At 46.4% G+C, this 71734-nt stretch overlaps 1 protein-coding gene across 1 annotated transcript; it reads left to right on the top strand.

Moving 5' to 3' along the window:
* Positions 1 to 34986: 34986 nt before the first annotated feature.
* On the top strand, positions 34987 to 43860 carry LOC134433336 (nicotinate-nucleotide pyrophosphorylase [carboxylating]-like). The gene is made up of 3 exons (XM_063182192.1): positions 34987 to 35691; positions 40328 to 40459; positions 43654 to 43860. The coding sequence occupies exons 1-3, from the start codon at positions 34987 to 34989 to the stop codon at positions 43858 to 43860; spliced, it is 1044 nt and encodes a 347-aa protein (XP_063038262.1).
* The last annotated feature ends 27874 nt before the right edge of the window (positions 43861 to 71734 follow it).

Raw genomic sequence — 71734 nt, 5'->3', positions numbered from 1 at the left:
ATGACAGGAGGCCCCTCTATGTCACCCTGGAGCTTTGGTTCCATGCAGTCCTGCAGTGTCACAAAGACCTCTTGGTTTCACAAGGCCCCACAGTATCACAATGGTCCTCTTGGTTCTGTGGGGACCCTCAGGGTCACAATTATCTCACTGGTTCCATGAGGCCTCACAGTGTCACAATGCTTTCCTTATTCCATGGGGCTTCATAGTGTCAAAGCGTCTCTGTAATTCCATGAGTTCCATTCAGTGTCAGAATGGTCTCCTTGGTTTCATGGTGCCCCTCAGTGCCACAATGGCCCCTTGGTTCCATGAGGCTGTGAAGTCTCTTAATGGTCTCTCCATGGTTCCATGAGGCATTGCAATGTCACAATGGACCTTTGGTTTGATGGAGCCTCACAATGTCACAATGATCCCTACATTCCATGGAGCCACACAGTCGTCTGTACGGTCCCCTTGGTTCCATGAGGCCCAGCAATGCCACAGTGCTCTTCATGACTCCATGAGTCTCAGCAGTGTCACAGTGGTCCCTTGGTCTCACAGGGCCCCACAGTGTCACAATGGTCCCTTGGTTCCATGGACCCTGTGCAGCTGCTGCATTCCCCCCTCCCCTTCCCAGGCCACCCTGCCAGCTGAGAAATGCTCCTTGGGGCTGGGCCTTGGCCAACAGCCCCTGGGCTCAGCTCCTCTGCAGCTCATCGCAAACACTGTCTGCTCCAGGCACTGCTGCTGCCCAACCAGCTCCTGGTTCCTGTAGGAGCAGCCCTGGGAACTGTTTGTGTTCCCTCAGCAGCACAACATCCCTGTTCTCACACTGCCAAAAAAAGCTGCTGATGCCAAGTGCGGCCAGGATGAACCATTGCTGGGACTGAAGCCCCTCTCTTGGGGCCCTGCAAACAGCGCTCCAAAAGGAGCCCTTGGAGCTCTCCTGGGCCAGCGACTCCCCCTGAGTGGGGCCTCTCCCAGCCAGGAACTCTCCCATTTGTTGCACTCGGGGATCTCAAGGAACGACGGAGCCTGAGCCGATCCCCCCACTCCTCCAGGCTCAACCCTTCACCCGCTGGGGAGATGCCAAAGGATCCACAGTGAGCATTTCCTGCCCTCAGGGGAATTTCTCACAGGTGCCTTGCACTGACTCTTGGGGTCTGTGTGCACACAGGAGTGCCTGTGCTGGGGAAATGTGGCAGAAATGCTGCTCTCTCAGGGGCTTGAGTGCCTTGGGTAGCTGAGTCAGTCAGGCCTGCAAGTAAGGGTGAGTCACAAGCTGTAAACTATGTTAAATGCTCCTAAGGGTTGTTCTTTTACTAAGTAATGAAGTTTAGTATAAGATAAGTTGAATATTGTGTCGTGGGTTGACAGCCTTTATCCCAATATCGTGTGTTGTGTCTGGCAGCTGTGCCTTTTCTCTCTCTCCCCCCCGGCCGTCTTGCTGCGGCGGGGCGGGGAAGAGAGGGGAGGAGTGTTTGACCAGGCCTTTTTGCTTTTGGCTTTTTGCTGCTTGGCTTGGCTAGCCGCTTTGCTTGCTTGCTTTCTGCTTTTTGCGCTGTTTTTTTTTTCTTCTTTTCTTTTGTTCCCTCTTTCTTACCCTCCCCTGAAGATACTGGACCGGCTCCGGACCTGACCTGAGACGTCCAGGACACCTGGAGCTTGCAAGAGAAGCTTGACGCCCTCACCACACAGTCTGTTTTTTTCCTTTTCTTGTGTTGGGGAGTGTTCTTTTGTTACTTGTAAATAAATAGGTTTTGTTTTCCACTTTGCTCCTCCGAGAAATTCCTTCCCAAACCCGGTGTTGGGGGAGGGGTGGTTGGAGGTTTGTTTTGTTTGGGGGGCTCCCTTTTGGAGATTTCCCCTAATTTGTCCTAAACCAGGACAATATACTTTTTGGTGCATTGGCCGGGAAACAGAGGCCAAAAAACAGTGGAAAAAAACCTATAACAATAATATTTTGGTTTTGGCTATTTTGTGGGCATATTGGTGATTCATAATGTCATTTGGAGTGGAAGCTTGCTGGTATTTCTGGTCCCTAGGGGTTTTTGAAGTTTTAATACTTTTGTGGTCCCTGGGGTTATTTCCTTACCCAAAAATAGCTCTGATGTTGTCCCTAATAAGTAGCTTTTGTAAGCGGAGGGCACTAACCAGAATAGTCATTGTGCTGGTCTTATGTGTGATGATGTGTCGGATAAAAATGCTGGACTTTATTTCAGGAATGTATGGATTGTTGTTATGGTTGTTTACTCAGTTTGTTTGGGGAGAAGAAGGGGAAGGGGCTTTTCAGCCTTTGTCTTCCTTCTTGTCCTCCAAATTGTTGACATCTCTATTAGAAAATACTGAATTTCCCCTGAGTTTGAAAGAAACCATCTTTCTGGCATTTAATTTATTAAGCCTTTTCTATACTGTCTGGAGTGTGTATAAAATGAAGACTGAGATTTCTAGAGGGGTTAGAGACACTCCTGACTTAGGAGTAAAACAAAGCAGGAAAAATCTTGACTGGAGTGGGAAATGGGAGGACATGGGCCAGACTTTAAAGGAATTTTCCGATCCTATAGACTGGGACTTTCCATCTGATCAAATTCAGAACCCAGTCGAGGTGGCAAAGTATTTGAGGGAGAAGTGCCATGGTAATACTAAGGAGGAAAGGGTTACTGCAGTGAGCTGGGCCTTGGCGTTTGTTTACCGTACTCTGCTAGATACTGTGGAGCAGCAGATAGCAGAAAGGGAACAGGGAGATAAGTTAGTTACTATCCCAGTGACCCAGGCTGCAGCTAACATCCCAGGCTCCAGGCTAGCAGCTGAATCAGACAATAGGCCCAAAACCATGGCTGTTGCAGCTAATACAAGAGGTGGAAAGTGTAAAGGCAAGACCGATCAAAAGGTGGAGGATGATGATGATGATGCAGGAGAAGGACCCTCACCAAAATCAGAGGCCACATCAAGGGGCACAGAATCTGGAGCTAATATTGACTCCTTTTCTCTGAAGGACCTCAGAGGCCTAAGAAAGGATTACAGACGACAACCTGACAATCTATAATTAGTTGGTTAGTCCGCCTTTGGGATGCTGCAGGGGAGGTTACGATTTTGGATGGTACTGAAGCGAGGCATTTGGGATCCCTGTCACATGATCCTGTCATTGATCAAGGTATGATGAGGGGGGCTAACCCTCACAGCCTCTGGGAACGGGTCCTCAGAAGCGTAGCAGTACGATACCTGTGTACAGATGATCTCTATATGCAGCAGACACGGTGGAAGACCATAGAACAGGGGATCCAACGCCTGAGAGAGATGGCAGTGGAAGAGCTCATTTTCTCAGATGATACAACAACTAGGAATCCGGACCTGGTACCATGCACACCTGTAATGTGGAGGAAACTTTTGCGACTTGGGCCACCTGAATACGCTTCTGCCCTAGCAATAATGAAGCGGGATGATACATATGAGACTGTGCTCGATATGGCAAAGAAGCTTCGAGCGTATGCAGATGCTGTGCATGGCCCAACTCATGCCCGAATTGCAGCAGTGGAAACCCGACTGCAGAAACTAGAGGACAAAATAGAGGAGATTCATAAGAAACTCCGGGAAGAGATTAAGGAGGACCTTATTCAAATCTCAGCTGTACAAATTAGAGGCCCTGGTGTCCAACGCTGGTGCTCCTTTGATGGGGAGAGAAGGTACATCCCACAGGCTGAGTTATGGGCTTTTCTGCGTGAGTCTGGAGAAGACATGAGGAGATGGGATGGAAAACCCACCGCTGCTTTAGCACAACGGGTGCATGATTTGAAGAAAAGAGAAAGTATCACCAAAAGGATAGCAGCTCCGGTCGCTCGTAGCCGAGATGTTAAGTATGCTGATGACGATGACATGTCTGATCCCCTTGAAGGAACTTCTAAGGCATATGCCCAAGGAAAGAAGGACAATCTGGCTTAGAGGGGCCCTGCCTCCAGCCAGGAAGAGGCACGGGAGAACCGGGTTTTCTGGAAGGTGTGCATCAGATGGCCTGGCACATCAGAGCCACAAGACTATGAAGCATTGGTTGACACTGGATCACAGTGTACCTTAATGCCATCGGAACACGTGGGGACAGAACCTGTTTCCATTGCTGGAGTGACGGGGGGATCACAACAGTTGACTTTGTTGGAAGCTGAGGTGAGCTTGACTGGGAAGGAGTGGCAGGAACATCCGATTGTGACTGGTCCAGAGGCTCCGTGTATTTTGGGCATAGACTTCCTCCGGAATGGCTATTACAAAGATCCTAAGGGATTCAGGTGGGCTTTTGGAATAGCTGCAGTGGAGATAGAGGGTATTAAACAATTGAATACCTTGTCTGGACTATCAGAGAACCCATCTGCAGTAGGACTCTTGAAGGTAGAGGAACAACGAGTGCCAATTGCCACCTCAACAGTGCACCGCAGGCAGTACCAGACGAATCGAGATGCCGTGATCCCCATCCACAAAATGATCCGAGTACTGGAGACCCAAGGGGTGGTCAGTAAAACCCACTCACCCTTCAACAGCCCTATCTGGCCTGTGCGAAAATCTGATGGAGAATGGAGACTGACTGTGGACTATCGTGCCTTGAATGAAGTGACTCCACCACTGAGTGCGGCTGTACCGGACATACTGGAACTGCAGTACGAGCTGGAGTCCAAGGCAGCAAAGTGGTACGCGACCATCGATATTGCTAACGCGTTTTTCTCCATCCCTCTGGCAGCAGAATGCAGGCCCCAGTTTACTTTTACATGGAGGGGAGTGCAGTTTTGTTTTGCGGAGAAAAGAAGAAACTTCACAACTTCGTAAAAGTTGTAAAGTTCGGTATGCTTTATTACGACACGTGCCGGACGCAAGCTTCTCTAATAGGCAAGCGTACTTTTGAAGACTTCGGGTCTTCTTTTATTTCTCTCTCAAATGCATATGCATACAGTTTCACAATAAGTTCATACATATTCATTCTGCGTGACATTTAGCACTAGTTCTTCTTTATCAGAGGAATTCTTAGGTCTGGGGCAGATCGACTTTGCGGTAATTTCTGTTTTCTTTTCTCTGTCTCTTTGCTGTCTCTGGAATGCGGCCTTTCTTTCAGCTTTTGGCCCCACAGACCTCTCACCTCTTTCCCGCACTTCACTTAATTCAGAATGGATCTTCACTTCGTCTCATTCCCCCCTTTCCTAGGAAATAAGTAAATTCTTTTACTTAAGGAAAACTCCTGCGACGATAGGTGTCTTTTAACGCTTCACTATGCACGTTTGACAAAGATGTTAGTACAGCTATTCGTTGTAGCATCTTACAGTTCTAAATTAACAATGTAATAGAGAGTCTTAAACTTATCTTAACTAATATTAGTAAAACTACAATGGGGTGACAGAACTTATTAAAGATTCTATTCGCAGTTGGTGACTACCTAAAGATCACATCTCACTAGTGATGATCTATATTTTGTTTTATTCTTTGTAGAACTCTGGTTATCTCTTTTGTATTGTGTTGGACAGTAATTAAGGTTTTCTTTCTACTTTCTTGGATTTCTTTTAAGATTTTTAATAAGTTTTGGTGCTCAATTAATTGTTTTACTAATGTAAGGTTCATCTCAATAGGGGTAGGTGGTAGTCTGTGATACATTGTGTAATTAGCTTTAATCAGCTGGTGGGATGTCACTGGGGCTAAGTACGAAAAATCACACTCGATAATCTTAACAAAATTACAAATACAGAAGTTAGAATGATTTCTACTAGACAGAATAACATCATTGCTATCAATATTTACTGCAGCACAGGCAGTCTTTAGACACACACACCTTTTTCTAGTATATACGAGCACAGTTCTCTGGTCAGTGACTGGATGAATTTCAAAGTGACAAATACTCTGTTCAGTGTCTAAACACACATCTTGAGCATTAATAGTATTGCTTTTGCAAATGAATCTTATCTGTTCTCTAGTAATGCAGGATTTTAAGTTTATTGTCTGCCCATACTCTATGTTCTGAGGGATAGAGTATAGTTTTTTCATGGTTTAATCTTAGGGCGATGATGGGATGGATAACATAAACAGTGGCATTACGTATGGTAAGTACAAAGGCAGTTGCTACATTAGAAACAGGATCATAGGTGAAATTCACTATAGTCTACTAGGACTGAAATTTCCTTTCAAAATCAATTGCATTGTCTCACACAACTTTCTGAATTTCAGCTGGAAAATTACTTTCACTCCCTTCTCGTATGATCAGAGCTGCTGTTGCCTGCATCTATAACTGTGCTTGTATACAACTGAAAGTTAAGGACACATTATCTTGAACTGTACTTAGTGCTTCTACTATCAGTTTGTGGTCTTGGTCTTCGGCTGTTTCTCATTTTGACAGAACTTTCGAAATCTGCTACTGGCTAGTTTCTAATGCTAATAGAGATGACTGCAAGGGTTGCTTCAATTTTGTTAGGCTACTTGCTGCAGTGGCCAGTCTATTCATCAATATTTCTGAATCAATTCTATTTAAAACTCTTAATGTTGTCTCTAATATGCCAGTTAGATCTCTTCTTGTTCTGTTTCTGAGGTATGCTTGTTTTTGTAACTATGCTGTCTAGCTCCCAAATGAAGTTTTTAGGACGGAGGAGCAGGCTGGTTGGATTTTTGAGATGTTAATTTGCATTATTAACTCTACACGTTTGAGAGACTATTTTGGATTGAATAATAGTTGCTGCTCACTTACATTCTTAACTACATAGGGGCTTACCCTATACACTTCAGGTTCAAGTTTGGGTTGAGTCTGAACTATTTGAGTCTTGGTGTGGGCTGTATAGGGTTCTGCTGTGGTAAAAGGTGTAGTATCTATTTTGAATTTAAATGAAAGCCCGATATCTTCTTGTGCCTAAAGGCAAGTTATTTCTACAGGCTGTATTAAGGTGAAATTACACTAGCAGTCTGATTCATTTAGGCTATCACAGATTTTCTGGCGTTCATGTACACTAGGAGAGGTTGAGACACTAATCTCATTTGGTCTCTCGTAAGCTGTCCTATTTATCATCTGGCATCTTACTTTAATTTTTTCTCTTCTGATCTCTTGAAGTGTCTACAGCCTCCGTTCTTGCTATTCTTGCTCTCCATATACTTGATCTCTATGAATTACTACAGTGGATAGGTTTAAATCTTTTATCTCAGAAGGTTTTCTTATGGATCTAGTATACTGATTAAACGCCTGGGACCAAGGCTATTCAGCATTGCTCTGAATAAAAGTACTTTCAAGTTCTAAAACCTTAGTTATGATTACATACAAAACAATTCTACAAACTAAAATATGAGCTACTCTCGACCGCAATATACTCATTTTGCCCAAGTAAGTTTTAGTCTCAGTTCATTGTCTCTTGGCGTCACTCTTCAAGGGGTTTCTGGGCCTTCTTCACCTGAGAGTGATGAATCTAGGCGTTCTGCTCTTTGATTTTGATTGCAGTGAAGGTGGTGAGAAGCACTTGGAATGGTATTTCTCACTGTGGTTCTAAGGTCTTTTCTGTAAGAGACTTAACATATACATAATGTCTAGGTTGTATATTATGTACTGGCTCATCTAATTCTTTGCTCTGAGTTCTAGCCACATGTTTCTCAATTTCCTTGAGCTGTTTGTTTAAAGCCACCATGTAGGTGGCTAGTGTTACTTCTCTAATATGGGTGGACACTCTCTTTTGTATTCTATATGGTCTTCTATAAGCCCTTTCAAAAGGGCTTAACTTTTCTTTAGCTCGAGGTTTCGTTCGAATTCGCAACAGTGCTATTGGAAGAGCTTGGGGCTAAGGTAGATTAGCTTCTTGCTCTAGTCTTATGATTTGCTGTTTAATCAAATGATTCATCTTCTCTACTTGGCTGCTTGATTGGGGGCGGTATGGAGTGTGGAGTTCTCAGTCTATGCTCAGGTGGCTACTAATCTGTTGTACTATTTTGGAAATGAAATGTGATCTTCTATCTGAGGATATTGTGGCTGGAACTCTGAAGCGTGGTATTATTTTTTGTAATAATACTCTGGTCACTTCTCGAGCTTTGACAGTTCTGGTGGGGAACGCTTCTGGCTACTCTGAAAATGTATCTGTCAATACCAGCAAATACTGATACTCCTCTTTCTTTGGGAGTTCTGAAAAGTCAATTTGCCACTGCTGTCCAGGCCTATGGCTTCTCCCAATCTGACTGGGTTTCGGTCTGGGGGTGTTTTTGGGGTTAGTCTGGAGGCAAAGATCACACTGTCGGGTCACCTGAGTAATAGTGGCATATAAATTCTTAGCAACAATTCTTTCAATCAGATAGGTGTATAGGGCATCTATTCTCCAGTGCGTTTTCTGGTGTTCTTCCCTTACTAATGACTACAATAGATGGGAAGGGATTACTAGCTTCTTTTCAATGGTAGCTCACTTTTCTTGGTTATACGTCCTTTTTTGACCTTCAATTAATTTCTTATCTCTCTTGTTGTATTCTGGCTTACCTTCAAGGGAGATTTGTCTATCTGGAATAAGGGCTCTTTCAGTAGCTACTTCACCTTTTGCTGCTTCTTTTGCCTCTCTATCTGCCAGCTAATTTCTTTCTTCCAATTCTGAGCTCACTTTTTGGTGTGCCTTCATATGCATAATTGCTACTTTTTCAGGCAGCTGAACTGCTTCTAGCAGCTGGATTGTCTCTTGTGCATGTTTGATGTTCTTTCTTTGTGAAGTAAGCAGTCCTCTCTCCTTCTAGATGGCCCCCTGTGCATGTACAACTCTGAATGCGTACCTCGAGTCTGTGTAGATGTTTATCTTCTTCCCTTTTGCCTTTTCTAAGGCACGGGTCAGGGCAATTATCTCAGCCTTCTGCGCGGAGGTACTTGTTGGTAAGGGTCTAGACTCGATTACTTCTCTGTAGGTGGTCACTGCATACTCAGCATGTCGCTTCTCATTTGTAACATAGCTGCTCTCGTCAGTGAACTAGGTCTCTGCATCTTCTAGAGGGGTGTCTTTTAAGTCTGGGCAGCTGGAGTAGGTCACTTCAATGGTCTCTAGGCAATCATGGTGTACTGCTTCTCTTTGGTTTCTACTGAGAAAGGAAGCTGGGTTGACAATATTAGTCACCACGATCTCTACATCATCTTGCTCTACTATGATGGCCTGGTATTTCAGAAATTTCTGTGGCGAAAGCCAGTGGCTACTCTTTACTTCTAGTACTGCAGATACAGTGTGGGACACTAGCACAGTCAATTTTTGTCTCAGGGTAAACTTGCATGCTTCTTGAATGTTCAGCACAACTGCTGCTACAGCTCTGAGGCAACTTGGCCATCCTTTGGCTGTTGCATCTAGTTGTTTAGAGAGGTAGGCAACTGCCTTTCGGTATGGACTCAAGTCCTGAGCTAGTATTCTCAGGGCAATTCTCTGTTTCTCATGGGAAAATAGGAAGAATGGTTTACTCACATCTGGAAGTCTCAAAGCTGGAGCTGACATGAGAGCATTCTTCAGCTGGTGAAAGGCCCGTGTTGCTTCTTTTGTCTACTGGAGATCTCTGCTTCTATCGGCAATTAGAGCATAGAGGGGTCTGACAAGCAGTCTATAATTATAGACCCACAGCCGGCACTATCTTGCCATGCCTAAGAAGGTTCGGAGCTCTTTTATGGTCTGGGGTTTTGGGGTTTGGCATATGGCTTCTTTGCGAGCCTGCCTTAAAGTCCGTTGCCCAGCACTCACCTTGTACTTCAGGTAGATAACTTTCTGTTTTACTATCTGCGCCTTTTTCTTCGATACTCTGTATCTTTGGAGTCTTAGGAAATTCAAAAGGCTTACCGTCTAGGCCACACATGCTTCTTTCGTCTGAGTGGCCACTAGAAGCTCGTCCGCATACTGCAAAAGCTTTCTTTCTTCTTGTGGAGCTTCTCAGGACTCCAGATCTTTTGCAAGTTGCTCTCTGAACAAAGTAGGGGAATTTTTCTAGCCTTGGGGTAGTCTGGTCTATGTGAGCTGGGTTTTGCGCTCACTCTTAGGGCTTTCCCATTCAAATGCAAAAATTTTTTGGCTGGCTTCATGGATGGGGAGGCAAAAGAAGGCATCTTTTAGATCTAAAACAGTAAACTAGGTTAGCTCAGGTGTTAGGCAAGTTAATAAAGTGTATGGATTGGCTACTACCGGATACAGATCTTCTGTTATTTTATTGAGAGCCCTCAAATCCTGTACTATCCAGTATGACTCATCAGGTTTCTGAACAGGTAAGATGGGGGTATTAAAATCAGATTGGCATTCTTTCAGTAATCTTAACCGCAGAAAATTTTCAATTATTGGGCTGATTCCTTCCCTATCTTCTTTCTTTAGGGGGTACTGCTTGATTCTCACTGGTTGCGCCCCCTCCTTGAGTTTGATTATTATGGGAGAGGCATTTTTCGCCCTCTCTGGCACATCAGAGGCCCACACCTCAGGAAATACCTGACTCAGTATTTCTTCATCAATTTCTTCCTTAATGCCAATAGCTGTCAGAGTTAAACTTAATAACTCTATGTATTTTTGATCATTTACTTCCAGAGTAATTTCTCCCTTTTTGAATGTAATGGTTGCTTGTAACTGTTCCAATAAATCTCTCCTTAAGAGTGCTCTTGGTGAGTTAGGCATGTACAAGAATTTATGAATACCCTATTGTTTTCTCAATTTATACTTCAAAGGTTTACAAAAATATGCTCTTTCAGACTGGCCAGTTGCTTCCTGCACTACAACATAATCATTTTCCACAGGTACTAAAGCCTTATTTAGAACTGAATATGTAGCTCCCGTGTCAACGAAAAATTCTTCCCTTCTCTCTTCTTCTCCCAGCCTCATTGTTATAACCAGTGGATCCGCTGGGGTAGAATCTCTCGGTCCTCTTCAGTTGTCTTGTACGCGTGCAGCCATCTGCTGGTTACTCTTTCTTCGTTCTGGGCATTGGTCTTTCTAGTGACCAATTTTTTTGCAGATTGCACACTGGTTCTTGTCCAGCCGAGGTGGTCCCTGTCTCGGCGGTCTCTGGTTGTATTTCTTCTGCCTTTCCTCTTGTACTACTGCCACTAACTTTTTCATTCCCTGTTTATATCTTTCTTCTCGGTTACTAAATACTCTCCAGGCTTCTTCTTACAAGGCTTCGAGATTCTTCCCATCTGGTCTTCGAATTTTCTGAAGTTTACGTCTGATATCTCTAGCAGACTGCTCTAAAAATGAATTAACTAGTTGATTTATCTCTATCTCAGACTCCGGATCTAATGATGTATGGTGACGCATAGCATCCCTCAAATGCTCTAGGAATTCAGATGGAGTCTCAGAAGGCCCCTGCTTAAGGGAATATAAGGCAGACTAGTTTATGGTTTTTGGAATAGCTCTTTCTACTCCTGTTGCTATCCACTGTTGATACTCTGTTAATTTCTTTACTTCTGCCGACACATTATGATCTCATTCTGGATCTTGGAGGAGGAAATGTTCTTTTACATCCAGCTGTGTGGCCTTACAGTAATCCTCTGCCAAATTCTCTGCTGTCTTTAAGATCAGCTGTTTCTCAGTCTCAGTGAAAGCATCTAGTAGCAGCTGGATGTCAGCCCAGTCTGGATTGTGTTGTTTGATAACATATCGTAAGCGTTTGGCAGTGAGTATCGGGTCAACACGATAATTCTTTGCAATCTTTTCTCATGCTTCTAAATCAAGGGTGGTAAATGGCACTTTGATCATCAATTTGGTCTCTTCTGGTCCCACTGCCTGTCGCAGAGGGGCTTGTAGCACTACTTGCCTCCTAGTTCTAGATGCAATTGGACTCTCACGCGTAGGGTGGGTTCTAGTAGATGTGCTTTCTTTACTTGAGTCCTCCTCCTTTTTGGGGAAGTTCTCTTCTTCTTCATCTTCGGTTTCAGCTTCAACTTCTTCCACCTCCCCCCCCCCGGGGAGGAGCTGGAGGACCTTTCACTCACTCAAATGAGTCTTGTTCTTGCTCTTCAGAACGATAGACTTTATCTGATCTCATACACCGTTGTCCTATACTGCATGCTGAACAACAGCGTTTGATTTGCCCTCTCTTTGCCTTGTTATCTTTTTCGAGGGCCAAGACTAGTGGGTCTGAGGGTGATTTAATCCTACAGTCTTTTTGCCACTCTTGGTGATTCCTTAAAACAAAAAACATATCAGCATATGAAACTTCATCTCATTTACTTTCTCGTCTTAAAAACAACATTAACTGCAGTAAAGTATATAGTCTAGGGTTCCAGTGGGTGGCCACTTTGCTCTGTCCCCTAACCTGTACAAGGGCCACTAGCGTGTGCAATACTGGATTAAATCCTTTTTATTCTCAGAGCTCCTCCGGCTAGTGATTTCCTTCTAGTGGGCTAAGATGCACTTTAAGGGGCTAGCCCGTGGAACTTCTTTGCTCTGGTTGGTTCCTATTATTTCCTTCTTGCCCTCTCTCGCTTCCACCCAAATCTCTTTTCACAGGACTTCACAGTAGCTTCCCAGTCTTCCTCCCACACACTTTAAGTGGCAGGTACCAGATGCGATTTTCCACACAAAAGCTTTAAGATCTTAGACTCTGAATCAGTTCGATGAGAAACTTCTAACTTACACTTGGGGCAAGTGCCCCGTCGCCTGCTGGAATAGCAATACTATCGTTTCTCACAAACTATGCACTCTAATAATACCCACGCAGCGTGCCAGCCCCTTGATGCACTAAAGGCTACTGGAAATTTCCCGCAAAGGCAAGCTATTCCATTTATTACAGGGAGCTCTAAATCCTCTACGGCAAGCTGTTCCCAGTCTAGACTTACGAGAGTGCCAGCTGAAGTCCGGTAGAACCCCTCTAAATGAACTCGTTCGTCTCCTCTATCTATCTAATAATTCACCGGATTCACAAACTCTCAGGGGTCGAGTCTAAACCACTGAGACAGAGGAACCTCTCGGGTTCTTCTAGCCACGGTGAGAGTGTACACAACTTACACCACAATTTACTACTTTTATTCAACAACTGTTCTCACCTACTTTTCTACAGTTTACTCTGTTTTCCTCTGTTTTCTCTGTCGGGCGCTCCCCGCCCCCACAGCCTGCTCTGGCCGATGTTTACTCAGCCTCTCTAGCGGCGGGTAGGGCTTCCTCCCCCCACGCAGCCTGCTTCGGCCGGCACTTACTCTGCCTCTCCGGCGGCGGGTAGGACTCCCCCCCTGCACAGTAGAGCACTATGGATCTGCTCTCTTTTATACAACATACACTTTATACACTTGCACGATTACAAACACAGCGCACTGATCACACAATGCAACATACAGCTACACAGTGTCTAGACACTACTCACACACACAGGCAAAGAAAACATACACGGGTCCAGCTCTGCCCTATCAGAACAATGGACCCCAATACACGCATACACGGGTTCACCCAGCCCACCCCCAGAGCTGCTAGCGGTTCCGCTCTATCAGAATCGATGAACTCTGTCTCTAATACAGTTTTCAGCTGCTCTATCAGCTGAACTCAGCTGCTCTATCAGCTGATCTCAGAGGTCTCTGGGTCTCTGGGTGATTTACTCTCTCGCTCTTCTTCCTCCCCCCCTGGGGGCCCCTCAGTACATACCGTATCTTCCTCCGCAGGCCAGCAGGTCTTTGTCTGTCCTAGCAGGAGGCAAGCCGAGACGAGCGGAGCTTCACTAGGAAAATCCTGGGGCGCGCTTAGGAGTCCGTTGGTCCCCTCCCTGCCCCTGCGGGGACAGAGATGGAGACGAAAAGTATCTCCTTCTCCTGCCTGGCTCGCCAAGAATGTTTTGCGGAGAAAAGAAGAAACTTCACAACTTCGTAAAAGTTGTAAAGTTCGGTATGCTTTATTACGACACGTGCCGGACGCAAGCTTCTCTAATAGGCAAGCGTACTTTTGAAGACTTCGGGTCTTCTTTTATTTCTCTCTCAAATGCATATGCATACAGTTTCACAATAAGTTCATACATATTCATTCTGCGTGACATTTAGCACTAGTTCTTCTTTATCAGAGGAATTCTTAGGTCTGGGGCAGATCGACTTTGCAGTAATTTCTGTTTTCTTTTCTCTGTCTCTTTGCTGTCTCTGGAATGCGGCCTTTCTTTCAGCTTTTGGCCCCACAGACCTCTCACCTCTTTCCGGCACTTCACTTAATTCAGAATGGATCTTCACTTCATCTCAGTATACCTGGAACCGACTGCCCCAGGGGTGGAAACACAGTCCTACCATCTGTCATGGACTGATCCAGGCTGCACTAGAAGAGGGTGAGGCTCCAGAACATTTACAATATATTGATGATATCATTGTTTGGGGGAACACGGCAATAGAAGTGTTGGAGAAAGGAGAGAAGATAATTCATATTCTCTTGGAAGCCGGATTTGCCATTAAGAAGAGCAAAGTCAAGGGACCTGCCCAAGAAATTCAGTTTTTGGGGGTGAAGTGGCAAGATGGACGGCGTCAGATTCCTGCGGATGTTATTAACAAAATCACTGCTATGTCCCCACCAACTGATAAGAAAGAAACACAAGCTTTCTTAGGTGCTGTATGTTTCTGGAGGATGCACATCCCTGAGTATAGTCAGATTGTGAGACCCCTTTATCTGGTTACCCGCAAGAAGAACAACTTCCATTGGGGCCCTGAGCAGCAGCAAGCTTTCAACCAGATCAAGCAGGAGATCGCTCATGCTGTAGCCCTTGGTCCAGTCAGGACGGGACCAGATGTGAAGAACATGCTCTACTCTGCAGCCGGGAGCCATGGTCTGTCCTGGAGCCTTTGGCAGAAGGTGCCTGGCGAGACCCGAGGCCGACCATTGGGATTTTGGAGTCGGAGCTACAGGGGGTCTGAAGATAACTATACCCCAATAGAAAAGGAAATCTTGGCCGCCTATGAAGGAGTCCAAGCCGCCTCGGAGGTGATTGGTACAGAGGCACAACTCCTTCTGGCACCCCGACTACCAGTGCTGGGATAGATGTTCAGAGCAAAGGTTCCCTCTACCCACCATGCCACCAGTGCTACTTGGAGTAAGTGGATTGCCCTCATTACGCAGCGCGCTCGAATTGGGAAGTTAAATCACCCTGGGATCCTGGAAATAATTACAAATTGGCCCGAAGGTGAAAGCTTTAGTGTCGCGGATGAGGAGCAAGAGCCAGTGACCCGGGTTGAGGAAGCTCCGCCATACAATCAGTTACCAGCAGAAGAAACGCGTTACGCTCTATTCACCAATGGTTCTTGTCGCGTCATAGGGATGAAACGGAGGTGGAAAGCAGCTGTATGGAGTCCCACTCGACGGGTTGCAGAGGCTACTGAAGGAAAAGGCGAATCCAGTCAATTTGCTGAAATCAAAGCTATTCAACTGGCCCAAGGAATTGCAGAGAGAGAGAAGTGGCCAAGGCTCTATTTGTATACCGATTCTTGGATGGTAGCCAACGCTCTATGGGGATGGCTGAAGAGATGGAAAGAGGTGAACTGGCAGCGAAGAGGAAAACCAATTTAGGCTGCGGAAGAGTGGAAAGATATCGCTACTCAGTTAGAGAAGTTACCTGTGAAGGTTTGCCATGTAGATGCCCATGTCCCCAGAAGTAGAGCTAATGAAGAGAAGCAAAACAACCAGCAAGTACATCAGGCTGCAAAGATAGGGGAGTTGAAGATAGATCTCGACTGGGAGCATAAGGGAGAGTTATTCTTAGCACGCTGGGCCCATGATGCCTCAGGCCACCAGGGTAGAGATGCCACCTATAAGTGGGCACGAGACCGAGGGGTGGATCTAACCATGGACAGTATCTCTCAGATTATTCGTGACTGTGAGACGTGTGCTGCCATTAAGCAGGCCAAGCGGGTGAAGCCCCTCTGGTATAGGGGGCGGTGGTCTAAGTACAAATACGGGGAGGCCTGGCAGATTGATTACATCACACTGCCTCAGACCCGCCAGGGCAAGCGCTATGTACTTACCATGGTAGAAGCCACCACGGGATGGTTGGAAACCTATCCTGTGTCTCATGCCACAGCCCGTAACACTATCTTGGGCCTTGAAAAGCAGGTCCTTTGGAGGCACGGTACTCCCGAGAGAATTGAGTCGGATAATGGGACTCATTTTAAAAACAATCTTATTAATACTTGGGCTAGGGAACATGGCATCGAGTGGATATACCATATCCCCTATCATGCACCAGCTGCAGGGAAGGTGGAAAGGTATAATGGATTGTTAAAAACCACCTTAAAAGCATTGGGTGGGGGGTCTTTAAAAAACTGGGAGCAGCATTTAGCAAAGGCTACCTGGTTAGTTAACACTCGAGGTTCCACCAACTAAGCGGGTCCTGCTCAGTCTGAGCTCCTTAATATAGTAGATGGGGATAAAACCCCAGTGGCCCATGTCAGAGGTTTGTTGGGAAAGACAGTATGGATCAACCCTGCCTCAAGTACAGACAAACCCATCCATGGGATTGTCTTTGCTCAAGGACCAGGTTATACATTGTGGATAATGCAGAAAGGAACAACACGGTGTGTACCTCAAGGAGACCTGATTGTGGGATGAGACTCATATATGAATGTCATTGTTTGTTGAATGTGAGACAGAAGGAAACTGTAAGTGTCAAAGGTCTGAGCAAGTAAGATGAGAGGAATGCGTAAGTGTCAAAGGTGTGAGTAAGTGAAATGAAAGTTTTTATTGTACATTCACGATATGGGATAAGGGGTGGAGTGTCGTGGGTTGACAGCCTTTATCCCAATATCGTGTGTTGTGTCTGGCAGCTGTGCCTTTTCTCTCTTCCCCCCCCACCGGCCGTCTTGCTGCGGCGGGGCGGGGAAGAGAGGGGGGGAGTGTTTGACCAGGCCTTTTTGCTTTTGGCTTTTTGCTGCTTGGCTTGGCTAGCCGCTTTGCTTGCTTGCTTTCTGCTTTTTGCGCTGTTTTTTTTTCTTTTCTTTTGTTCCCTCTTTCTTACCCTCCCCTGAAGATACTGGACCGGCTCCGGACCTGACCTGAGACGTCCAGGACACCTGGAGCTTGCAAGAGAAGCCTGGTGCCCTCACAACACAGTCTGTTTCTTTCCTTTTCTTGTGTTGGGGAGTGTTCTTTTGTTACTTGTAAATAAATAGGTTTTGTTTTCCACTTTGCTCCTCCGAGAAATTCCTTCCCGAACCCGGTGTTGGGGAAGGGTGGTTGGAGGTTTGTTTTGTTTGGGGGGCTCCCTTTTGGAGATTTCCCCTAATTTGTCCTAAACCAGGACAATTAACTATCCCCACTTCCTTTCCGTTTATTTGACATAGTTGCACCCCTTATCACAAATCCTTTCATGGTTCTTTGGGTTTTGTCTTCAACATCTGGAGTCGTTTTTATATGACTGTTCCTTGATCCCCTTTTGAGTAAGGGTAATATTATTGTTTTGCATAACTTCTGTTTTGTCAGCCTTGCAGAGCTGAGCTGGCATTGTGCTTGCATTTCTTGGGACTTCTGTTTCCAAGAGGTACATCCTTAATCAGTTTCTCCAAGGCTGTTTTGTTCTACTGTCCTTGACAAGAGTAAATGTTGTTCTGTTCTCCTGTCCTTGTCTCAGTGCTCGCCCCGCATGAGGCGTCTGCAACTCCCCCAAACTATGGGCCTGGGGTGGGCAAGTGTTCCTGGGGAACAGGGATGGGACAGCTGGGCTGGATGGACCAAAGGGATGTTCCATTCCATGTCACACCATGATCAGCAGTCATCTGAGAGAAGCGGGGGTACATGGGAGGTAGGGAATAATTTCTTTTTTAAGACATTTTTCTTTCATAACAGCACTTACACATGCAGAATCCTTGCAAGCCACAAGGTGGTTAAACATTTTCTGCTAGTAGGAGATTTCCTGTGGATTTGCTTTTCTTCTGTGGCTTTTTCTTTTTGTGGCTGGTTTGTTTGTGGGGTTTTTGTGTTGTTGTGGGTGGGTCTTGCTTTGGGTTTTTTGATTTGGTTTGAGTTTTTCATTTTTTCATTGTGTTGGGGTTTTACCCTATTGAAATGACTTTCTTTTGAAGCATACATATTTTCTGCCCTTTCTTGTGGCTTGCTTGGCACCTGATGGCAAGATAAATTTACCCAAATCAGTCATCTTGCCCAATTACATTTTGCAGTCACCATTAATGAGATAAGTTCAGTCCCAGACTCCCTGCAATTTGGCAGCATCCACAAAGGAATTGAAAATACATTTCATGCCCTTTTAGAGATGATAGAAATATTCCACAGTGGTGGCCAAGGGCTGGTCACTGAGGGATGTCACCAGGGTGTGGCTGCCAAGAGGACTCTGTACCATGGATGACATTTGACCCTCATTGTTCAGCCAAATTCCCACCCAGCCCATGTTCCACTCTTTCAGCCCAGCTCTCTCCAGTCTGGCTCTGAGGAGACCACAGCAGACCCTGTCCCAGGCCTGGCTGAAGTCTGGGCACACAACATCCCCTCCTTTTCCCTCCCACATGGGTTCTGCAGTCCCTGCCCAGTCCTGCCAGTGCCTGGAATGGCTGCAGGAGGATTTGCCACATCCCCTTCCCTGCTGAGCCTGACCAGGTTGTGACTCTCCCAGTCCCCCTCCCTGCCCTGTTTGCAGACTGGTTCCATGTCTGCCCTTGCCAAGTGCCCAGGACCCTCTGGGATGGCTCTGGCCTTTCCAAGGGGTTTGAGAGAGGTCCCACAGTGACGCTGCCCAGCCTTCTCAACAGCCCTGACACCAAAGGCCTTTTCCACATCCCTCAGTGCCAGCTCAGTGCCCAGAACACAGCACAGCCCTGTCAGGTCCTCGGGCTGGTTCAGAAGGGAGGCAGCTCTGATTTCTGCCCACAGACCCTCACTCTATCCAATGTCCCTTTGTACACTCCATGGCTGCCCTGAGCATTTTTTCCTGGGAGCCTCCCTGCCTGGGATATTTCTCTCTGTGCAGTCCTCACCACAGCCCAGCAAAAGATTCAGGTGTTTGCCCAGAGGACGTTACTATCAGAGTGAAGTGGCCTCAAGGCACTGTTTGTGCCACTGGAATTGTGCCACCTCCGGGTGCTGCTGATGGTGTTTGTGTTCACTGGGGTTCATCTCCTCTCACACACATGATGCACTGCTGAGATCTCCTCAGCACAGAGCAAACATGGCCTGCTGGCATGGTCACTTGGTGTCCCTCTGTGCAGGGACAAACAACCTCCTGCAGGTGGGGAGAGGCCAGTGCTGGCAATGGTGGTTGCAGGGGCTGGTGTGGGACAATTGCCCTGGTGCACCTTCCCAGGCTGCCCCAGAACAAAGACACGGCCCAGGCCCTGCTCTGCTGCTGCCTCAGGTCCATGCCAGGAGCTCTGGCTGTGCCAGGACACTGCTGTGAGCCCCCCGTGCACACTCCCCTCCTGTCCCAGGCACTGGGCTCAGCTGTGCCAGGGCATTCCTGGAGCACATTGCTGACAGCAGCTCTGGAGGGGAGCGAAGCCTCCCTGCCCTGCCCTCAGGAGATGCCCTTTGCTGCTGGAGCTGCTGGGCTGGAGCCCAGCTGTGTCCCAGCAGTGCCCACGGCCTGGCCCTGCCTGTGGCCACAGCAGGGACAGGCATCAGGACAGTGACCAAGCTGCCAGAGCACTCTGGCCTTACAGCCACAGCCGGGCTGGCAAGGACAGGGTGCAGTTGGACAGAGCAGATGTGGGAAGAGCCAGGGCCATTGTCCCTGGCTGTGCTGCTGTGCTGGGAGTCTCTACCCTCCACCTCTGCTCACAGGCACTGCCCCTGCAGGGAAAGAAAACGGCTCAGGAAGAATTCCGGGCATACAGGTCAGGGCAAGCACTTGTTTTTATTTAAATCTCAAGGGAAAAAGCCTCTTGCAAGTTTTCATATTTCAAAAGAAGGTAGATATTAATGTAGAAATGCTAAGTGCTGTACTGCAGTATTTTGTAAAAAACATAACAACAGTAGAAAAAAGTTACCAAATAAAGACAGAGACATAGGGGAAAAAGGATGAGATTCTAAAGAGTTACATTCTGAAGGCTCTGCATCAGAAAATGGTTCTGAAATGCTTATGAAAATACAGTACGATCAATTTTCTCAGGGCCTCCTTGAGCTCCTGGTTCCTCAGGCTGTAGATGAGTGGGTTCAGGGCCGGAGGCACCACTGAGTACAGAAGTGACAGGGCTAGATCCAGAGATGGGGAGGAGATGGAGGGGGGCTTCAGGTAGGCAAAAAAGCCAGTGCTGAGAAACAGGGAGACCACAGCTAGGTGAGGGAGGCAGATGGAAAAGGCTTTGTGCCGTCCCTGCTCAGAGGGGATCCTCAGCACAGCCCTGAAGATCTGCATATAGGAGAAAACAATGAACACAAAACAAGCAGAGAATAGAAGAGCACTTAGCACAAGAAGCCCAAGTTCTCTGAGGTAGGATTTGCAGCAGGAGAGTGTGAGGATCTGTGGGATTTCACAGAAGAACTGGCCCAGGGCATTGCCATGGCACCAGGGCAGGGCAAATGTATTGGTTGAGTGCAGCAGAGCATTGACAAAGGCACTGGCCCAGGCAGCTGCTGCCATGTGGGCACAAGCTCTGCTGCCCAGGACGGTCCCGTAGTGCAGGGGTTTGCAGATGGACACGTAGCGGTCGTAGCACATGATGGTCAGGAGGGAAAGTTCTGCTGAGATGAAGAACAGAAAGAAAAAGAGCTGAGCAGCACATCCAGTGTAGGAGATGTTCCTGGTGTCCCAGAGGGAATTGTGCATGGCTTTGGGGACAGTGGTGCAGATCATGCCCAGGTCACTGAGGGCCAGGTTGAGCAGGAAGAAGAACATGGGTGTGTGCAGGTGGTGGCCGCAGGCTACGGCGCTGATGATGAGGCCGTTGCCCAGGAGGGCAGCCAGGGAGATGCCCAGCAAGAGGCAGAAGTGCAGGAGCTGCAGGTGCCGCGTGTCTGCCAATGCCAGCAGGAGGAAGTGCCTGATGGAGCTGCTGTTCGACATTCCTAACTCTGGGCATTGTGGACTGTAGAAACAAGACATTGAAAAGCTGAGACCAAGCTCTTGCAATAAACCCTATAGGGTTATTTTAGGAATTCCCTCAAAACTACTTTTCTACCTGTGGGGAAACGTCACTCAATATATTTATTTTGAGCTTGGGTGTTGCCTTCTGGATCAATGCAGGCGACCTGGTTCTGAGGTACAGCTCGACAGCCCTCTCTCTAGGGCCGTTCGGGCCAATGACATACGCAGACACCAATGTGGTGGACGGTCAAAAGGCGTTTATTACTTCTTCTCATGGGGTCTTATAGTCTTAGGGGTCTCTACGTCAAAAAGGGGTTTGTCCTTCTTACCTATGGTTAGTAGGGAATGGAAAAGTACTGGGTAAGGGATGGAAAGTTACTGGCTCCAGTGGGGCAACATTCCTATTGTTAGTGGGACCACATTCCTATGTTAATTTCTTATCTATGAGTACCTGAGGGTCTTATCTATGGGGAACCGAGGGTCCTGGCTTTCCGTGATATCGCGAAATCTTCCGCAGCGCCTCTTCCCTAGCTACCACATCTCCCCCTCCCTTTTCACAAATGAATGAGGTAGTCGTGTACATAGATACTGAATTGAGGTATAAGGTTGTAACTTGACAAGGGAAAGGGATTTTGGGAAACCTGAGTAAGCTTTTGCCAGACAAGTTTGGAAAATCTTGTGACTGGCAGTGTTCTTTGGTTGAATTCCCTGGTTGAATTCACAGCAGTTGTCGTCGCCCTATGAACAGGATGTTGGTCTGTTCCAGGCGACTCTGAACGAACGAGACCAACTTGTTCAGCAGGCATGGTCCGAAGGTGACTGTTAGAAACAGCATCGCCAATGGACCTATCAGGGCAGAAATCAAAGTGGTTAGCCATGGTGATTGATTGAACCAGGACTTGTACCAGCTCTGTTGGGCCTCCCTGTCTTTCTGCCTCTGGGCCAGTCTGTTTCGGAGTTCTGCCATGGAGTCTCTCACAACTCCCGTGTGATCTGCATAGAAACAGCACTCTTCTTTCAAGGCGGCACACAGGCCCCCTTGCTGCATGAACGGGAGGTCCAGGCCCCGCCTGTTCTGCAAGACCACTTCTGAGAGTGAGGAGACTGACTTCTCTAGATAGGAGATGGATTTCTCAATCCTCTGCAGGTCTTCGTCAATCGTTGCCTGCAGTTGTGACAGTCCTTGGTGCTGGGTCGCTAGGGCTGAGACACCCGTGGCCGTTCCTGCTGCTCCCAGGCCGAGCAGCATTGCGATAGTTATACCTGTCATTATTTCTCTTTTGTGGATCCGGCTGGGTCCCTCAAGAAGATGGTACATCTCTTCGTCTGAGTGGTACAAGACCCTAGGAACAATCAGAACTTGGACACAGAAGTCGTTAGAGTCATTGAATTTGGGAAGGAACACACAAGGACTCACTCCGGATCGCTGGCAAACCCACATCCCCGATGCGGATGGGACTGCCCACTTATTGTTTTTCCTATTCGGCCTGCCAATTTTGGTGCAGATGTTACCTCCCCGCTTAGCTAGGGTTGAATTGCCAAAGCATCTGCCTCGGCCTGTGACTTGACTCAGGGTGATTCCTTTGCGAGGGGTGTCCCATCTGCACTGGTGAGGGGCGTCGGCTGTGGAATAACTGAAGGGAGTGTTTAAAGCGACTCCTTCGTAAAAGGGGGGTTTGACATCGTAACAAAGCCAGCAGGATTCAGTTAGGTTAGGGTTGGATTCGTTCAGGGATACAAAGGTAGCCTCTAACATACGAAGGATTGGGTCTGCGTCTGACTCGGTTAAGCGACTCATCTGAAAGGTTTCCGCTTGACCGGTCGGGACATTGCTGACCCCTGTGGGTAAGGTTTTGGGGTAGGTTATGTTTCTCCCTTTCGGCACGCTTTTAATCACTTTGTTGGGTCTGACTGCTCGGGGTGCTGACGGCTGAAGCCTGATAATTTGCACGTTCACCCTCTCTTTTGACCCTTGAAGGACCACTGTCCACGTTCTGCCTGTGGCCCAGCTAGGGTGGTCTGGCTGCAAGACCGTCATGTTGTAATCAGTGCATGCCCGAAAGTTAGGGATTTTAATTTGGTTTCGTTGGGGGTTTTTGCGAAAGAAGAAGGGTATTTTGCAGCCGATGGGTGCCCAGGTGAACTGTAAGAATTTGTCTGGCTCTTGTGGATCCCACCCAGGCCCCGACGGTCTGGCATCTGTGACTATGGTTTCGCAGCCCCAGTGCCCACAATATCCCCACCCTGGGTGATTGCAGTAGCTTTTCCCAGGGTTTGAAGCTGGGCACCAGTAGGATAGGTACATGTGTGTGACGTGTGGGGAATAAGGGTTTACCCTTGGCTGTCCTGGAAACAGGTCGGTGATGCGGAGCACGAAGGATGGGGTGTTTGGTGTGGTGATTTCTCTGAGTACTTTGCCACTACTAAGGTGTTGCATGACCCACCTGAAGGGCTGATGGGGGTAGTGATCTGGGCTGGCTTGCCCTCTGGCGACAAGCCCCAACAGCAAAATCACACAGAAACACCCTTGGTGCTTGGGTCTCACCCGTGCGGGTCTCTTGGGTGCTGCCTGACGGCTTGGTGGTCTGTCACTTTCATCTGGAACCGGGATGTACGCGTCACAAGGACGTCCCACGAGCAGATCCTGTAAACAAAGACTCGCAATTCTCGTCAGTCTCATTCTGCTCGCTATGAAGGTCCGGTTTAATCGACTTAAGTGGACACTACATTATTTTGCCGTCTTTTTTGACAGCTGCGTACCCTTGCCCCGTGAGCATCAGCCTCCAACCCCATTCCCACTCACCTAGCTCGTTTCTAATTTCCACCTGTGGGCCCTCTTCTAGCGTTCGGATGGCCCAGTGTTTTTAGATGGGACTGTTTGTTTCATCTCCCCATGGGAATTGATTCAGTGCCAGCAAAGAGGTTGCCAGCATAGGTGCCTGATCTCCTGGGGGAATGGCATTGGCAAAGCCCTCTGCTTTTGCCAACACTTCTATCTTGGTTTTCAGGGTCTGGTTTGCTCTCTCGACTATGGCCTGCCCGGTACTGTTATATGGGATGCCTTGCACTAACGTGATGCCCCTTTTCGAGGCGAATTCCTGTACTTGTTTGGAGGTGAAATTGGAGCCATTGTCCATTTTGATCTGCTTGGGGATACCAAGCCAAGCCATGGCTGTCAGTCAGCGCTGAATTGTGGCTTTGGAGTTAGTTTTGGGGATCACAAATACAGGGGTGTTCCATGGGCTGGTGGAGGGTTCTACGTGACCCTTTTGCAGTTCGCGGTCGACCAGTTCCTGCAAAGCTGCCATTCGAGGCTCTGTCAGGGGCCACTGCTCAAGCCATACAGCGTCTGATGATTTCCAAGTCAATTTGATTGGCAGCGGGGGGTGTACGGCAGTGGCCCTCAGGATAAATTTCAAATTTATCGAAATCCGAGCATGGAAAGGACGTCTCGTTTCCCCTGGGGCCGGGATGCTTGGAGTGAGGGTGCTGCCAGGGAAAGCTATGCCGGCTGGAGACAGCTCGCTGAGTTGCTGCCCTTCCCCAGAAGCCTGGGCTAACGCAGTCGTCCTGCCACTCCTGCTTAAATACAATCCGCCCCGCTCCATGAAAAAGCATGCGGCTTATTTGCATAATATCAAAAGTGAGCAGATCGTTATTGCTAGAAAGGTCATCCACAAGAGTGGGTACTACAGCTGAGTTGACCCCTATTTCTGAAGTCGCTTTGGCTTCTTTTGGGTTAACTGGGGTATATGCCCTTTGTTGGTTCCCCTGCACTCCGGCAACCCCCAACGGGAAAGTGTGCTTGGAGGCTGCCGGTGCCCGGACCCCACAGGCTGCTTTTATTTTTCCCCAGTTGGTGAGTTTGTGTTGCGATTGTTTCCCGATATTGTTTAAAGCTTTATTCGGTTTCGCTCGAAACCGCATTAATTCTGCTCTCTCGGTTTCCGAGTCCCAGCCGGACTCGGTCGGCTCTTCCGAGCTGTCTGAGCAGCTGTTACTTGACTCTGAGGCGGAAGCTCACTGCCGGTACACTTCCAGCGCTCCGTGCCGTTTTGTTCGGCTTCGACCTCTCTCCTTCCTTTGGGGGTGGTGCCGCTCCCTCCCCCTTGGGTCCCCCCGCCTCCTGGCGGGGGAGGTCCTTACCCTATAAGGACCTAATTTGAATAGAGCGCTCTGGTTGTTCTTACGCTCCTCCGCGGGGGCCGCCCCTTCTCCCCGCTCGCCTCCTCATGCGTTGTTAAGCAGGCTGACTCCGTTTCCTCCCCCCCGCCTCCTCCCTTCCGCCCTTGCCATGTGGTTCGGCGCCATTTTCAAACGCACATGGCGGGGGCGAGTTTTTATCGATCCTGGTGGGGTCCGACAATCCGGCCTCGTCCCGCGCCTCCTCCGCGAGTCCCTGCCAGAAGCATCGCGCACGCTGCTCTGCCTCCTGCACTGGATCGGCGACCGGCGGGGAAGAGACGGATAGAGAAACCGTGGTTTTTTCGGATGGTTCTGCGGGGGGGCTAGGACCCGGCGGGCTCCGCAGGAAGGTTGGGGGGTCCCCTGGGGGTTCCGGGGGGTCTCCTGGGGGCTCCGGGGGGTCTGGGCTCGGGCTCGGGAAGGGGTGGAACGTGCCCGGCCCCCGCATATTCCCGCCTTCAATCCGATCGCTCTCAGAGGCGGCCTGCGTCGCGGCCCCCACCCCCGGCTTTGGTGTAGCTAATAAACGTGTACGCGCAGCTTCCCGTGTCTCCTGTTCTTCTGACATCTTGCGTAGGGCCTCTTCTACTTTCCCCCACGCTTTGCGGTTTTTACCACTGCCTGCGGACTTAGAGTCCTCTGCTGAGGCGGCAGTGCACTTCTCCCGCGCTTCCGAATATATTTACCGGACGTTCGATCGTCCCCAGCTCTAAGAGCCTTGCAATAGCAAGATTAGAGTTCCTGAGCTCACCTTTAATTCCCCATTGCTCATGAGCCTGACTTACGACCTTCGCTGTGGATTCCATGGTCCACGCTGGTCCGGAGGCATCCCTCCCAATGTGGTCAGGCCTGCTGCCACAGCCGCTGTCCTCTGTCCAGGAGAATCCCCGTTCCCTGGGCCCAGATCGGCTCCCGGGTTTCGGGCATCAGATGTTTCCTTCTGGATCAAGGCAGGCGACCTGGTTGTGAGGATCAGCATGGCAACCCAAACTCTCCAGGGCCGCTCGGGCCAATGACACACGCAGACATCAATATGATGGACGGTCTAAAGGCGTTTATTACTTCTCTCGTGGGGTTTTATTGTCTAAGGGGTTCTCTACGTCAAAAGGGGGTTTGTCCTTCTTATCTATGGTTAGTAAAGAATGGAAAAGTACTGGGTAAGGAATGGAAAGTCACTAGCACTACTGTTAGTGGGGCCACATTCCTACTGTTAGTGGGGCCACATTCCTAGGGTAATCTCTTATCTTAGAGGAACAGGGGGTCCTGGCTTTCTGTGACATCGCGAGATCTTCCGGAGCGCCTTTCCCTATCTACCACACGGAAAGCTCTAGAAAAGGTTCAGATTGCAATGTCCACAAGACAGGCCAACTGATGCCGGCCTGACCTGCCATTCAAATTTATCATTCTAGGTAAGTTGCCACACCTCCATGGAATTATTTTCCAGTGGAAGGAAAAACAAACACCTAAGGCAAAGGACACACTAAAAAAGGACCGGGACCAGAGGGACCCTCTCTTGATCATAGAATGGGTTTTCCTCAGTCACAAGTACGGGAGCAAACCCAAGGGGACTGAACAGTTGTGAACTGTGGCAAACAGATGTAACACACATACAGTCTTTCAGACAGCAGAAATATGTTCATGTTAGTGTAGATACCTTTTCTGGAGCGGTCTATGCTTCTGCCCACACAGGAGAATCATCTATTGATGCTATTAAGCACCTCTTACAGGCTTTTTCTTTCATGGGCATCCCCAAGGAGCTGAAAACTGATAATGGGCCTGCTTATAAATCCAAGGAATTCGGGAGCTTCCTGCAGCAATGGGGAGTAGAGCACAAAACTGGAATCCCCTACTCCCCTACAGGTCAAGCCATTGTAGAAAGAACTCACCGTGATATTAAAAGGGTCCTGGACCAGCAACAACAGGTTCTGAAGGTGGAACCTCCCCACATCCGGTTATCCAGGGCGCTATTCACAATCAATTTTCTGAATTGTTCTTTTGACAGCCTGAACCCACCCATCCTACGCCACTTTGGGGGGAGCAGTCATAGGTCAATGAAAGAAAAACCTCCGGTTTTAGTAAAGGACCCTGAGACTTGGAAAATGGTGGGACCTTACAAATTGGTTACTTGGGGACGTGGATATGCCTGTGTGTCCACCCCCTCTGGTTTAAGTTGGGTTCCTTCCAAATGGGTAAAGCCCTATGTTCCCAAGGTCTCAGAGAAATCTACAGAAGCACCCCAGGTTGCTCATGCTGCCTGGAGAAGAAAACGCCGCGCGCGTTCTCTGGAGGAAATTCCATTTAAACCTCCTATCTGGAATAGTTTATAATATATGTTTGTTTCAAGTTTTTGTACCAGTTTAGATCCCACTGCTCGTGTGTAGCCTCGAGACGCCATGAGACCGAGCCTGCTTCTCGTCCTACTTGTGATCATCCCACCTGTGACCTCCTGCATAGTCCCTCAGCCCAAACCACATATGGACTACCTTGACAAAGGCTCCCGGACATCAACAGCAAAACTGACAACTGGCTGAATGGACTGTTCAAAGGCTGGGGACTCTCGGGCTGGTTGGGATCTATTCTGAAAACCGTGTTTTTAGTGCTGTTTATTTTAGTTATAGTTATTGTAGTTTTTAGCATTGTTTTTGGACTAATAAAATGCATGGTTCTCAAGTTAATTTCAAGCTCATCTCCCCCTCCTGAAGTCTACCATTTGGAAGCCCTCAGTGCTCCAATGGATGACCTGGAAGCCTCAGTGGAAAACACTGACCCTCCTGTAGAGGAAGAACTGATTTACCAACCATGGTTTGGCAATCATTCTGCACCACAAACACAGTCCTCTTCTTTTTAAACAAAACTAGGGGGAGATGTTGTGGTGTGCTGTAATGTCCCATTTTGGCCTTCCAGGTCATTCCCCCAGGTGTGCCTATACCTCTCTCCCTTCCCCCTTACCCCCATGCTGAGTGAGTCCTGTCAATCAGGCTTAACATTCCAGCAAGGCGTCGTGTGGTTGGTCAAGTTCAAAGGATGCCCCTATGCCCAGAGGTCATTGGCCTGTCTGGGTGTCATCTTCCCCTGAGACCCTGCCCCTCTCACCTGGTTGGTGGCTCACCTGTACCTCCCCTCCCCCTGTCCCTAAGCATAAAAGGTGAATGAGACCATGCGGCCGGAATTCTGTTGGAGCAGTTGCTGACGTTCAGACCTCTGTAACCATGGAATAAACCTCTGGACATTAAACCCTCCAGCAGAATCATCTCCTTTTTCTCTTCACCATCGCCTGAAGCCATTCCTCCTGAGGTAAACGGGGTTCCTAACAAGCCTGGACTTGTTCAGTGCCCAGCTGCAATCTCCAGCAAGCCAAGGTATCTCTGGGGTGACACACCGCAGTTGCTGCCTTTGGCCCGGCAGCGAGGGTCAGACTGGCCTAGGCACAATCAAACTGGTAATATTGGGAGCCCTTTTTCCAAACACCAATGACACAGCACAGTGACACAGCACAGTGCTCCCACTGACACCAGTAACACATCCCAGTGCTCCCAGTGACACATCCCAGCACTCCCAGTGACACCAGTGACACATCCCAGTGCTCCCAGTAACACCAGTGACACCAGTAACACATCCCAGTGCTCCCAGTAACACCAGTAACACAGCACAGCGCTCCCACTGACACCAGTAACACATCCCAGTGCTCCCAGTGACACCAGTGACACCAGTTCGGCTCATCCCAGCGCTCCCAGTGACACCAGTGACACATCTCAGTGCTCCCAGTGAAACCAGTGACACATCCAGTGCTCCCAGTAACACATCCCAGCGCTCCCAGTGACACCAGTTCGGCTCATCCCAGCGCTCCCAGTGACAGCAGTGACACATCCCAGTGCTCCCAGTAACACCAGTAACACAGCACAGTGCTCCCAGTGACACCAGTAACACAGCACAGTCCATTCCAGTCCTCCCAGTAACTCCAGTAACACGGCACAGCCCATCCCAGTGCTCCCAGTAAAACCAGTACGGCCCTCCAGCAAGCCCAAAACCCCCAGCAAGCCCAACCCTTGACTCCCAGTGACACATCCCAGTGCTCCCAGTGACACCAGTAACACATCCCAGTGCTCCCAGTGACACCAGTGACACATCCCAGCGCTCCCAGTGACACCAGTGACACATCCCAGCGCTCCCAGTAACACCAGTAACACACATCCCAGCGCTCCCAGTGACACCAGTGACACATCCCAGTGCTCCCAGTAACACCAGTAACACATCCCAGTGCTCCCAGTAACACCAGTAACAGAGCACAGTGCTCCCAGTGACACCAGTGACACATCCCAGTGCTCCCAGTAACACCAGTAACACAGCACAGTGCTCCCAGTGCCACCAGTTCGGCTCATCTCAGCGCTCCCAGCGCTCCCAGTGCCCCGGCGCTGCCTCTCCCAGTGCTCCCAGTGCGGGCGTGCCCGTGACTCACAGCGCCGGCAGCCGCAACAACAGCGGGGGGAACTGGGGGGAACTGGGAGGGACTGGGGGGAACTGGGATGGACTGGAAGGGACTGGGAAGAACTGGGAGGGACTGGGGGGAACTGGGAGGGACTGGAGGGACTGGGGGAACTGGGGGGAACTGGGAGGGACTGGGAAGAACTGGGAGGGACTGGGATGGACTGGGAGGGACTGAGGGGGACTGGGGGGACTGGGGGGGGTGGGGAGGGACTGGGAGGGACTGGGAGGGACTGGGATGGACTGGGAGGGACTGGGAGGGACTGGGGGGAACTGGGAGGGACTGGGAGGGACTGGAATGGACTGGGAGGGACTGGGAGGGACTGGGGGGAACTGGGAGGGACTGGGAGGAACTGGGAGGGACTGGGGGGAACTGGGATGGACTGGGAGGGACTGGGAGGGATTATTTTGATTGATTTTATTGCTCGATTGATTTTATTGTGTGGATTGGTTTTATTGCTCAATCTAATTTATTGACTTATTTATTTTATTGTTTGATTTATTTAATGGATTTATTTTATTGTTTGATTTGTTTTATTGTTCGATTGATTTTATTGTTGGATTGACTTTATTGTTCAATTTATCGATTGATTTTATTGTTTGATTGATTTTATTGTTCGATTCAATTTATTGATTGATTTAAATTATTGTTTGATTGATTTTATTGATTTATTTTAGTGTTTGATTTGTTTATTTCGATTGATTTTATTGTTCAATTGATTTTATTGTTTGGATTGATTTTATTGTTCAATTTATTTATCGATTGATTTTATCGATTGATTTATTTTATCGGTTGATTTTATTGTTCGATTGATTTTATTGTTCGATTTAATTTATCGATTGATTGATTTTATTGTTTGATTTAATGTATCAATTGATTGATATTATCGACTGATTGATTTATTTCGATTGATTTTATTGCTGGATTGATTTTATTGTTTGATTTAATGTATAGATTGATTGATTTTATCGACTGATTGATTTATTTCGATTGATTTTATCGATTGATTTTATTGCTGGATTGATTTTACTGTTCGATTTAATTTATCGATTGATTTATTTTATCAATTGATTGATTTTATTGTTCGATTTATTTTATCGATTGATTGATTTTATCGATTGATTGATTGATTTCGATTGATTTTATTGCTGGATTGGTTTTCTCCCAACCTCTCCTCCCTGGGCTGGGTTTGCCCTTTGCTCGGGGCCATAAATGCCCTGAAAAACCAAAATTTGTTTCTTGGGTTTTGTGTTTGCAGAGCATTCACAGCCCCAGGACGGAATTTGGAATTTGGAATCTGAAGAAAAACAGAAATAAAATCGAGTCTTGCTGGGGAAGGACAGAATAAAATAAAATAAAATAAATTTAAAATAAAATAAAATACATAAAATAAAATAAAATAAAATAATGAAATAAAATAACATAAAATAAAATAAATAAAATAAAATAAAATAAAATAAAACAAATGAAATAAAATAACATAAAATAAAATAAAATAAAATAAAAATGAAATGAAATAAAATAAAAATGAAATGAAATGATATGAAATGAAATAAGATAAAATAAAATAAAATAAAATAAAATAAAATAGTATTAAAAATAAAATGAAATAAAAAAAATAAATAAAATAAAAATAAAATAAATAAAATATTAAATAATAAAATATAATACTATATAATGTAATGTAATATAGTATAATATAGTATAATATAATATAATATAATATAATATAATATAATATAATATAATATAATATAATATAATATAATATAATGTAATGTAATATAATATATTGCAATATAAATGGATTAAAACATGAAATGAAATAAAAATAAATAAAAACCAAACTCTGTTTTTTGGATTTTTGTGTTTGCAGAGCATTCACAGCCCCAGGACGGAATTTGGAATTTGGAATCTGAAGAAAACCAGAGATAAAATCGAGTTTTGCTTGGGAAGGACAGAATTGTAGGGCAGGGTCACCGATCCCCAGCATAAAAAAAAATTAAAAATAAAATATAATATAATATAATGTAATAAAATGTAATATAATATAATATAATATAATATAACATAACATAACATAACATAACATAACACGTTTAAAAACACATATAGTAATATATTTAATACCTAATAATAGTAAATACAAATAAAGAAGCAAACCAGCTCAGACAGTGCCTGAAATAAAGGGAAATAAACCAGCTCAGGGAGTGCCTTGGAATGTCCCCAGTGTCCCCAAGGTCCCCAAATCTCATTTTTTCCCAATTTTCCCCCATTTTCCCCCAATGTCCGCAATGTCCCCAATGTCCCCAAATCTCATTTTTTCAAATTTTCCCCCAATTTTTCCCCAATCCCCCCAATCTCATTTTTCCCAATTTGCCCCCAAATTTCCCCAATGTCCCCCCAGTGTCCCCAATGTCCCCAAATCTCTTTTTTCCCAATTTCCCCCCATTTTTCCCCAATGATCTCAATGTCCCCAAATCTCATTTTCCCCAATTTTCCCCCAATTATCCCATTTTTACCAATTTTCCCCCAATTTTTTCCCAAATTTTCCCCATTTTTCCTCCAATGTCCCCAAATCTCATTTTTCTAAATTTTCCCCAATTTCCCCCCAATTTTCCCCCATTGTCCCCAGTGTCCCCAAATCTCATTTTCCCCAATTTTCCCCATTTTCCCCCATTTTCCCCCCCAATTTTCCCCCAATTTTTCCCCCAATGTCCCCAAATCTCATTTTTCTAAATTTTCCCCAATTCTTCTCCATTTTCCCCCCATTTTCCCCAGTTTTTTCTCATTGTCCCCAATGTCCCCAAATCTCTTTTTTCCCAATTTTCCCCCATTTCCCCCCAATTTTCCCCCCATGTCCCCAAATCTCATTTTTCGCATTTTTTTACCAATTTTCCCCCAATTTTTTCCAACATTTTCCCCAATTTGTCCCCAAATCTCATTTTCCCCATTTTCCCCATTTTTCCCCAATGTCCCCAAATCTCATTTTCCCAATTTTCCCAATTTTCCCCCAATTTTCCCCCAATGTCCCCAAATCTCATTTTTCCCATTTTTTACCAATTTTTTTCCCCCAATTTTTCCCCAAATTTTCCCCAATTTTTCCCCATTGTCCCCAATGTCCCCAAATCTCATTTTCCCCAATTTTCCCCATTTTTTCCCCATTTTTCCCCCAATCTCCCCAATGTCCCCAAATCTCATTTTTCCCAAACTTTCCCCCAATTTTCCCCCAATTTTTCCCCAACGTCCCCCCAATGTCCCCAAATCTCGTTTTTCCCAATTTTCCCCATTTTTCCCCATTTTCCCCAAATCTCATTTTTCCCATTTTTTACCAATTTTCCCTCAAATTTTTCCCAAATTTTCCCTAATTTTCCCCCATTTTCCCCCAATGTCCCCAGATCTCATTTTTCTAAATTTTCCTCAGTTTTCCCCCAATTTCTCCCCAATGTCCCCAAATCTCATTTTTCCCAAACTTTCCCCCAATTTTCCCCCAATTTTTCCCCAATGTCCCCAAATCTCATTTTCCCCAATTTTCCCCATTTTCCCCCATTTTTCCCCATTTTTTCCCCCATTTTTCCCCCACTGTCCCCAAATCTCATTTTTTTAAATTTTCCCCAATTTTTCTCCATTTCCCCCCAATTTTCCCCATTTTTTTCTCATTGTTCCCAATGTCCCCCCAATGTCCCCAAATCTCATTTTTCTAAATTTCCCCCCAAATTTCCCCAATGTCCCCAAATCTCATTTTTCTAAATATTCCCCATTTTTTCCCCCAATTTTTCCCATTTCCTTCTCATTGTCCCCAATGTCCCCAAATCTCATTTTTCCCAATTTTCCCCAATTTTTCTCAACTTTTCCCCCCATTTTTCCCATTTTTTTCTCATTGTCCCCAATGTCCCCCCAATCACCCCAAATCTAATTTTTCCCAATTTTCCCCCATTTTTCCCCAATTTCCCCTCCCCCATTTCCCCTCCCCCCCCCCAAACACTTCCGGGTTTATTTTTGGGGTTTTTTCGGATTTTTTTTTTTTTTGGGTGGGCGTGGCAGCCAATCAGCGCCGGCAGCCAATCAGCGGCGGCAGCCAATCAGCGCCCGCGCTGTGGCCCCGCCCCCCCGGGTAAGATCCCCCCCCTCCCCCCCGGGGCCTCATTCGGGCCCGGCGGCGCGCCCGGTGAGTGGGGGAGGGGCGGGGGAGGGGAGGGGGCGGGGCCGGGCCCAAAACGGCCCCTGGACCGCGGGATTTGGGGCAAAAAGGGCCAAAATCGGCACAAAATCGGCTGAAATTACACAAATTACCCAAAATCAGCGGAAATCGGCCCAAAACGGGAAAAAAAGGGGGAAAATCGGCACAAAATTGGCAAAAATTGGCATAAAATCGGCTGAAATTACCCAAAATCAACGAAATCGGCCCAAAACGGGAAAAAAGGGGAAAACTCGGCACAAAATTGGTTCAAAATCATCTAAAAATCCCTAAAATAGGAAAAAAGAGCAAAAATCGGCAATAAATTGTCTAAAAATCCATAAAATGGAAAAAAGGGGGGAAATGGGCACAAAATTGGCATAAAATCAGCTACAATAACCCAAAATCATCAGAAATCGGCCCAAAACCGGAAAAAAAGGGGAAAAATCGGCGCAGAATTGGCAAAAATTGACACAAAATGATCTAAAAATCCCTAAAATGGGAAAAAAGGGGCAAAAATCGGCCCCGAATTTGCCCAAATCCCCCTAACCCGACCCCAAATTTCCTCTTGAGCGCTCCCAAATCCCCCCAGGGAGCCACAGAATCCCCCCCAGACCCAAAACCTCCCCAAAAACACCAAGGGGGACCCCGAAATCCCCCCAAGGACCCTCCTGGGATCCCCAAAATCCCCCCCAGACCCAAAAATCTCCCCATAGATCCCAATGGGGACCCCAACATCTCCCCTGGGACCCCATGAACCCCTCCAAGCCCCCTCCCCATTACCCCAAATCCCCTCCTGGGACCCCAAAATCCCCCCAAGGTCCCTCCAAATCTCCCCAAAACCCCCTCCCCACACCCCAAAATCCCCCCCAGACCCCAAAATCTCCCCAGAGATCCCAATGGGGACCCCAAAACCCCCTCAAGGACCCCCCTGGGACCCCAAAACCCCCTCAAGGACCCCCAAAGACGCCCCTGGGACCCCAAGATCCTCCCAAGCCCCCTCCCCACACCCCCAAATCCCCTCCAGGACCCCCCTAAGACCCCCAAAGCCCCTCAGGGACCTTCCTGGGACCCCCAAAATCGCCCCCAGACCCAAAAATCTCCCCATAGATCCCAATGGGGACCCCAAAAATCCCCTCAAGGACCCTCCTGGGACCCCCAAAATCCTCACAGAGACCCCCCAAGACCCCCAAAATGCCCCCCAAGGACCCCAATATCCTCCCCCTAATTCCCTTTCTCTCTCCCCAGGTCTCTCCGCACCATGTCCGGCTCTGCGCCCCCAAACCCCGCGGGACCCTTGAACCCCCCGAACCCCCCGAACCCTTCGGGGACCCCCTGGCCGCCCCCCCCTCCCCCGCACCGCCTGCGGGCCCTGGCGCGCTCCTGGCTGGACGAGGACGCGCCCTGGCCCGACCCCACCGTGGCGCCGCTGGGGAACGCCGAGATCCGCGCCCACATCCTCGTCAAAAACCCCGAAACCCCCGCATTTAACCCTGAAACTGCCCGATTTAACCCCAAAACCCCCGCATTTAACCCCGACCCCGCCCCGTTTTTCAGGATGCTGGCCGGCTGCCCGTTCGCCGAGGCGGTGTTCGCGGTGTCGGGCTGCTCCGTGCTCTGGAAGGTTCCCGAAGGTTCCCGGCTGGGCCCGGGCCGGGCGCTGCTGGCCGAGGTTCGCGGCCCCGTTTCCGGGCTGCTCCTGGCCGAGCGCACGGCCCTGAACGTCCTGGGCCGCTGCAGTGGCGTGGCCTCCATGGCCGCCCGGGCCCGGGGCGTTGCTGAGAGCCGAAATTGGGGAGGGGTCGTGGCGGGGACGCACAAGGGCACGCCCGGCTTCAGGGTGGCCGAGAAGTACGCGCTGGGCGTGGGGGGCGCGCAGGGGCACCGCCAGGGGCTGGGGGCCTTCGGCCTCGTCAAGGACAACCACAGGGCCGTGGCCGAGATGGGCGGAGGCGGGCAGGAAGGGGTTAAACGGGTAAGGACCCCCAATTTTGGGGTGAGAGACCCCCGAAATTGGGGAAAAATTTGGGGTAAAGTGAGGGGAAATTTGGGGGGGAAATGGGGGGTCCGGGCTGCTCAAGGACAAGCACAGGGCCGTGGCCGAGATGGGCGGAGGCGGGCACGAAGGGGTTAAACGGGTGAGCACCCCAAATTTTGGGGGGATTTGGGGCGGTTTTGGTTGTGGGAGACCCCGAAATTTGGGGGAAAATGAGGGAAAATTTGGGTGGAAAATGGGGGAGAAATGGGGTGGGGAGACCCCGAATTTGGGGGCAAAATTTGGGGGGTTCTGGTTATGGGGACCCCCAAATCTGGGGGGCATATGGGGAAAAATGGGGGGAAAATTTGGGGTAAAATGGGGGAAATTTGAAGGAAATGGGGAGGGGGGATCGGGGCAATCACAGAGCGGTGGCGGAGCTGAGCGGCGGGCAGGAAGGGGTTAAACGGGTAAGGACCCCAATTTTGGGGGGGTTTTGGTTGTGGGAGACCCCGAAATTTGGGGGTAAAATGAGGGGAAATTTGGGAGGGGCTGGGGGTGTTCGGGCTGCTCAAGGACAAGCACAGGGCCGTGGCCGAGATGGGCGGCGGGCAGGAAGGGGTTAAACGGGTAAGGACCCTAAATTTTAGGGGCTTTTGGGGTGGGGGAGCCCCGAAATTGGGGGAAAAAATGGGTGGAAAATTGGGGAGAAATGGGGTGGAAATAGGGCAGAAATGAATGGGAGGAATCCGGAATTTGTGGGCAAAATTTGGGGGGTTCTGGTTGTGGGGACCCCCCGGATTTAGGGGGCGTTTGGGTCGGGGGACCCCCGAAATTGGGGGGGAAATTGGGTGGAAAATGGGGGAGAAATGGGGAGAAATTTGGGCGGAAAACTGGGGAGAAATGGGGGAGAAATGGGGTGGGGAGACGCCGAATTTGGGGGAAAAATGTGGGGGGTTCTGGTTGTGGGGACCCCCAAATCTGGGGGGGAAATGGGGAAAAATTTGGGGTAAAATGAGGGGAAATTTGGGTGGAAATGGGGAGGGGGGATCGGGGCAATGACAGAGCGGTGGCGGAGCTGAGCGGCGGGCAGGAAGGGGTTAAACGGGTAAGGACCCCAAATTTTTGGGGAATTTGGGGCGGTTTTGGTTGTGGGAGACCCCGAAATTTGGGGGGAAATGGGGCAAAATTTGGGTGGAAAATGGGGGAAAAATTGGGGAAAAATTTGGGGTAAAATGGGGTGGAAATAGGGGTGGAAATGGGGGAGGAATGAATGGGGGGAATCCGGAATTTGGGGGAAAAATTTGGGGGGTTCTGGTTGTGGGGACCCCCGGATTTGGGGAAAAATTTGGGGGGAAATGGGGGAGAAATTTGGGAGGGGCTGGGGGCGTTCGGGCTGCTCAAGGACAAGCACAGAGCCATGGCCGAGATGGGCGGCGGGCACAAAGGGGTTAAACGGGTAAGGACCCCCAAATTTTGGGTCGGGGGAACCCCAAAATGTGGGGGGAAATGGGAAAAAATTGGGTGGAAATGGGGGAAAATGAGGAGGAAATTTGGGGGGACAATCACAGAGAGAGCGACAGCGGGCAGGAAGGGGTTAAACGGGTAAGGACCCCAAATTTTGGGGGGTTTTGGGGTGGGGGAACCCCGAAATTGGGGAAAAAATTTCGGTGGAAAATGGGGAGGGGGATCAGGAATTTGGGGAGGGGGCATCTGGACAATCACAGAGCGGTGGCACTGGAGACAGAGGAGGGGGTGACACAGGTGAGGACCCCAAAATTTGGGGGAATTTTGGGGTGGGAGAGCCCCGAAATTGGGGGAAAAAATTGGGTGAAAATGGGGGAGAAATGGGGAAAAAATTGGGGGGGAAATGGAGGAGAAATGGGGGGAGAATGGGGGGGGGGGATCCGGCAGGTGGGGACCCCCTAAACTGGGGGGGAAATGAGTGGGGGGACCCCTGAATTGGGGCAGTTTTGGTTGTGGGGAGACCCTACAGAATTTGGGGGGGTTCCGGTTGTGGGGACCCCCAAATCTGGGGGGGAAATGGGGAAAAATTTGGGGTAAAATGAGGGGAAATTTGGGGGGGAAATGGGGGCTCCGGGCTGCTCAAGGACAAGCACCGAGCGGTGGTGGAACTGAGTGAGGGACAGGAAGGGGTTAAACGGGTAAGGACCCCAAATTTTGGGGGGATTTGGGGCGGTTTTGGTTGTGGGAGACCCCGAAATTTTGGGGGAAATGGGGAAAAATTGGGGAAAAATTTGGGGTAAAATGGGGTGGAAATAGGGGTGGAAATGGGGGAGGAATGAATGGGGGGAATCCGGAATTTGGGGGAAAAATTTGGGGGGTTCTGGTTGTGGGAACCCCCAAATTTGGGGGGGGGAAATGGGGGAGAAATGGGGGAAAATTTTGGGGGAAAATGGGGGAAATTTGGGTGGAAATGGGGGAGAAATGAGAAAAAAAATTGGGTGGAAAACGGGGTGGGGAAAGCCAAAATTTGGGGAGCAAAATTTGGGGGGTTCCGGTTGTGGGTACCCCGAATTTGGGGTAAAATGGGGGAAATTTGGGGGGCAAATTTGGGAGGGGTCCGGACAATCCCGGAGCGCTGGCAAAGGGGAGCACCCCAAAATTTGGGGGATTTTTGGGCGGTTTTGGGTGTGGGGGGACCCCGATTTTGGGGCGGTTTGGGCACGGTGGGACCCCGAAATTGGAGGTGAAATGAGGAGGAAATTTGGGGGGAGACCCCGAAATTTGGGGAGAAAATGTGGTGGGGAGACCCGGAAATTTGGGGAAAATTTTGGGGGGAAAATGGGGTGGGGGGACCCCGAAATTTGGGGGGTTTTGGTTGGAGCGAGACCCCAAATTTGGGGGGAAAATTCCCAATTTTTGGGGATGAATTTTGGTGAAAATTCCCTATTTTTGGGGATTAATTTTGGTGAAAACTCCCAATTTTGGGAGCAGAAATTCCCAATTTTTGGGGATGAATTTTGGTGAAAATTCCCAATTTTTGGGGATTAATTTCCAAATTTTTGGGGATGAATTTTGAGTAGGAATTCCCAATTTTTGGGCGTTAATTTGGGGGGAAAGTCCCAATTTTTGGGGAATAATTTTGCGTAGAAATTTTCAGTTTTGGGGGAATCATTTCTGAATTTTTGGGGATTAATTTTGCTGGAAAATTGCCAATTTTTGAGTAGAAATTCCCAATTTTTGGGGATAATTTTGGTGGGAAAAATCCCAATTTTTGGGGTGAAAATTCCCAATTTTTGGGGTTAATTTTGGGGTGAAAATTCCCAATTTTTGGGGTGAAAATTCCCAATTTTTGGGGATTAATTTTGAATAGAAATTCCCAAATTTTTTTTGGGGGGGGGGGGAATTTTGAGTAGAAATTCCCGATTTTTGGGGAATAATTTCTGAAATTTTGGGGGTTAATTTTGGGAAAATTCCCAATTTTTTGAGATTAATTTGAGGGGAAAAATTCCCCATTTTGGGGGAATTATTTTTGAGTAGAAATTCCCAATTTTGGAGGAATAATTTAAGGGGAAATTCCCAATTTTTGGGGATTAATTTGGGGCAGACATTGCCAATTTTTGGGGATTCATTTCTCAATTTTTGTTGATTAATTTTGCGTAGAAATTCCCAATTTTTGGGGGATTAATTTTGAGTAGAAATCCCCAATTTTGGGGTATTAATTTGGGAGTCAAATTCTCAATTTTTGGGGATTAATTTCCGAATTTTTGGGGATGAGTTTGGGGGGGAAATTCCCAATTTTTGGGCTGAAAATTCCGAATTTTTGGGGATTAATTTCCAAATTTTTGGAGATTAATTTGGGGAAAAAATCCCAATTTTTGGGCATAAATTTTGAGCAGAAATTCCCAATTTTTGGGGGTGAATTTTAGAGGGAAATTCCCAATTTTTTGGCCATTAATTTGGGGATTAATTTCCAAATTTTTGGGGATGAATTTTGATTAGAAATTCCCAATTTTTGGGGATTAATTTCTGAATTTTTTGGGGATTAATTTCAGGGGGAAGTCCCCAATTTTGCAGATGAATTTTGGCGACAAATTCTAAATTTTTGGGGATTAATTTGGGGCAGAAATTGCCAATTTTTGGGGATTCATTTCTCAATTTTTGTTGATTAATTTTGCGTAGAAATTCCCAATTTTTGGGGGATTAATTTTGAGTAGAAATCCCCAATTTTGGGGTATTAATTTGGGAGTCAAATTCTCAATTTTTGGGGATTAATTTCCGAATTTTTGGGGATGAGTTTGGGGGGGAAATTCTCAATTTTTTAGGGACTAATTTTGAGTAGGAATTCCCAGTTTTTGGGTGGGAAATTCCCAATTTTTGGGCATTAATTTCCGAATTTTTGGGGATTCATTTGGGGAAAAAAAATCCCAATTTTTGGGAATTAATTTCCAAATTTTTGGGGATAAATTTTGAGTAGAAATCCCCAATTTTTGGGGATTAATTTTGAATAGAAAAACCCAATTTTTGGGGATTAATTTCCAAATTTTTGGGGATTAATTTCGATTAGAAATCCCCAATTTTTGAGGATTAATTTTGAATAGAAGAACCCAAATTTTGGGGGGCAAATCCCTAATTTTTGAGGGTTATTTTGGGGTCTTTTCAGCTGATTGAGGGGGCGCGCCGGGCCAGGGGCTTCACGCGGAAATTGGGCGTGGAGTGCGCGAGCGCCGAGCAGGCGCTGGAGGCGGCCAAGGCCGGGGCCGACGTCGTCCTGCTCGACAACCTGAGCCTAGAGGTGAGCCCCAAAACATCGGGGAACCCCAAAAATCGAAATTTTGGGGGAAAAAGGGGAAAATTTGGGGAAAAATGGTGAAAATTTGAGGGAGAAACTAAAAAAAAATGGCCCAAAATCGGGGTGGTGATGGTGGAGATTTGAGCTCTGAGCCCACAGGGGAGCCCCGAAATTTGGGGAACCACAAAAATCGAAATTTTGGGGAAAAACGGTGAAATTTTGGGGAGATAACTGCAAAAATCGGAAGTTTTTTTTTGGGGGGTCAAATAATCACAGAATTGATAAATTTTTTAGGGACCCAAATTTTAGGGCAGATTTTAGGTTGAAAATCAGAAATTTTGGGGTTTTCTGGGTGGGTCGGGCCCCAAATTTTGGGTGGAAAATGCCAAATTTTTGGGATTTCTGGTTTAGGAGGGATTTTGGGGTGAACACCCCAATTTTGAACCCCCAATTTTGGGTCAAATAATCCCAGAATTGATACATTTTTTAGGGACCAAAATAGGGCAAATTTTGGGTTGGAAATCCCAAATTTTGGGGTTTCTGGTTTAAAGGGAGATTTGGGGGTGGACACCCCAATTTTAGGTGGAATAATCCCAGAATTGATAAATTTTTATAGGGACCCAAATTGGGCAAATTTTAGGTGGAAATCCCCAAATTTGGGGGTTTTCTGGGTGGATCGGGCCCCGAATTTTGGGTGGAAAATCCCAAATTTTTGGGGTTTCTGGTTTAGTGGGGATTTGGGGGTGGACACCCCAATTTTGGGTTAAATAATCCCAGAATTAATGGGTTTTTATCGGGACCGAAATCGGGCAGATTTGGGGTTTTCCACCCAAATTTTGGGTGGAAAATCCCAAATTTTTGGGATTTCTGGTTTAAGGGCGATTTGTAGAATTTGGGGGTGGGCACCCCAATTTTGAACACCCAATTTTAAGTGGAACAATCCCAAAATTGATAATTTTTTTCTGGGGACCCAAACTGGGCAAATTTTGGGTTGGAAACCCCCAAATTTGGGATTTTTCTGGGTGGGAGAGACCCCAGATTTTGGGTAAAAAATCCCAATTTTTCGTGTTTGTGGTTTCAGGGGAATTTGGGGTGGACACCCCAATTTTGGGTTAAATAATCCCAGAATTAATGGGTTTTTATAGGGACCCAAGTTGGGCAGATTGTAGGTTGAAAATCCCAAATTTTGGGGTTTTTCTTGGTTGGTGGGACCCCAAAATTGGGTGGAAAATCCCAAATTTTTGGGGTTTCTGGTTTAGGAGGGATTTGGGGGTGGGCACCCCAATTTTGGGTGGAACAATCCCAGAATTAGTGATTTTTTTATAGGGACCCAAATTGGGCAAATTTTGGGTCGGAAATCCCAAATTTTGGGTATTTTTAGTTGGGTGAGACCCCAAAATTGGGTGCAAAATCCCAAATTTTGGGGATTTTGGGTTTAATGGGGATTTGGAGGATTTGGGGATGGACACCCCAATTTTGGGTCAAACAATCCCAGAATTGATAAATTTTTTTAGGGGCCCAAATTGGGCAAATTTTGGGTTGGAAACCCCAAATTTTGGGGTTTTTCTCGGTGGGTCGAACCCCAAATTTTGGGTGGAAAAATCCCAAATTTTGGGGGTTTCTGGTTTAAGGGGGATTTGGGGGTGGACACCCCAATTTTGGGTTAAATAATCCCATTTTTAATGGGTTTTTATAGGGACCCAGATTGGGCAGATTTTAGGTTGGAAACCCCAAATTTTGGGGTTTTTCTCGGTAGCTTAGACCCCAAATTTTGGGTGGAAAATCCCAATTTTTTGGGGTTTCTTGTTTAGTGGGGATTTGGGGGTGGGCACCCCAATTTTGAACGGCCAATTTTAAGCGGAACAATCCCAAAATTGATCATTTTTTCTGGGGACCCAAACTGGGCAAATTTTGGGTTGGAAACCCCCAAATTTGGGATTTATCTGGGTGGGAGAGACCCCAAATTTTGGGTGAAAAATCCCAATTTTTTTGGTGTTTGTGGTTTAAAGGGGATTTGGGGGTGGACACCCCGATTTTGGGTGGAACAATCCCCGGATTTGTGGGGATTTTTATGGAAAAAAAACCCAAATTTGAGCAGGGACACCCCAATTTTGGGTTCAAATCCCCAGATTTGTGGGGATTTTTATGGGGAAAACCCAAATTTGAGCAGGGGCACCCCAATTTTGGGTTCAAATCCCGCCCAACCCCAAATTTTGGGGTTCACTGACATTGTCCCCTTTTACCGGGATCTGCGCACGGATAAACTCCAAAAATGGGGAGAAACCCATAAAAATGGGAAAAAAATCAAAAAATATTTGGATAAATCCCCAAAAAAAAGAAAAGGGGGGGAGAAATCTCAAAAAATTTGGGCTAAACCCCAAAAATGGGGAATCAACAAAAAAAAAAAAAAAGCAGAAAACCCCAAAAAAATTAGGAAAAAACCCAAAAAGGGGGGATGAACCCGCCAAAAATAGGGAAAAAAGCCAAAAAACTGGGGTAAAGTCGAAAAATTGAGAAAAAACCCAAAAAATTGGAATAAATGCCAAAAAATTGGGATAAAACCCCCACAAAATGAGGATAAAACTCCAAAAAATGGGGATAAAAGCTCCCAAAAAGGGGATAAACATCAAAAATAGGGATAAAGTCCAAAAAATGGGATTATTCCCAAAGAAATGGGGAAAAAACCACAAAAAATGGGGGAAAACGCCAGAAAAATGAATAAACCCAAACCAAAAAGTGGGAAAAAATAAAAAAACATGGGAATAAAAACAAAAAAAATAGGAAAAAACCCAAAAAATGAGGACATGGTGCAAATATTTGGGATAAACCCCAAAAATTGGGATGAAACCCCAAAAATGGGAAAAACGAACAAACAAACAAAAAGGAATGAACCCTAAAAAATGGGGGGGAAAAACCCCCAAATAATTGAGATAAAGCCCCCAAAAATGTGGGGAAACCCCAAAAAATAGGAAGAAAACCCCCGAAAAATAGGAAGAAAAACCCCAAAAATGGGGCTGTGGACCTTTTGAAATGGGATAAACCCCCAAAAAATGGGAAAAAAAACCCAAAAAAATGGGGAAATAAACAAAAAAAAAAAAAAAATTGGGATAAACCCAAAAAATGGGGACCGAAACTGGGCAGGTTTTGGGTTGCAAAGCCCCAAATTTGGGTTTTTTGACGTTCTCCTCGTTTTGCAGGCGCTGCACGCGGCGGCCGCGCGCGTCAAGGCCGCGCACCCGCGGGTGCTGGTGGAGGCCAGCGGGGGCATCGGCCTGGAGAGCCTGGGCAGCTTCCTGGGGCCCCACGGGGCCGTTGTGTCCATGGGGTGCCTGACCCACAGCGCCCCCGTGCTCGACTGCGCCCTCAAGGTGGTGGGCATGGGGGACGGAGCCGAGGAAAAGTGAAAATCAAACGTGGAAACCCCAAAATTTCACCCTGGAGCCCTGAAATCCATCCCAGAAACCCCAAAATCCATCCCAGAAACCCCAAAATCCAACCTGGAACCAATGAAATCCAACCTGAGATGTGGAGACACCTGGAACTCTGAAATCCGTCCCAGGAACCCCCAAAATCCAACCTGGAACCCCCAAAATCCATCCCGCAACCCCTAAAATTCATCCCAAGAACCCCAAAATCCATCCTGGAAACTCTGAATTTGGGAACTCTGAAATCCATCCCAGGAACCCCAAAATCCAAACCCCCAAACCCAGCCTGGAACCAATGCAATCCCGGGAACCCAGAATCCATCCTGAACCCCCAAATCCTCCCCAGGAGCCCCCCAGCCCTGCAGGCCCTGCCCCGGTTCCTGGGGCCCCACGGGGCCGTCGTGTCCATGGGGTGCCCGACCCACAGCGCCCCCGCGCTTGACTGCGCCCTCAGGGTGCTGGGCATGGGGGACGGAGCCGAGGAACCCTGAAAATCAAACGTGGGAACCACAAAAATTTGCCCAGAAACCCGAAAATCCCACCCAGAAACCCCAAATCCATCCCAGATACCCCCAAAATCCAACCTGGAACCAATAAAATCCAACCTGAGATGTGGAAACACCTGGAACCCCAAAATCCATCCCAGGAACCCCAAAATCCAACCTGGAAACCTCAAAATCGAACCTGAAACCCTGAAATTTGGGAACCATAAAATCCAACCTGGAACCCCAAAATCCGTCCCTGGAACCCCCAAAATCCAACCTGGAACCCGGAAATTTGGGAACCCCAAAATCGAACCCCGGGAACCCAAAATCCAACCTGGAACCCCCCAAAATCCAACCTGGAACCAATAAAATCCAACCTGATGACCCAGAAACACCTGGAACCCCAAAAATATTTTTTTTATATTATCCAATATAAAATTGAATATATGAATTCAATTTTACATTATTTAGTGATTCGTTTAATTTAATATAAAAATATTTTCAATATATTTAATTATATAATCTATTTTCTTTTATTTTAGTATTTATTATTTCATTTTTATATTATTCAATATAAAATCTAATATATAAATTCAATTTTACACTTTTTAGTGTTTCATTAAATTTATTACAAAAATATTTTCAATATATTTAATTATATATATTATATATTTTCTTTTATTTTAATATTTATTATTTATTTTTTAATATTAGCCAATATAAAATTTAATATATAACTCCAATTTTACATTATTTAGTGTTTCATTTAATTCAATATAAAAACATTTCCAATATATTTAATTATATATATTATATATTTTCTTTTATTTTAATAATTATTATTTAATTTTTTATATTATCCAATATAAAATTTATTATATAAATTTAATTTTACATTATTTAGTGTTTCATTTAATTTAATATAAAAATATTTTACATATATTTAATGATATGATCGATTTTCTTTTATTTTAATTTTTATTATTTTTTTATACTATCCAATATAAAATTTATTATATAAATTTAATTTTACATTATTTAGTGTTTCATTAAATTTAATATAAAAATATTTTTAATACATTTAATTATATCTATTATATCTATTTTCTTTATTTTAATATTTATTATTTAATTTTTTATATTATCCAATATAAAATTTAATATATAAATTTAATTTTACACTATTTAGTGTTTCATTGCTTTAATATAAAAATATTTTCAATATATGTAATTATATATATTATATTTTTTATTTTAATATTTATTATTTAATTTTTTATATTATTCAATATAAAATTTAATACATAAATTTAATTTTACACTATTTAGTGTTTCATTTGATTTATTATAAAGGTTTTTCTATATATTTAATTATATATATTATCTATTTTCTTTTATTTTAATAATTATTATTTAATTTTTTTATATTATCCAATATAAAATTTAATATATAACTTTATTTTACACTTTTTATTTAGTGTTAAAAATGACACAAAAAAGGTGAAAATATTAAACATATTGAAAATATTTAGATATTAAATTTAATGAAATAATGTAAAATAAATTCATATATTACATTGTATATTGGATACAATAAAAAAATTAAATAATAAATAATAAAATAAAAGGAAATAGATAATGTATATAATTAAATATATTGAAAATATTTTTATGTTAAATTTAATGAAACACTAAAAAGTGTAAAATAAATTTATATATATTAAATTTTATATTGTATAATATAAAAATTAAATAATAAACATTAAAATAAAAGAAAAAATATAATATATATAATTAAATATAATGAATATCTTTAGATATTAAATTTAATGAAACACTAAATAATGTAAAATTAAATTTATATATTAAATTTTATTTTGGAGAATATAAAAAAATTGAGTAATAAATATTAAAATAAAATAAAATAATAATAATAATAGATATATTAATGGCTTTATGACCTTATATGGGTTTAATGCAATTAAGCATATTGAAAATATTTAGATATGAAATGTAATGAAACACTAAATAATGTAAATATAAATTTGTCTATTAAATTTTTTATTGAATAATATAAAAAATTAAATAATAAACATTAAATTGAAAGAAAAAATATAATATCTATAATTAAACATATTGAAAATATTTAGATATTAAATGAAATGAAACACTAAATAATGCGAAATTAAATTTATATATTAAATTTTATATTTTATAATATAAAAAATGAAATAATAGATAGTAAAATAAAAGAAAAAATATAACATATATAATTGAAGATATTGAAAATATTTAGCTATTAAATGAAATGAAACACTAAATAATGTAAAATAAATTTATATATAATAAATTTTATATTGGATAATATAAAAAATGAAATAATAAACATTAAAATAAAAGAAAATATATAATGTATATAATTAAACATATTGAAAATATTTAGATATTAAATTTAACGAAACACTAAATAATGAAAAATAATTTTATATATTTTAGATTTTATATTGGATAATATAAAAAAATTTAATTAATAAATATTTTAATAAAAGAAAATAATATTAGTAATATTAGTAATAATAATAATAATAATAATAACAATAATAATTGTAATAGATCTATTAAGGGCTTTATGACCTTCAATGGGTTTAATGCAATAAAACATATTGAAAATGTTTAGATAATGTTTTGCGGAGAAAAGAAGAAACCTCACAACTTCGTAAAAGTTGTAAAGCCCGGTATGCTTTATTACGACGCGCGCCGGACGCAAGCCTCCCCAATACGCAAGCGTGCCTCTGAAAACCTCGGGTCTTCTTTTATCCCCCTCCCAAATGCATATGCATACAGTTTCACAATAAGTTCATACATATTCATTCTGTGTGACATTTAGTACCAGTTCTTCTTTATCAGAGGAATTCCTAGGTCTGGGGCAGATCGGCCTTGCGGTAATTTCTGTTTTTCTTTCTCTGTCTCCTTGCTGTCTCTGGAATGCGGCCTTTCCTTCAGCTTTGGCTCCACAGACCTCTCACCTCTTCCCGGCACTTCACCTAAATCAGAATGGATCCCCACTTCGTCTCATTCCCCCCTTTCCTAGGAAATAAGTAAATTCTTTTACTTAAGGAAAACCCCCGCGACGATAGGTGTCTTTTAACGCTTCACGATGCACGTTTGACAGAGGTTAGTACAGCTATTCGTTGTAGCATCCTACAGTTCCAAATTAACAATGTAATAGATAGTCCTAAACTTATCCCAACTAATATTAGTAAAACTACAATGGGGTGACACAACTTATTAAAGATTCCATTCGCAGTTGGTGACCACCCAAAGATCACATCCCACCAGTGATGATCTATATTTTGTTTTATTCTTTGTAGAACCCTGGTTATCTCCTTTGTGTCGTGTTGGACAGTAATTAAGGTTTTCTTTCCACTTTCTTGGATTTCCTTCAGGATTTCCAATAAGTCTTGGTGCTCAATTAATTTTTTCACTAATGTAAGGTTCATCCCAATAGGGGTAGGTGGTAGTCTGTGATACATCGTGTAGTTAGCTTTAATCAGCTGGTGGGATGTCACTGGGGCCAAGTACGAAAAATCACACCCGATAATCTTAACAAAATTACAAATACAGAAGTTAGAATGATTTCTACTAGACAGAATAACATCATTGCTATCAATTTTTACTGCAGCACAGGCAGTCCTCAGTCACACACACCCTTTTCCAGTATATACGAGCACAGTTCTCTGGTCAGTGACTGGATGAACTTCAAAGTGACAAATACTCTGTTCAGTGTCCAAACACACATCCTGAGCATTAATAGTATTGCTTTCACAAATGAATCCCATCTGTTCTCTAGTAATGCGGGATTCTAAGTTTACTGTCTGCCACTTTTCATTCATCTTTCGTGCCCACACTCTATGTTCTGAAGGATAGAGTATTGTTTTTTCATGGTTTAATCCTAGGGCAAGGAGGGGATGGATAACATAAACAGTGGCATTACGTATGGTAAGCACAAAGGCAGTTGCCACATTAGAAACAGGATCATAGGTGAAATTCACCATAGTCCACCAGGACTTATTATCCCACACTTATTATCCCACACCAGGACTTATTATCCCACACAACCTTCCGAATTTCAGCTGGAAAATTACCTTCACCCCCTTCCCGTATGATCAGAGCTGCTGTTGCCTGCACCCATAACTGTGCTTGTATACAACTGAAAGCTAAGGACACATTATCTTGAACTGTACTAAGTGCTTCTACTATCAGCTTGTGGTCTTGGTCCCCGGCCGTTTCCCACTTTGACAGTACTTGTGAAATCTGCCACTGGCTAGTTCCTAATGCCAATAGAGATGACTGTAAGGGTTGCTTCAATTTTGTTAGGCTACCTGCTGCAGCAGCCAGTCTATTCATCAGTATTTCTGAATCAATTCCATTTAAAACTCCTAATCCTGTCCCTAATAAGCCAGTTAGGTCCTTTCTTGTTCTGCTCCTGAGGTATGCCTGTTTTTGCAACCATGTTGTCCAGCCTCCAAATGAAGTTTTTAGGAAGGAGGAGCAGGCTGGTTGGATTTTTGAGATGTTAATTTGCATTATCAACTCCACACGTTTGAGAGACCATTCTGGATTGAATAATAGTTGCTGCTCACCCACATTCCTTACTACATAGGGGCCTATTCCAAACACCTCAGGTTCAAGTTTGGGTTGAGTCTGAACTATTTGAGTCTTGCTGTGGGCTGTATAGGGTCTTGCTGTGGTAAAAGGTGCAGTGTCTACTTTGAATTTAAATGAAAGCCCGATATCATCTTGTGCCCAAAGGCAAGTTATTTCTACAGGCTGTATTAAGGTGAAATTACACCAGCAGTCTGATTCATTTGGGCTATCACAGATTTCCTGGTGTTCATATGCACCAGGAGAGGTTGAGACAATAATTTCATTTGGTGTCTCATAAGCCGTCCCATTTATCATCCGGCACCCTACCTTGATTTCTTCTCCTCTAATCCCTTGAAGTGTCCACAGCTTCCGTTCCTGCCATTCCTGCTCCCCATATACCTGATCTACATGAATTACCACAGTGGATAGATTTAAATCCTTTATCTCAGAAGGTTTTCCCATGGATCCAGTATACTGATTAAACGCCTGGGACCAAGGCCATTCAGCATTGCTCTGAATAAAGGTACTCTCAAGTTCTAAAACTTCAGTTATGATTACACACAAAACAATTCTACAAACTAAAATATGAGCTACTCCCGACCGCAATATACTCATTTTGCCCGAGTAAGTTTTAGTCTCAGTTCATTGTCTCCTGGTGTCACTCCTCAAGGGGTTTCTGGGCCTTCTTCACCCGAGAGTGATGAATCCAGGCATTCTGCTCCTTGATTCTGATTGCAGTGAAGGTGGTGAGAAGCACTTGGAATGGTCCCTCCCACTGTGGTTCCAAGGTCTTTTCTGTAAGAGACTTAACATATACATAATCTCCAGGTTGTATGTTATGTACTGGCCCATCTAACTCCCGGCTCCGAGTTCCAGCCACATGTTTCTCAATTTCCTTGAGCTGTTTGTTTAAGGCCACCATGTAGGTGGCTAGTGTTACCTCTCCAATATGGGTGGACACTCCCTTTTGTATTCCATATGGTCTTCCAGAGAGTATTTCAAAAGGGCTCAACTTTTCTTTAGCTCGAGGTTTCGTTCGAATTCACAATAGTGCTAGTGGAAGAGCTTGGGGCCAGGGTAGATTAGCTTCCTGCTCCAGTCTTATGATTTGCTGTTTAATCAAATGATTCATTTTCTCCACCTGGCTGCTTGATTGGGGGTGGTATGTGGTGTGAAGTTCCCAGTCTATGCCCAGGTGGCTACTAATCTGTTGCACTATTTTGGAAATGAAATGTAATCCTCTATCTGAGGATATTGTGGCTGGAACTCTGAAGCGTGGTATTATTTCTTGTAATAATACTCTGGTCACTTCTCTAGCTTTGACAGTTCTGGTGGGGAACGCTTCTGGCCACCCTGAAAATGTATCTATCAATACCAGCAAATATCGATACCCCCCTTTCCTTGGGAGTTCTGAAAAGTCAATTTGCCACTGTTGTCCAAGCCCATGGCCTCTCCCAATCTGACCGAGCTTCGGTCTGGGGGTATTTTTGGGGTTAGTCTGGAGGCAAAGATCACACTGTCGGGTCACTTGAGTAATAGTGGCATATAAATTCCTAGCAACAATTCTTTCAATCAGGTATGTGTATAGGGCATTTATTCCCCAGTGCGTTTTCTGGTGTTCTTCCCTTACTAGTGACCACAATAGATGGGAAGGGATTACCAGTTTCTTTTCAATGGTAGCCCACACATTTTGGTTATATGTCCCTTTTTGATCTTCAATTAATTTCCTATCTCTCTTGTTGTATTCTGGCTTACCTTCAAGGGAGATTTTTCCATCTGGAATAAGGACTCCTTCAGTAGCTACCTCACCTTTTGCTGCCTCTTTTGCCTCTCTATCCGCCAGCTCATTTCCTTCTTCCAATTCTGAGCTCACATTTTGGTGTGCCTTAATGTGCATAATTGCTACCTTTTCAGGCAGCTGAACTGCTTCCAGCAGCTGGATTATCTCTTGTGCATGTTTGATGTTCTTTCCTTCTTTCCCTGTGAGGTAAGCAGTCCCCTCTCCTTCCAGATGGCCCCATGTGCATGTACAACTCCAAATGCATACCTCGAGTCTGTGTAGATGTTTATTCTCCTCCCTTTTGCCCTTTTCAAGGCACGGGTCAGGGCAATTATCTCAGCTTTCTGTGCAGAGGTACCTGTTGGTAAGGGTCCAGACTCGATTACCTCTCTGCAGGTGGTCACTGCATACCCAGCATGTTGCTTCCCATTGGCAACATAGCTGCTCCCGTCAGTGAACCAGCTCTCTGCATCATCCACATGGGTATCCTTTAAGTCTGGGCGGCTGGAGTAGGTAGCTTCAATGGTCTCCAGGCAATCATGGTGTACTGCTTCTCCTTGATTTCCACTGAGAAAGGAAGCTCGGTTGACAATATTAGTCACCACGATCTCTATATCATCTTGCTCTACCATGATGGCCTGGTATTTCAGAAACCTCTGTGGTGAAAGCCAGTGGCCACCCTTTACTTCCAGTACTGCGGACACTGTGTGGGACACTAGCACAGTCAATTTTTGTCCCAGAGTAAACTTGCGTGCCTCTTGAATGTTCAGCACAACTGCTGCTACAGCTCTCAGGCAACCTGGCCATCCTTTGGCTGTTGCATCTAGCTGCTTAGAGAGGTAAGCAACTGCCCTCCGGTATGGACCCAAGTCCTGAGCCAGTATTCCCAGGGCAATTCCCTGTTTCTCATGGGAAAATAGGAAGAATGGTTTACTCACATCTGGAAGTCCCAGAGCTGGAGCTGACATGAGAGCATCCTTCAGCTGGTGAAAGGCCCGTGTTGCTTCTTTTGTCCACTGGAGATCTCTGCTTCCATCGGCAATAAGAGCATAGAGGGGTCTGACAAGCAGTCCATAGTTATAAATCCATAGCCGGCACCATCCTGCCATGCCTAAGAAGGTTCGGAGCTCTTTTATTGTCTGGGGTTTTGGGGTTTGGCATATGGCTTCCTTGCGAGCCTGCCCTAAAGTCCGTTGCCCAGCACTCACCTCGTACCCCAGGTAGATAACATTCTGTTTCACTACCTGTACCTTTTTCTTTGATACTCTGTATCCTTGGAGTCCTAGGAAATTCAAAAGGCTTACCGTCCAGGCCACACATGCTTCCCTCGTCCGAGTGGCCACTAGAAGGTCGTCCACATACTGCAAAAGCCTCCCTCCTTCCTGTGGAGCTTCCCAGGACTCCAGATCCTTTGCAAGTTGCTCCCTGAACAAAGTAGGGGAATTTTTCCAGCCTTGGGGTAGTCTGGTCCATGTGAGCTGGGTTTTGTGCCCACTTTTAGGGCTTTCCCATTCGAATGCAAAGATTTTTTGGCTGGCTTCATGGATGGGGAGGCAAAAGAAGGCATCCTTTAAATCTAAAACAGTAAACCAGGTTAGCTCAGGTGTTAGGCAAGTTAATAAAGTGTATGGATTTGCTACCACCGGATACAGATCTTCTGTTATTTTATTGACAGCCCTCAAATCCTGTACTATCCGGTATGACCCATCAGATTTCCGAACAGGTAAGATGGGAGTATTGAAATCAGATTGGCATTCTTTCAGTAATCCTAACCGCAGAAAATTTTCGATTATTGGGCTGATTCCTTCCCTATCCTCTTTCTTTAGGAGGTACTGCTTGATTCTCACTGGTTGCGCCCCCTCCTTGAATTTGATTACTATGGGGGAGGCATTTTTCGCCCTCCCTGGCACATCAGAGGCCCACACCCCAGGAAATACCTGACCTAGTATTTCTTCATCACTTTCTTCCTTAATGCCAATAGCTGTCAGAGTTAAACTTAATACCTCTATGTACTTTTGATCATTCACCTCCAGAGTTATTTCCCCATTTTTGAATGTAATGGTTGCTTGTAATTGTTCCAATAAATCTCTCCCTAAAAGTGCTTAATTCACCAAATTAGGCATGTACAAGAATTTATGAATACTCTATTGTTTTCTCAATTTATACTTCAAAGGTTTACAAAAATATGCCCTTTCAAACTGGCTAGTTGCTCTTTGCACTACAACATAATCATTTTCTACTGGTACTAAAGCTTTATTTAAGACTGAATATGTAGCTCTTGTGTCAACTAAAAATCCTACTCTTTTCTTCTCTTAGCTTCATTGTTATGGATCTGCTGGTGTAGAATCCCCTGGTCCTCTTCAGTTGTTTTGTACGTGTGCAGCTATCTGTTGGTCACTCCTTCTTCGTTCTGGGCATTGGCTTTTCTAGTGACTAATTCTTTTGCAGATTGCACACTGGTTCTTGCTTAGCTGAGGTGGTCTTTGTCTTGGCGGTCTCTGGTTGTATTTCTTCTGCTTTTCTTCTTGTACTACTGCCACTAACTTTTTCATTCTTTGTTTTTATCTTTCTTCTTGGTTACTAAATACTCTCTAGGCTTCTTCTAACAAGGCTTAAAGATTCTTCTCATCTGGTCTCTGAATTTTCTGAAGTTTATGCCTGATATCTCTAGCTGACTGCTTTAAAAATGAATTAACTAGTTGATTTGTCCCTATCTCAGACTCCAGATCTAATGATGTATGACGACGCATAGTATTCCTTAAACGCTCTAGAAATTCAGATGGAGTCTCAGAACGCTTCTGCTTAAGAGAATATAAGGCAGACCAGTTTATGGTTTTTGGAATAGCTCTTTCTACTCCTGTTGCTATCTACTCTTGATACTCTGCTAATTTCTTTACCTCTGCCGACACATTAGGATCTCGTTCTGGGTCTTGGAGGGGGAAATGTTCTTTCACATCTAGCTGTGTGGCTTTACAGTAATCTTCTGCCCAATTCTCTGCTGTCTTTAGGATCAGCTGTTTCTCTGTTTCAGTGAAAGCATCTAGTAGTAGCTGGATGTCAGCCCAGTCTGGATTGTGTTGTTTGATAACATATCATAGGCATTTGGCAGTGAGTATCAGGTCAACACAATAATTCTTCGCAATCTTTTCTCATGCTTCTAAATCAAGGGTGGTAAATGGCACTTTAATCATTAATTTGGCCCCTTCTGGTCCCACTGCCTGTCGCAGAGGGGCCTGTAGCATTACTTGCTTCTTAGTTCTAGATGCAACTGGACTCCCACGGATGGGGTGGGTTCTAGTAGATGTGCATTCTCTACTTGAGTCCTCCTCCTTTTTGGGGAAGTACTCTTCCTCTTCATCTTCAGTTTCAGCTTCAACTTCTCTAACCTCCCCCCCTCGGGGAGGAGGTGGAGGAGCTTTCACTCACTCAAATGTGTCTCGTTCTTGCTCCTCAGAACGATAGACCTTATCTGATCTCATACACCATTGTCCTATACTGCATTTGATTTGCATTCTCTTTGTCTTGTTATCTTTTTCAAGGGCTAAGACCAGTAGGTCTGAGGGTGATTTAATCTCACAGTCTTTTTGCTACTCTTGGTGATTTCCTAAAACAAAAAACTTATCAGCATACGAGACCTCATCTCATTAACTTTCTCGTCTTAAAAACAACATTAACTGCAGTAAAGTATTATAGTCTAGGGTTCCAGTGGGTGGCCACTTTGCTCTGTCTTCTAACTTGTATAAGGGTTATTAGTGTGTGCAATACTGGATTAGATTTTTTTTATTCTCAGAGCTCCCCCGGCTAGTGACTTCTTTCTAGTGGGCTAAGATGCACCCTAAGGGGTTGGCCTGTGGAACTTCTTTGCTCTGGTTAGTTCTCATTATTTCCTTCTTGCCCTATCTCACTCCCACCCAAACCTCTTTTCAGAGGACTTCACAGTAGCTTCTCAATCTTCCTCCCACACACTCCAAGTGGCAGGTATCAGATGCGATTTCCCACACACAAGTTTTAAAATCTTAGACTCTGAATCAGCTTGATCAGAAACTTCTAATCTACACTTGGGGCACGTGCTCTGTCGTTTGTTAGAACAGCAATACCAGTGTTTCTCACAAACTATACACTGTAATAATACTTGCGCAGCGTGCCAGCCCCTTGATGTACCAAAGGCTACCCGAAATTTTTTGCAAAGGCAAGCTATTCTGTTTATTACAGGGAGCTCTAAATCTTTTATGGCAAGTTGTTCTCAGTCTAGACTTACAAGAGTGTTAGCTGAAGTCTGGTAGAGTTTTTTTAAATGAATTTGTTCATCTCCCCTATCTATCCAATAATCTACCGGATTCACAAACTCTCAGGGGTCGAGTCTAAACCACTGAGGCAGAGGAACCCCTTGGGTTCGTCTAGCCACGGTGAAAGTATGCACAACTTACACTACAATTTACTACTTTTACTCAATAAACGTCTTCACCTACGCTTTTCTACAGTTTACTCTGTTTTCTCTGTCGGGCGCTCCCCGCCCCCAAAGCCTGCCTTGGCCGGTGTTTACTCAGCTTCTTCAGCGGCGGGTAGGACTTCCCCCCCCTGTGAAGTAGAGCACTATGGATCTACTCTCTTTTATACAACATACACTTTATACACTTGCACAATTACAAATACAGCGTGCCGATCACTCAATGCAACATACAGCAACACAGTGCCCGGACACCACTCACACACACACAAACAAAGAAAACATACGCGGGTTCAGCTCTGCCCTATCAGAACAATGAACCTTAATACACGCATACACGGGTTCACCCAGCTCACCCCCAGAGCTGCTGGCGGTTCTGCTCTATCAGAACGATGAACCCCGTCTCTAATACAGCTGCTCTATCAGCTGAACCCAGACATCTCTGGGTGGTTTACTCCTTTGCTCTCCTTCCTCTCCCCCAGGGGCCCCTCAGTACATACCGTATCCTCCTCCGCAGTCCAGCAGGTCCTTGTCTGTCCCAGCAGGAGGCAAGTCGAGAGGAGCAGAGCCTCCTTCAGGAAAATCTTGGGGCATGCCTAGGAGTCCGTCGGTCCCCCCCCCGCCCCTGCGAGGACAGAGATGGAGACAGAAAGTGTCTCCTTCTCCTGGCTGGCTCACCAAGAATGTTTTGCGGAGAAAAGAAGAAACCTCACAACTTTGTAAAAGTTGTAAAGCCCGGTATGCTTTAATTACGATGCACGCTGGACGCAAGCCCCCATAAAGGCAAGCGTACCTCTGAAGACCTCGGGTCTTCTTTTATCTCCCTTCTAAATGCATATGCATGCAGTTTCAAAATAAGTTCATACATATTCATTCTGCGTGACATTTAGCACCAGTTCTTCTTTATCAAAAAAATTTCTAAGTCTAAAACAGATTAACTTTGTAGTCATTTCTGTTTTTCTTTCTCTATCTCTTTATTGTCTCTAAAATGCAGCTTTTCTTTCAACTTTAGCCCCACAGACCCCTCATCTCTTCCAAACACTTCACCTAATTCAAAATAAATTCCTACTCCGTCTCAATCTCACACCTTTGCTCTGGCTCAGTGCAGAACTGCAGGGTTGCAGGCACTTCCTCCCAGAGCTGCGTGAGGCGCTGGCTCCTGCAGATGGGCCCTGCCAAGCTGTCCCTGCCTCACGCTGGCCTCGCTTCCCCTGGCACAAGTGCCAGGCCTGAAGGAGCTGCCCTGTGCTCCAGCCTGCCGAGCAGCCCGGCTCCCTGCCCCGGTGCCCAGAGTGCTGCACACACTGCTGGCCTTTGCCAGGAGTTGCAGGGCAGCCGCAGAAGAGGAGGAATCCTCAGCCAGCCCAGCGGCCTGCGGCTGCCCTTGACCTTTCTCTGCTCCTGGGCACACTCCAGACAGCCAATGCCTCCAGGCCGGGCTGTGCCCAGCACGGCTGCGCTTCCCCTCGGCAGCAGCCAGCTGCCACCTGGGCTCTGAGGGCGGAGGATTCGCCCGCTCCCAGGAAGAGGCACCCAGGGCCCGGCTGCTGCCTCTTGCAGCTCCAAGGGCCTCCTTCCAGCCTGCCTCTGCCGGGGCTCAGGCTGCTCCGGCCTCTGCCGGGGCTCTGCTGGGGCTCCAGCCTGGGCAAGGCTGGGCCCGCTCTCACCTCACAGGCGCTGACAGCTCTGCCCCACAGGAGACCTTCCCGAGCACCCTCTCTGATCTTTCTGCTTTCTCACTTGAGCAAGGCTTTCCTCCAGCCAAAGAGATTATTGCATTTAGGGATCCAAATCCAAGTGGCAGGAGCCCAAATGCTCTCCAGTCACAGCTGAAGGCCTGCATCTGCACAGGGTGTTTGGGCTGCCTCATTCTTCTTTTGGTTTTGCTTTCAAATGCCATTGCCCTTTCTGCCTCAAATAGAAGTACCAAAGCTGGCCAAAAACAGACCAGTGGGCCATATTCCAAAGGCAGTGTGGTCTGGAGAGGATGAATAAAGAACATCCTTCCCCACTTTCACACCATGCCAAAGACACTGTGTCACTTTCCACCTTTAAGAAACAACAGACAATTCAGAAGGAATTTTTGAGCTTATTCGCAGAGTGAGAAGGAAGGGAATCTTCAAGGTGAGGTGTGGTTTCAGAAACTTTATCCATTTCCAATCCTACTCTGCAGTCCTATTAGACAATCCTACTCTAACCCTAACCCTAAACCTATCCCGAATCCTAATCCTAATCCTAATCCTAATCCTAATCCTAATCCTAATCCTAATCCTAATCCTAATCCTAATCCTAATCCTAGTCCTAACCTACAATCCTACTATCAACTGGTTGAGGAATAAATGGTCCTGATGTGATTGTCATGTTCTTGTCTCCCTCCTCTTCTTCACTGAAACAATCAGCGGCACCAGGCTGGACACAGGCTCAGCAAATGTTACAAATGGATGCTGCCCAAAGGGAAAAAAAACACAAATCAACAAAAAACAATGGACCATGACTTTCCAAGCTCAGTGCTTCACAGGATTCCTCTGGATCCTAGAAGGATACAGGAAGAGGAACAATGGGACCATCTACACCTCCAACTTTATGTGCAGGACTTTGCCATCACAGGCAAACCTGGCCCAGAATCCCACTCATCCATTTATCCAGGTGTCTTCACCTTGCTGAGATTTTTGCCCTGCCAGTGCTCTAGAAATGGTGCTTTCTTTGTCCTTGGAGTTTCTACTTTTCAGGAAACTCCAAAGCCTCACACTGGTCCCTCTCTTTGAAAGACAGGCACTGTGCTGATTTCCACAGGGAGACAGAGCAGTGTCTACCGTTCCATGCCCTGCCCCTCATGTGCTGGATGGCACCTTCCTTCCTAGCAGGGCCAGCCCAGTGGCACTGGGCCCTGCAGTTCCCTCTCTGCCACACAACCTGGCAGTAACCCTGGCACAGTTCCTGTCTGCTTGAGCGTGCCAGGCAGCAGATGGGGCTGGGACAAGTCCCTCCCAGCTGTCCCTGTTTGCATGGCAGAAACCTCTGAGGGTGGGCTGGGGGGCACCAACCAGGGCCCCTCAGAGGCTCACAGTGAGTTCCCCCACAGCCCCTCCTGCCCACAGCCAAATCTCTGACCCCTAGGCTGGGACTGGCTTCCTTGGGTTCCTTCACCACCATTTCATGTCTCTGAACCCTGCATTGCTCTACTTCAATTCTTTTGCCATTAGATAAAACTGAACACCCCACCAAATTACAAAAGAGGGTGACAGAAACAGCCAGAGGACCTCTCTGACTCAGGAAATGCAGAGGGAGCTGGAGTTATTCAGTTTTGTGAAGAACAGGCCCCAGGGAGACTTTATTGCCACTTTCCAAGACTTCAGAGTGGCTTTGAAGAAAGTGGGCAACACCTTTTTTAACAGGGCCAGATACAATAGGATGGGGGTGAATATTTTTAAACACAAATATGATCAATTCAGAACTTGTTTACTCCGAGCATGGTGTGACCCTGGCACAGCTTGCCCCAAGAGCTTGTAGGAGCCCCATCCCTGCAACCATTCCAGCTCCGGTGGCAAAGGGCTCTGAGCAACCTGATCTCTTTAAAGATGTCCTTGCTTATTGCAGGACACTTGCACCAGAGGACCTTTACAGGACCCTGCCAGCCCAGCCCAGTCTAGGATTCCTCACCATTTTCATTTGAAGAGCAGCAAGAGTGGAGGTGAGGAGGAAGGGGGCTCATCTGCTGCCTTGGGCTTGAGTGGAGGAGGAGCCCATCCCTCAGAGCCTGTTTCACTTGCAGCCCCTTCACATTTTACCTGCAGCAGCTCCTTGGCAGACCAGCGCCGCGCCTCGTCTCTCTGCAGGCAGCAGCTCAGGAAGTCACGCAGGCAGGATGAAAATAGGTTGGGCTGCTTCAGCTTTTGTCTTCCTCCTGTGGCTATCAGGAGTTGGGGCTGGGGAAAAAGGAGACACCAGGCTCCACCTGCTTCTTTCCCATCTGTCACTGCTTTCCCAGATCCCATTGATTAAGCTCCACTCTGCAGTGGCAGTTTCTGCCCTGGCAGAGACCCAGAGATGACTTTCCTTTACCAACCAAAACCCCAAACCCCGATGCAGCCACAGCCTCTCCAACATCCCACAGATCTTGCCTTGGCAGCTGATTTCATTGACTGACCTAGTTAGTGGGAACTACATCAGCACAATCACATTTCCTTCCCTGAGGATTCATACCAACTTGAGAGGCTTTTTGGAAGAAGGACTTTGCTATACTAACTCTACTCTATCCAAGGGTTAGTATATGAAAAGTATTTCTGCAGTGCTTCTTGGTCCCTTAAGCACAGCTGCCATAAAACAAAATGAATCAAGTTTTTTGCTTTGTTCTTGAAAACAATGGGAATTGGAAGGAAAGAAAGGAAATGCACCAGGTATTCCTCAGGTAAGGAAACAAACATTGGGAATCTCATCTTCAACACAGACACATTAAGATGCATGCACAAATGTACTGGCATGAAAACACCTGCTTGGACATACAGGAGCCACCTGCAGCTCTGTCTCTCAGCAGTCTGAAAATTTCTGCTTTCCTTACATGGAAAAGAAAAACCTTTCATGGTCAAATCAGAAGGAGAGGTTCCATCCCTACGGTCACACTCTGCTCAATTGGCTACTCAAGTCAATGCATGAATGCTAGGCCCATCCCAGAAAGTGCCAGGAAACAAATGGGAGGTTTTGGCAGGCTCTCCACTTCACCAGGCTCTGGTTTGGTGACGGGCAGAATGTAGCTTGGGCTAGGAGAGAAACGTGGTCACTGAGTGTTTCAGCAGCACTGCACAAGAAGCAGAAGAGACTCTGTGGCCTTTACACCCTCATGCCCAGGTTTCAGGCATGTTTCCCAGTGAGAAGAAACTGCACAGGGGGTTAAGTTCCTCTCTAAAAACCAGTGCCTTAGCAACTTTCTTGTGTTTGGGCTTCTTTTCTTAATTTCTGGAAATGTAACACCAGTTCTGAGAGGCTTGCCTTGTGGTTTGAGGGGCATCTTCGCAGCCAGATAAGTGGGAACAACTTGAAACCCAAAGCAAATGTTGCCTGAGAAGAGCTGGGGAGTGTTTGCCTGTGGTGAGGCTTGAGCTGTCTGGCAATCCCCTTCCATGATGTGCAGAAACATCCAGCTGCTCCCCAGAACTCAGTCCCTCTGGGCACGCAGGCCTCTGGAAACACCTGACAATTCTAGCCTTTCTCCTGCTCAAGAGCATCTAACCTAAGCTGTGGTAGATAGGGAAAAGGCGCTGCGGAAGATCACGCGATGTCACGGAAAGCCAGGACCCTTTGTTCCTCTAAGATAAGAGATTACCCTAGGAATGTGGCCCCACTAACAGTAGTGCTAGTAACTTTCCATTCCTTACCCAGTACTTTTCCATTCCTTGCTAACCATAGATAAGAAAGACAAACCCCCTTTTGACGTAGAGAACCCCTTAGACTATAAGACCCCACGAGAAGAAGTAATAAACGCCTTTTGACCGTCCATCATATTGATGTCTGCATGTGTCATTGGCCCGAGCGGCCCTGGAGAGTGGGCTGCTGTGCTGATCCTCAGAACCAGGTCGCCTGCCTTGCTCCAGAAGGCAACACTAATCTGAGCTCCAGTTTCTTCAGCAAGGCCAAGGATGTAACTTCCACGCAGCTGACAGTGTTCATGGAGCTCAGCAGGTCTTTCTGATACTCCTCAGGCCAAGGAATTACAGTGTAGATTGGCAAGACATCGGCTGATCATATCCAGGGTGGTTCATGTGGAACCAAGCTCTAACACGCTGACAAGTCAGGGGGAGAGAGCTCATTCTGCTTTTGCAAGACGGTATTTAGAAACATAAGACACCGACTTGGAACTATTCAAACCTCAACTTGCAGAATCCATCTCAAATAGACAAAAATAACAATGGCAAGAAGCCTTGGAGTCTCCATAAAAATGCCCACCACTGTCATGATAACTCTGTGCTCGTGGCACTGAAATAGATGGTGACCAAAGAGACTTTGCTATTATCCTCTCTAACCCAAAGGAGAATTTCAAAGCCAGAAATGGCAATGCACTCCCCTTGTGTACAAATAATTGATGCGGCTTTCTGTCCTTTTCCCACATCACCAGAGGTGACAAAGAGGGTTTTATCCTGACTCTCAGCTGAGCTCAGCCACTGGCCATGGTGGGGAGCTGGAGCTCTCCCTGTCATTAGAACTGTGCAGGCCAGGGATGGCCCTGCTCCTGTGCTAAAGAAACACAGCACCGGTGTCAACTGCCCATGTTGGATTCCAGCCCAGGCACCTGCCTGTGAGCTCATCAACTTGTTAAAGTACCAAGAAACAGCCAAGGGTTTGGCAAACAATTCTAACTGCAGTCGGAGAAAAACACGTCCTACACTTATCCAGGCCACCCACACACATGACTGAACAATGTACAGGTGACTTGAAAGCCTGAAAGTTTCAACGACCACGGGATTTGGAAAAGATGCTACAGAATGGAAGAGAAGAGCTGTGTTTAAAAAATGAAAAAGCAAGCAGAACTGCTTGGGCATTGCTTTGGTAGTAGGTTTTTTTCTCTTTTCCTTTTTTGTTTAGTTTTCTTTTTCCTTTTTTCCTATGTTTTCTATGAAATTTAAACTGGAAAGGTCTAACCTCTATTTCTCAGGATATTTATCACATGTCTACCCTGTCCACTGAAAAATTCTTGTCCTTCAGAAACAGAGTTCCAACATTGTTCAAAAAACAAGTGGGAAATGTCAGGCATGGCTGGAGGCCAAAATGGCAGGTTTCTGAACTGGTTAGGTTTCTGAACTGCCACTTCCCTTTCTGATACAACCAAAGCTACAGCAGATGCTGATGTGCTGCAGGGGCATTTTTAGAAGGGGACCTTGGTGGAAGTGGTGCCAGCAGATGGCAATGGGATTTTGTCCAATGGCACACAGAACACGGGACAGGTGAGAAAGACAGTGGGATCAGTGAGTATTTGCACCTTACCAAGACAGGAGTTGCATTCCAGGAAGGAACTTCTCGTTCCACCATTTCGATGCCCACGATTCCCAAAGACCATATGTCCACTTTGGGGCCACATGGTTGGCCTGTCACCACTTCAGGTGCCAGCCACCCAGCAGCGCCGGCCACGGAGCTCCGTCTGCCCTGCTCAGGGCTGAGCTGAGCAAAGAGGCCAAAGTCAGCTGTGGAGAAAAAAACAAACCATGAAAGCCAGCTGCAATTAGGAAACCAAGCAAAAGAATTCCCCACTCTCAGGCTAACAATGTGCTGTTGGATCTCCTGGAGAACTGTCCATGCTCGATTTCCTTGGGGCTTTCCAAAAAATCCCAGGTTTCTTAACGCTGCTCACAGCAGTGGACTTTATTCCCCTGAAGCTTTAGATTGTAGCTCCCTCTGTCTGGAAGGGACACACACAGAGCAAGGCCACTCTTGACTGCTTGTGGTTCCTTCTACCTCTGTGCACGTTGCAACTGTGCCCTCGGCTCGCAGCAGGGGTCCCTGCACTGCCACCAGCACCATTTCTGGGGTGCTGGCAGTCACTCCAAGCAGCCCCACACCCACATCCCTGGAATGCTGCACCTGACCAAGAATATACTGACCCAGCTTGACAGAGCCGTCAGTTCTGAGAAGGATGTTGCTACTCTTCACATCTTGGTGGATGATGTGGTTTGAATGAAGAAAATCCAGTCCTTGCAGGCACTGAGAGGGAAAACAGAAAGAGGAGGGCAAAAATGAGTGATGTGATTTCATCACAAAAGAAAGGAAACAAAGAATCTAAAAGATTCCCTCTCCAGGGGAACGGGGAGTAATGGCAGAACAGTAATGGCCACTGAGAGGAAGAGCTTGCTGCTCCAACATTTGCAGAGCAGGACCTTTCTGAGGAAAGGCACGTCAGCTTTTGAAAGAGCAACAGCACCTGCTGGTGTAGGCTGTGCCCTGCAAACCAGCCAGGGCGACTCCTGCTGCAGTGGACGTGCTTTTTCATTGCAGAGGACAAAGGAGGGGTTTTGAAAGGAAAAGTGCCTCCCTTTGGTGTTTAGTGGATCACTTTTGGGTGGGAGGCTGCATGGAAAAGATTTTCTTGCTGGCCTCAGCACAGGCGTGTAAGTATCACACCTGTCACCTCCCGGAAGCAAAGAGCATTTTGGCTGCACTTCTATCCTTTTCAGCTGAGGACTGTGAGAAATGAGTATTTTTTCTTTGCTGATCATTTCAAATCCTTCCACCAGCACCTTTGCTTTCACAGGCAAGGAATGCAGTGAAGACAGACTCCAGGCAAACATTTAGAGAGGCAAGGTGGAGAACAGCAAATACAAATACAAATACAAATACAAATACAAGAGACAGAGCGAGAATACAACAGCAGGAGATAAGAGTACTGTCACTGAGTACAGGGAGTGCAGGGGCACTGGCAAGCCATTCCCTTGAGATGCTTTTACTTGCCCATAGCATAGCAGCAACACAGAAACAAAGCTTGGCACAGGAAATCACTCCAGCTCTGAGGCCCTGTTTCCCAGACAATCCTGCCCAAGCCCCTGGAAACACAGATGAGATTGCGGACCTCCCGACTGATAGCTGCCATCTCATCTTCCGACAGGTAGGTCTGGCTGATGACATTGCTCAGAGTGCCTCCATCCATGTACTCCATAACCAGGGACAGTTCCTCACCCACGAGGTAGCTGAAAGAAGGAAAAAGGGCATGGAGATGAATGTACATGGCTAGGTTGCTGTTTGGAAAAGAAGGGTTGATTCTTCTTTTCAGGTCTCTTTGAGACAAAGACAAAATAAAGGAATGTACATCCCCTCTTGGCTGTGCATTGTTTGTCATCTGTGCAGTCTCAAGGAGAAAGGCACAGCTGCAAAAAAGGAGATGTCTTAGATGGGCAGTAAGCAAAATGTGCAATTTAGAAACAGCCCAGATAAAAAAACTGTCATGCATGGGTTTTCTGGAAAAAAGCACCTGATCTTCCTGGCATGCATAGCAATGAAAACCAGTGGCAACAATCCAAGGGAAATCCTTGTTAGTTTACCTGGACATAAGAAGACACTTGAAAAAAATCAAGCTCTAAAACAAAGTGGTGGCTGTGAATATAGAGATCATTGATTTAGTAAGACACAAATCATTCAGGTTTTTGAACAATTTTCAAATACCATGTGCCAGTGAAGACTCAAGCAGACAAAATGCAATCTCTTCCCATCCACTGGAGATGAAAAGAGCAATAATAATTAGCCAATAATTACAGCTCTATTTTCTGCCACTGACCAAAGTGGGATTTTACCTTGCATGTTTGCAATATGTAAACAAACATTCATGGGATAAAAGCACAACTCACCTGTCTAAACAGTTGACCAGGTTGGGATTTCTATTCACCTTCATGACCATGAGTTCGTTGACTTTTAGTTCCTTCTTCCTCAGTCCTTGAAGCTGTATTTTCTTGATGGCCACCTAAAACGACATTGAAAATCAATAATTTGAGAGGTTGGTGGCACGAGACCACAAGGCACATGGAGCGAGTGATTTTTCAATGACACAGCTGAGCTGTGCCAAACTGCCTTGTGATCAGGCACTGCAGTAATCAGGAACTGACATTCCAACAGCCCATTTCTCTGCTCCCCTGGGAGTCAGTTACAGGACATGTGGGGGCACTGACATTTTGCCTTGACCACTTGGTAACAGCAGTGTCTCAGTTATCACCCACAAACCTCTGACCACACTCTCTGCATCTTGGTTTGGGATTCAGAAGAAGTAATCCATGTCTTAATACTCTGTGGATACAGCTTGTGATATGGGCAGGGCTTAGGGCTTTTAGGGACACCTTGCAGATCTCTCCCTATGTGCAGTTCCCAAGTGCAGCACTGCAGGTGGCTAAGGAACTACCAGTAACTTTGAGATGGATTTGCTGGCAGCCAGAAATGAGAATTCAGAACTCTGAAGCTGTAGCCCCAAAGAGCAGTGAGGTGCTCGAAGGCACCACCTTTGTTTTAGCAATGGAGAGCGAGTGGGCGCGTCCTTCTCTGAAAGGAACCGCTGCCCTCTGTGCCTTCCTTCCGGCAGCTGAGGAGGACAAAGTCCCAAATGTGTTTTGTGGGCTGGCACCAGTCTGTGCTTCTTGTGCCTTTTCAGCACAGCTCTGCCCAAAGCTCCAGCCACAGCTCACACCAGAGGGGAAAGCCCTCGAGTGCAGCAGAGACTGCAGGGGCTGTTGACATTTACCTCTCCTCCTGTGGCAGTGTTGAGTGCTCTATAAACGTCTCCAAAACTCCTAGAAACAAAACAGAAGCAGAGAAAGGAGAAGCCATTTAGATCTTGCAGTGAAAGCCAGCCCACACAGGAGATCTCTGCTGTAAATGCCTGCAGGACACTGGAAGCATGAAGATGTCTTTGACAATGCCTTCTGAGCACACCTAGAAATTCTGATAAGCACTGACAATCTAAGCCCAGTGCCTGAACACATTTGCAGTTTGTCTGACTTCACACTTGATACCTATTCCACCAGCAAAACACCTGATGCATAGTTTTGTACCATTAACATTGCTTGGACTCACCCACTGCCAATATTTTCCAGTTCAATGTATTTTAGAATAGGACTTTCCATCTTCACCATTCTTCCTGAGGGAAACAAAATGCAAGATGTTCACTTTAAAGCAGAGATCCCAGCTTCCAGGAGATACAAAAGGCAGCCCCACTGTCTGGAGCTCTGAGCCTCCCTTGGTGGACAGCTGGCTAACAACAACAGGAACAGGAACTGGAACAACAAGAAAAGAACAGCAGGCCCACAGCACAAGTGGCTGGCACAGAGACTGATTTCCAGCATCCTTTGAAGGGAGAGACCTCTTGAAAGCAGACACACAGGGAAGCACAGGGAGATACATTCAGAGGAGACTGAGACCAGAAGAGAATACCTACCAAGGCAAGTAAGTTTGTCATCTAGAAACATTAAGGAGAGCTGGAACTAACAGTGCCTTTGTTTTCTTGAGAATAAACACTGTGAGATGTAGAAAAGGTTTCCTACTTGCTAAGATTAAATGCACCTGGACATGTAGAATCAATTCCTCTGAACAGATGCCAAGTTCAGAATATTGCCAAGTGTTCCCATCTTTTCCACCTTGCAGCAGTTTGCCAGAAGAATGCCTCTGCGTTTGTAAACCAGAGCAGCTCATGCTAGAACCAATCCCCACGGGGCTTTCAGCATCAGGACCCTCACCCTTTATGAGCAGGCTGAGCTCACAGACGCCCTTGCCCATGCCCCATGTGAAGAACCGCGCCGCTTCTCTTCACCCTGACAGCGTGGATCAGTCGCTCCCATTGCACTCGCCCTCTCGGCACCGCGCACGTCCCCATCTTCCCAACTCGGCACGGCGGGCACGGGCACAGAGGACAGCAGTGCTCCTCAGGCGTCCCTGTGACACAGAGAGCTGCCCAGAGGAGATGCTGACCCTCTTGTGAGTCCAGGCCGTGCGAGGCAGAAGCCGGCCCAGAGCAGGGGCTGCTGCCTCAGGCAGCTCCGCGCTGCAGCAGCCGGGCAGCAGCGGGACCCTCCCAGCTAAGGAAGGCTCCAGCCTCTGCAGTCCCACCAGCCCTCAGGGGCAGGGCAGCGACCACAACAAGGCTCGCAAAGCCCAAGCATGAGCACTGACAGGCACTGATGGGAAGAAGCCAGAGTGAGCCTTAGCCCCGGACAAGCTGTTGCCCCCATTCAGGATACAACAGGATGAGCTTTGAGATCAGCCACACCCAGGCACAGATCAGTGCCCTTTTTGTCCCAACAGGTGATGGTAGACACAGAATCCACTGGGCTCCCTTCTCAACCCTACCAGATCTTATCTGAGAGCACAGCACTGGCAGCCGTTAAGGGCAAGAAGCAGATTCATTGGGTTGTGCTGCAGAATCACAAAGGGCTTGATGTGTTCTCCTAGAGACTGATCTCAGCAGGGCTTCTGCCAATGGCTAGGACTCAAGCAGTCACAGCCTTCTGCTGATCCAGGAACAATCCCTGCTTCTGCCTTCGGGAGAGAGAAGGGAAGCCCAGGAAAACTCCAGCCAGTCTAAGCTTCCCTCAGAGGCAGCAGGAACACCCAGAGCTCTCTCTTGCTGCCTCAGAGCAATGCCAGCACTTCTGTGACACTAAACTCAGGAGAACCCTTGGGTACAGCTGTGCTGACACGTGCACACAACACACTGTCCCTCAGATAAGAAAGATAGCAGACGTACTCTGCTGCTCCAGGGAGTCACCCGCCGTCTCCTGTTGCTGAGCAGCAGCTGGGTCAGCACGGCAGGTGAACCAAGGGCTCAGGCTCCACTTCTTCAGCTGGAGAGCAAAGGCTCCTTGGGATGGCGCTGCTGCTTCTGCAGCAGCTTCAGTGTCAAAGTCGGTGTAGATCTGAGACAAGAAATGAGTTGATGTCAGGAAGGTGTGGCAGAGATTGCCCTGAAATGCAAGAGAGATTGCCATTTGGAATGCAAGCCCTTAGGAAGCTGCTGTCAGCGACATGCAGAGCTCTTCAACTGGATTGCTTTGGATGTCCACTTGTGAAACCAAATGGTCAAAAGCAAAGGCTGGTTTGACTCGAGTTCATAGCCAGTTTCTTGTTCTAAAGGATGACTGCAGCAATGACTGCTCCACTTCTCCCAAAGACTCCTTTCCCCCTCCTAGGTCTGCAGATACATTTGCAGCTCCTCATTCTAATGTTCTACCTCCTGCCATGAAATTCTCTTTTTCTGCACCTTCCTCGGGACGTGCTTATCCTGCAGCATCTCTGGATGGGTCAGTTCCTGGGCCTCATGCCAGCCTCGGGGCTCTTGGTTGCCCGTCATTTGCTGGGACTCTCTGCAGGCTGCCAGGTAGGATGGCGACACTTCCACCTCAAGTCAAACAGAACAAAGCAGTCAGAGACTACAGCTTGTCCCCGTCAGCCAGGAGTCATCGACTGGGAAGAAAGTAAAGGCCAGGAGCAGATTAGCAAGGAATACAGACAGCTTGTAGCTCGTATTCCAAATCTATGTGAGTGACCATGTTCACCTGCAAAAACACCTCAAGAAACAAGGCCACCTGGAAGAAACCAGCAGGAGTTCATTCAGATGACTGCTGGCTAAATGGCCAAGGGAGTAATGCCACTGCCTAGAGCATCAGCTGAGATCCAGCAGAGCAGGAAGTGTCCTTGAGAGCAGCTCTGACAGAGGCCTCATCAGGATGGCACTCAGAGGCATCACCCACCCCTGCTGCTCTGCACTGGAAAGGCAAGGAGGGCAGAAACCACTCCTTGGGTGACTGCAGTGCCTAGTGCTATTTCACTCGCTTTTCAAGAGCCTTTTGCTCCTGAAGGAGGTGATTCATTTTCTCTTTGATGATTTTAATTTTTTCATCTAGCCTCTTCTTCCTTGCCTTTATCCTAGTCTCAGTTTCTTGCAGCTGTGCCTCCATCTGTTCGTCAATTTTCTGTAAACAACAATGGAAAGCACTCTCTTTCATGAGTGGAGTGGCTGCCATTCCTTCATTCACCTGTTTTTGTTGATTGCCCCTCTGCATAGGGAGATTCTTCTCCTCTTGGATGTCTTCATTCCTCCTCTTCACTGCCATGATGTCACTCTGAGCTTCAGGCAGCTCTGCTTGTGGCTCTGCCTTGATGTTCTGTGCACACAAAAGCAGAGCAAGGGACTGAGAGCTGCCATCAGGCTCAGCTTTTCCCTCTTTTAGCCTCAAAATCACATTTATTCAGCCCCATCTTTCTGCTTTTCCACTCAGCTCTGCTTCCACTGTAACCCTCCTGTCCTGGTGCTGATCTCTGCAGATTCCAAGGCTCTGTGCTTCCAGTGCCTGTGGGACTCCTGGCCTCCTCAGTCCCAGGAACTCTGGTTTGCACCCCTCTTCCTGCCCTTCCCTCTGTCCCCTGGCCAGTCAGGCTCACCTGGCCATTCTCCTGTGGCTCTTCCACCTGCTGCCTGAGCTGCTCTTCCTGCTCTCGGGCAGGGAACAGCTCTCCCTGAGTCTGGCATGGCAGCTCAGATGAGGCAGTGTGCTCCTGCTCTTTCTCTAGAAGCACCTGCACAGAAAGCAAGAGAAGATGGGTTTCAACTTCCCATACGCCCTTTGTGGGCCAAGACTCACAGACTGCTGGGCTCACACGTTCCCAAAGCACTGTGCTGCTGCTCTCCTGGGTCGTTCTCTGCCCGAGGGGAGGCACAGATTCCACAGTGACCCTGGCCCTACAATCAGGGGCCATCTGGGACTGAAGCTCCAGCAGCCTCTCAGGCAGCTGACAGGGAAGGGGTGGCATTTCTCAAGGGTCTGGTGAGGGCCTCCCTCTGCTTCTGCCATGTCCTCCTTGTCTTTCAGTAGTGACTGACACCCCGCCCTGTCCCACAGCTCCATCCTGGCTCTGCAGGGGCTTCCTGGGTGAGCTCACTCCTTGTGAGAGAATCTTCTGAAGTTCACGTTCTCTTCAGGCCTGCACCAGCATTCCTCCTTGCTGACATCCACACTCTTGTTAGAAAACCGGGTCATTCAGGAGATAAGGATGCATGCAAAGATCTCTGATGGAAGTCAGAGAACCCCTATGGCCACCTCAGTATATGGAAGAGGACCAAGGTGTTTCTTCTCCCTCTTTTGTCAACGGAGAATTCTGACCAGCACTAACAGAGTTTCTCATAAGGCCCCATTAATGAATGCACTCACACAGCCCTGGGGATGCCAGCGTAGGAAACCATGTGTCATGTAATGCAAACCATGTGTCATGTATGAGCAAAGTCACCAGACCCCAGCTACAGCATGGGATAGTTCCACTCCCTCAGGACATGCAAAAATTTAAAGAATAAAAAGAAGGCTTCAGGGCACAAGAGGCTGGAGGAGGAAAACATGAGGGGAAAAAACAACCATCTCTGGAGGGGGAAACATCTCTGCCTACTCAGCATCAGTCAATGGAACTTGTCTCTACTCCTCTCCTGAAGGGATGCCTTTAGGTGAGCTTTGCATCTTCCACTGGTTTGGAGCTGAGCCAGGAAGATGCAATAGAAAGATAGATAGACAGATCTCACTTTTTAAATCTCTCTTTACTGTGCTGGGGCATTTACATTCTTTGAATACAGAGAGATATAGTTCCTCTCTCTCTCCTAGGTTTTTTTAAGGGAAGGTAGTGAGAAACTTAGAGAAGAAGAGAAAACAATTATCTCTACTGGCTGTTCTTTTTGTTTAGTACATGTAGAATGTGTTATAGTGATTGTTTACTGAAAGTGATTTGTTAATTGGATTTTAGTGGTAGTTGTTTAGCTTGATTAGCTAATTAGATAAAATCTGTGTTGTGACTGTCTGGAGACAGTCACGAATTTTTCTTTTGTAGCTTTTTAGTATAGTATCTCAATAGTATAGTTTTAATATAGTACTAGTGTAATATACCATAGCTTAAGAAAGCATTTCTTTAACCTTCTAAATCATAGAGTCAAAGCACATTATTCCCCACGTGGGGGTCACCCTGAATCAATACTGTCCTTTCTGTCGCTACACACATCAGCACTCGGTAGCAGTGCCCCAATCAGCAGCCATCCTGAACTTGCTCTCCTGTTGCTTCAGTAACCCACACTCTTGGGGAATCTGGAGCGTGTTGGTCCTTATGGAAATGCAATCAGACCCAGAGCATTGCACTGGGAACTGCACTCTTTGTGCATCTGTGCTTGGGCAAGTTCTTCTCTTGGACTCGACCACACTGATTGTGCTAAAGTGGCTGGAATCAAAAATGCAGCCCAGCCCCTCCCAGCTCCTCTAATCTCTGAGCACCAGCTGGAATGCCAGGGCATTGATTTCCTGCTCAATTCCCAAACACAACACACACTGATTCCCTAGACTGCCAAAAGAGACGGGAGCTGTTAACCTGAAAGTGATGTGTTTCTGCCAGTGCTGGAAAAGGGCAGGAAAGATTGAGTAAAAGCTCCCTTGCTCCCTGGAGAAGGAGAAATTGCACAAGGCTTCTCCTTCTAGCAAACAAATAAACAAAATATGCAAGTGTTACCTACTCCAGTGTCTAAAGCAGTGGGATGCCGTGAAGGGATGTTTGGCAGGGAAACAGCCCTTGTGCTGAGCATTGGCTCTATGGATCTAAGGCAGGGATCTATGGAAGTCTGCCTGAAGGTCCCTCATGAGCCCCCATTTTCCAGGCTAAAGCTCCCTCAGCACCTCCTCCCTGGCCTTGTGCTGCACCCCTTGCCCAGCTCCCCTGTCCCTCTGTGCCCACGCTGCAGCCCCTCCATGACTTTCTGCTTCCCAGGGCCCACAGCTGCACACAGCACTCCAGCTGTGGCCGCAGCGCTGCCCAGCACAGGCCACGCTCCCTGCCCTGCTCCTGCTGCCCCACTGCTGCTGGCACAGCCACCGTGCCCTTGGCCTTCTTGGCCCCTGGCCCCACGCTGCCTCATCTTCAGCTGCTCACGGCCGCCAGCCCTGCGTCCTTTGGGCCCACGCAGCTCCCCAGCCACAAAGGTGCCCATTGCACTTCAGATACTGCAGGCACCATTGC

This window comes from Melospiza melodia, unplaced genomic scaffold (genome assembly GCF_035770615.1).
Source record: "Melospiza melodia melodia isolate bMelMel2 unplaced genomic scaffold, bMelMel2.pri scaffold_18, whole genome shotgun sequence".
Lineage (NCBI taxonomy): Eukaryota > Metazoa > Chordata > Aves > Passeriformes > Passerellidae > Melospiza > Melospiza melodia.
This window is presented reverse-complemented; position numbering and strand designations above follow the sequence as displayed.

What these genes read in the sequence shown, in the direction of transcription:
- LOC134433336 (XM_063182192.1), top strand. Translation starts at nt 34,987, where the DNA reads ATGTCCGGCTCTGCGCCCCCAAACCCCGCGGGACCCTTGAACCCCCCG. An exon ending in GCGGAGGCGGGCAGGAAGGG is followed by an intron (nt 35,692 to 40,327) that starts GTTAAACGGGTA and finishes GGGTCTTTTCAG; the next exon opens with CTGATTGAGGGGGCGCGCCG. An exon ending in TCGACAACCTGAGCCTAGAG is followed by an intron (nt 40,460 to 43,653) that starts GTGAGCCCCAAA and finishes CTCGTTTTGCAG; the next exon opens with GCGCTGCACGCGGCGGCCGC.